Below are 72089 nucleotides of genomic sequence, written 5' to 3'. Positions count from 1 at the left end.
CCTCTGCATAACGTTGGCAACTATAGCGTTTTGTTCCATAGTGAACATTATGCGGTTCTTCATGTCGTTCAACTCCTTTTCAGTGTACACCCCACTTGTGGCTAGATGGTGCGGATTCTTATAATTCCATGTTACCTTCGTACTAGGCTTTAAACTAATTGGAGCTACGGTCTCGACAGGACTAGGCAGGAGTTTATACCAAGTTTGTCCCACCAAGTAATATTGAAGGAGTAAAGGGTTGCAAGGAATTTCAGCTGCCTGTGTGGTAATGACATGAGTGCGAGGTGTGAGGAAAAGAGTTTGATTCCCTCTTCTGACTGGTAATCGGTTGTAACATTTTTCTGCTGCCCAAAGTTTTAGCTCCACTGGCACACACTTAACTAGATGAATGACCTCTCCCGCTAAGATCGCCATGTAACCTGGCCCTCCCATGTATCGGTAGGCGAACTCATCTGGCTGGGTCGCTGCTATCGCTAGGCTATTTCGTAATATCTCCCTCTCTATTCTACAACGGTGTAACAATACATCTCTATACAAATCACGGATCTGAGACCTAATGAACCTTTCTACGTATATAAATTTTGTATTCATGTAAAGGAAAATATCCATGTTATCTGAATGCATAGTTACGATATTCTCTTCATTTAACATATTTAAATCGGATTTTTGAACAATAAAAAGCTTAGGATGTTCGGTTCTAAGTATAGGTAGGCCGCATGAGGTCTCTTCCCCGGTTACAATTAATGAAAAACTCGTATCTCTTACATTTACTGAATATATAATGTCATTATTTGTTTTGAGCTTAGTTACGGCTCCCTTTGTACAGTACAGAATAGGTATTAGCCTTACAAAATTTTTTAGGTAGAGGGTTCCAGAAGGTATACCCTCCTTCAGGGTCAATACAAGATCCCGTTTCTAACTTGCAAGTGGATCCTGATGGCATATAAATTTTATTAGATTCAGACTTTACTCGGGCCCAAGAGGATTGAATTGTGATCGTTACGCTTCCTGTGACTACAACATTGTCCCAGGTACCGTAAGGATCGAATATTGAGCCTTTACAAGTTCCATCAAGACCCGCTTTTCCTGCAAGGGGTAATACTACAGTAGTAGTCGAATTTGGTGTTAAACCATCGATTATTGCGTTACCGAGGTGAAACGTGCCATGATCGTGCGCTATCTGACACGCTTCTCGCTGGATCGCATGGACATACCCATATAGGCATTATTAACTATGTATGTATGTTCCCAATATCCGCAATAATAAATTAATCGAGTCACTTCAATTTTACATTGAAGGATCTCGGTATGTTCAAAATCATTTAATTGTAATAAATGTATGTCTACTAGGGTTATGTCCACATGATCCGGTTCAATATCGCCAATCATCTATGTCCACTAACGATATGGTGGTCATGTTCGTTATTTTATTACTACAATCATTCCCTATAATTGCGTAGCTGTAATAAATAAAATTAAATAAGAAATACAAATACAGAAATAGCCATTGGTATATTAGTTCCCCATCCTGTAAAACAAATAGTATTAATAGGTGGAGATTAAGGTTTAAAATCAGCATCTGGCACCTTTCGTTTCCTGTCCCCTTTCGTTTTAGGTTTCATTTTCGTTTTGTTTCCGAAATTTTCGTTAATTTTAACCGATTTGGATGTACTGTTTTAATTTGATTGTTCATTTTGATTTGAATATTTCCGTTAGGTAAAACTTGTAAAATTTGGTAAGGTCCATCATAATGGTCACCAAATTTGTTTGGTTTAGGTCCCTTTAGTAAGAATACTAGGTCGTTTTCTTTAAAATTAACTACTTTTAAATGTCTGTCATACTGAATTTTTGACCTTTCCTTAGCATTTATTAGATTCTCTCGTGCAAGTTTTCGGATTTCGATTAGTCTCGTTACTAAATCTTTGATATAATTGTTATAAGTAGGTAAGCAATCTAAATCATGGAGGGGTTCTTCAGAAGGAACTCGCGCAACCTTTCCATAAACTAATTCAAAGGGAGTGAATCTGGTTCCTTCATGAACGGAAGTGTTATACGAAAAGGTGGCTACTTCCAACCATTCATCCCAGTCTTTTTCCTTGTTGACATATTGTTTTAAGAATTCCCCTAACACATGATGCGATCTTTCCAAAGAACCGTTAGATTGGGGTCGGAAAGCCGTGGTTTGGATCTTCTTAATTTTAAAACGTTTAGCGATTCGCTGCATAAAGGTACTGACGAAATTCCGTCCTTGATCTGTAAGTAGAGCTTTTGGGGCCCCATAAATACAGATGAAACGTTTAATAAAAACGTCAGCAACAGTTACAGCTAACATATTGTTAATAGGAATTGCTATACAGAATTTTGACAAGGAATCTTGTATCGTCAAAATATATTCATTACCTCCCTCTGAAACTGGCAATGGACCGACAATATCCATTGCGATCTTTTCGAAAACAGTTCCCGGTGTGTCGGTAATGAGCATAGGTTGACGAGTCTTGATTCGTACTAGTTTTTAATTGACATTCGAGGCATTGTTGAATGCGACGTTGAATGTCATCTTTTAGACTCCCTCCCAATAATACGTGTGCTTAATCCTATTATACGTTTTAGAAACTCCCTTGTGTCCCCCAAGAGGAGCTTTATGAGCTTCATAAAAAACTCTGTCACGCTCCTCAGGTGAAACGTAACGAACTTTCCCTAGACAGACGATAACCTTGATATTGATCTGACTACTAAAAACTTCGGTCAACATTTTTTGAACCTCTATCCAAGGCACATTAGCGATGTGTTCGGATGAGGCTATGGAGAAAGTATTCAAATTTTTATCTCGTAAGATGCCCTTTAATTTTACTAAGGTTTTCCCGATATTGCTTTGAATGCGCAGTGAAGATTCCCCACTGGCATTCAGTACAATTAACCCAAAGTAATTTTTCTTGTTAATTTTAGTCCAGAAAACTTGTCCTGTTTCTATTACCCCTACAAACGGTAATTTGTTTAATTTCTTTAAAGCTCTTGAACCGTTGTCACAAGGACAACCGTTCGAATCAAGGAAGTATACTAAATTATCTTGTCTATATTGAAATAATTCTTTTGACGTTACTATATTTGGTGTTTGTGTTGGTAAAGTAATATTGTTATTCTCAAATGCTACAGTGTTCCCTATTCGATTTGACTCAACATCGGATGGTTCGTCATCCTCCGTATCAGAGTCACTACTCTGGGAAGTTTCCGAGTCTGAACTTGATTCAGCTCGTTCGACTTCCACTGGATTTTCCAAATTAACAACCACTTTGCGTGGCCTTCCCCTACGTACCTTAGATAATCCGCATGTCTTTCCGGGGACTATCTCCGTACCTTTTGATCTGTCAGCAACCGGTGACAACCGAAGTTTAGGGGATTCTGGTTCGTTTGATTCTACTGTTTGAGTTGTGTTATTCTGTGTAATCTCTGACTCAGGCCTGCCAGCAACCGGTGACAGCTGAGGCTCTAGGAGTTGTGGCTCCTGAAAATTATCTGATTCTACAATGTTTTCTGAGAGTTCTCGAAATCATCTATTTCTTTTTGTAATCGGTCTTCTAAAATTTCACGTTCTTCTATCCTTCTTTGAGCGCGGGTTGTAACGTTAACTGTTTCTGTTGGATTTCGTGATAACGCGTCTGCATTTAAATTAATCTTTCCTGGCTTGTAAATTACGGTGTAATCGTATTCCGCTAAACGTAACCGCCATTTGAGAATCCTCGCGTTACCGTCCTTTGCGGTTCGAAACCAAACTAACGGTTTATGATCAGTTACCACAGTGAAAGCTTTACCGTATACATATGGTCTGAAATTTTTAACCGCTTGTACAATCGCTAAAGCTTCCTTTTCGTAAGTGTCATATCGTAGTTCAGCTCCTCGCAGGACCCTTGAATAATACGCGATTGGAAGATCTCGACCGATCTCTCCTTGAGATAACACGGCTCCCAAAGCAAAACCCGACGCATCCGTAGTTATAATGAATGGTTCTGTAAAATCGGGGTATTGAAGAACCGGAGCGGTACATAATGTTTCTTTTAAAATGTCAAAAGCTTGCTGAGTTTCCTCAGTCCATATAAAGTCTACTTCTTTCTGTAATAGCTCGGTTAATGGTTTAGAAATTTTTGCAAAGTTCTTAATGAATCGGCGGTAATATCCTGTTAAACCCAAAAATTCTCTGATGTTTTCTGCGTTTTGGCACCGGAAATTTCCTAACTGCTTCAAGCTTCGACGGATCAGGTTTTAAACCCTCTTTACTAATGATGTGACCTAGATAATTTAGTTCGGGTCTAAGGAAGTTACAGCTGTCGGGTTGTAATTTTAAATTGGCTTTTCTCAATCTCTCCATCAAATCTTCTATGTCTTCTTCGTGTTCCTCCAAATCTTTAGCAAAAACAATAATGTCGTCCAAATATACAAACATTGATATTCCTTGGAGTCCCGTTAACACCGAATCCATCAATCGTTGAAACGTTGCAGGAGCGTTTTCAATCCGAAGGGCATACGAGAATATTCCCAATGACCTTGCGGAGTGGAGAACGCTGTCTTACAACTGTCTCTCGGATCCATTTCGATCTGATGATAACCGGATGCCAAGTCGAAAACGGAGAAGTATTGCGAACCTCCCAATTGATCCAGAATCTCTACAATGCTCGGCAAAGGATAAGCGTCTGTAATTGTTCGTTCGTTCAAATTTCTGAAGTCGATTACTAACCTCCAACGTTTATTTCCTTGTGAGTCACATTTTTTGGGTACAATCCAGATGGGACTGTTATAGGCGACTCCGAAGGCTTAATAATGCCTGAGTGGAGTGCCTCGTTAATTTGATTTTCTACTTCTGCCTTTAAAGAATGAGGTAATCGGTATTGCTTAGTCGTGAAGGGAACATCGTACATTGTTGGGATTCTATGTTTGTAATTATTAGTTGAACCTAAAGGTTCACCAGGGATGTGGAAACAATCTGAATATTTTCTTAATAAATTTTCTACATGAATTCTCTCTATTTTCTCCAAATAATCTAAGTTTATTAAAGGTTTTAATTTTTCAAATCTACATTCATCGAATTGATTTTTAACTACTGTAAATATTCTCTTTGTGACTCCAAGGTTTTCGATTAGATTTTCATAAGAATTTTCTGGATCAATCGTACGAGGTGCGTACGCTTCTTCTACCTCTCGTATAGCTAAGATTGGAATTTTAATTCCTACTTCATCATTAGTTGTGTTAAAGATCTGCATATAAGCTCGGCCATTACTAACACGGACTAGACAATTTCCTGTAAAAACTCCTTTACAGATCTTAACTCGAGGGAGGTAACCCTCCTTTAATTCCGGATTTTTGACCTTAATAAAAATGTTGACTCGCTCCGAGGAGGTATATACATAACTCCGTCTTCAATTCTATTTGTTTTAAAAGGGTGTTTGACGTTATCAATTTCTAAAACGCGGTTTTCGTAATCTATTTTCGCTTTGTGTGAAGAAAGAATTGGGAACCTACAAGACCGGCATGAGGAATTGCCATTTCATCCGGTACAATATGGCAAACCGCTTCCTTTCCGAATAATACCAAACGAACACTACCTAGAGTAAATAAGGGTACATCCGCTATTCCGTGTAATTCTATTATGTCCTTTGAGTTTATTATCGAAGTTGATTTTACATATTTTCGTTTAATTAAGTTTGGAGAGGCTCCTGAGTCTAACATCATTATTATATCTTGGTTTTGGGGCGATTTGCCTGCAATCGAATATGGCAAATCGTCCCAGTCATAATTATTTTCTATTGTCATTACTCGATATTGTCGTCCAGGGTAACTTCCTGAACTACATGGACTGGGCGCACAGAGCGATCGTTCATCCCTGCGCCCGAAGGGTTGAACTGTACCAGTTTCCCTGGGAGATTTTCATATTTTTAACGCAAAACAATTATCTTCGCTGTGAGACCTACTATTATGATAACCACAATATTGTGAAATTGGTGTTACTCTAGAATTACCGGTTAATGTAGGGGCAATTTTAGCTAAATGCCCGTGTTGACTGCATAATTGACATCGTACGGCTCCCGAATTCCTATTTTCACTATTTCCCATTACTACTGGACAAGCTTTCGCTGTATGTCCATTCATATCGCAGACTTGGCATTTACTTTCAGGACAATTTCTTGTAGTATGTCCGGGGTTTTGCAACGATAACAAATTACGGTTCGACTTTGACTATTTGTTTCGTTATTACTATTATTTCCTTTGAAGTTATTATTATTATTAGGTTTATTAAACTGATTATTATTACCATTATTAGAGGCAATATTTTGATTATTGACTTTATTATAGTTGTTGTTATTTAACGTTTTCTGAGAAGCTATGTTACCGACATTACTACCCGACGTAAAATTAACCGGTTTATGAGGTGTGCCCTTTTTCTTTTCTTCCGTCTTATTTATATTCGAATCTTTCCTTGATTCCTTTCGTGCGTTGATTTTGTGTTCGATTTTAAGAGCTTCCCGGAGCGCATCTTCTGTCGTTTGACAAGATGGCATCCTATGGTCAATTTCGTCGTTTAAATTTTGAATGAAACATTCTGAAATGGACTTATCTATTGTGTCTTTAAATGCTGCTATTTGCTCAGGGGTTGCTTCAGGGTTTTGAGTTTGATAGCAATCAACTATTTCCCGACCTTTCCTTTTTAATCTATTCACGAACTCTGTTACCGTTTCGGAATTTCCTTGAAAAATACAGGCCAGTTGCCTCTGTAACTGAGTAATTGACGATACCGGAATATAAATTTTTTCAGATCTCTGATTAAACTTTCTATATTAGCAGGTGCTGTGTTATTGAGAGAACTTTTGACATCAGTACTTAATTTACTAGAATATATTAATTTAATTAAATTTACTTCCGCGGCTTCAGGTAACATTCCTTTCGCATCCCTGCAGCATGTCGCAAAATCTATTAAGTCACCCGGATTGCCTTGAAAACGGGGTACGCAGACTAACGCGTCGTTTAATGATATGTGTTGATTCGCGTTTAATGCCATTCTTTCTAAATTAAGTTCGATTTCTGGGTCGTTATTATTAGGTGGATTAACTACTAGATTTTGAGGTGGATTATCAACTACTTGAACTTGAGGTATATTAATAACTACTGGAACTTGAGGTTTTGGGTTATTAGGTGGTTCTTCCTCCGAGCTTTCGTCGTCTGTAAATTCTGGTATTGAAAGAGCGGATACTCCTACGCCAGAATCTTTAAAAGTTAAATTATGCTTCTTTTCCCGCTTAACCAAAGGTAACCCAGGAAGAAGTTCTTGTTCTGGCTTACTTCTCAAAGAATAGGATGATTTAGGTTTATCATCAGACATTTAGTTGATTAAAACTTCGGAAAATTCTGTGCTCATATTCTCAATAGATAAAAATTAATGTTTTATATTGGATAAAAATAACAAATAAAAATAAAAATAAAGAAAAGAGAAAAAAAAAATTATTTTTTTTTTCATTGAGTCAAAAATTCATAAATTGTTCGATTTAGATTATTAATTATTCCTAGTATTCAAACATGAGGGACTATTTTTCATGAAAAATCGAGAAATTTCAGTTATAATCATATGAGCCTACCAAATTTGTTTTACCCCGAAAATAATTTTTAAAATAAAATAAATTTTTAAAATAAAATAAAATTTAACGAAAGGTTCCAAAAAAAAGTATATGTATAACCCAGTAAATCAATTAGTAATAAAATTTTATCGAATTAAATTTAAAGCCTGGTTAATTCTTAAGTTAATTGTTCGTTGTAAAGTATTAGGACAAAACATTATACAATATTTTGAAAATAAAATCAATAAATCATAAAAGAATTTTAAATAAATTTAAATTTTAGAGTATATCTAGTTTAATTAACTATAAACTTTATGAAATCTATCTTTATTCCGTAGTTTTTGGAAAAGAAAAAGGAGGAAAAAAAAAAAAAAATATAAAAATAAATTTTAAGTAAAATTTAAAAATGTGAATTTCTGTATCAAATATTTCTTAGTAATTTTCCACATAAAGCTTCATGATCCCGGACGAGCCCCCAAAAATGTTACGTCAGAACGCAACTAAAATTAATTATTTTTATCCTAGCCGTTAGGCTAATAGATAAGGATCTGAAGCTTATGGGAATTGGTTAAATTAAATAACAAAAAAAGAAATAAAATTAGAATTCAAATTATTAGATGTATTCAAAAATTCTAATACATTACTTTTGGACTTACACTATATGTCGATGTCACCGCTTCTTGCCTGTTTCAATAAAAAGAATAAGAAAAAATATAAAAAATAAAAGGAAAGATAAATGCAACTGAATCTACTTTAACTTGACTCGTAACAACGTAAAATTTTACTAATTATAATAGACTGAGGAAAATATTGTGTTACGTTAAACTACTAAACTTGACCTCGTGTTGAGGGTGTAAAAACTAAAACTGGACTACTAGAAAACAAAAAAACTGAAACTGACAAGAATTTTAGGTGGTGACATTTTCCTAATTTCTATGTTTGGATGCAACTCTAGGCCAACTACAGTAACACCAAGTAGTCACGAGTTTCCCTTTCTTCGAGAGGGCCCAACGTTTCGGGTAGCGCACTACTCCCTCCACGTTGTCTCAAAAGGCCTGTTGTCTCCCTTCTCTTAAATTCTATGTTAACAATCGAAACGTAAATCATTGTTAAATTTTTACTTTGTTAACTAAGTTATTTATTTAACTAAATCTAAATTTACATTACTGTAGTTTATTTGTTTATTCGGGAGATTCTATTAAATTAATTAACCGAGTAATTAATTTATCGTAAGTTAAAATGTTTCGCGAATTATATTTAATTCGAAATAAACCTTATAACATTTATTTCCTTTTTCTAAACTTAAACTATTGTTATTTATTAATGTTATTTAACTATTAATATTTTAAGTATTTTTGCTTTATTATTACATACGTTGGTGTTCCTTATTTAACTTATTATACTAAATTATCATTATTGAGGAATATTATTTCTTTCAATATTCAAATTTGTTACTTAGATTATCATTATTTAAAAGATATTATTTTTTATATTATTCAAAAATTTGTTTACTTAAAATTATCATTATTTAAAGATATTATTTTTATATTATTCAAAAATTTTTTACTTAAACTTATCATTATTTAAAGATATTATTTTTTATATTATTCAAAAATTTGTTACTTAAAATTATCATTATTTACCTTTTTGTATTATTTAAAATACTGTTATCTTTATAATATTTTCTCTTTCTGTACATTTATTTTATTATCACAAAAAAATTTCTATTCCGGATCTAGACAAAGGTTAAAGTCCATTAGACTATTTGTTCAGGCTCGGAGCTCTTGGTCGGCCCAACCAAACGCGGAAAATTCCCAAGATGTAACTAGATAAATAAGACTATTTCCTTGAATGTTCGGGTCATAAAATTATGGTTTACAACCCGACCCATATAAACCGATTACCTGGCGTAAAATAGAAAAATAAAAAAATATTCTTTTTGGAAAAATTACTAATGGCAATGTCTAGAGAGGAAAGTTTTAAAACAATAAAATAAATGTATGTAAAAATATGAATTATTAGTGGATAATTTATATCCAATTAATTTAAAATGTCGAACGTTGAGTCCGACATAACAACAACAACTGACATGGACATATTCGCATACGTAAATTCAAAAGTAGTTTATTTAGAAAAACATCTAAGAAAAGAAATAGTGGCTAGTTATAATAACGCCATTAAACAGCAATGCGAATTAGAAAAAATAGTACTACGAAATTCTTTAGCTTAAGCATCAATAGCACCTGCAGAATTCGCATTTCAATTTATGAAGGAACAAGGGTATATGGCCAGCGTCACGGGTGAAATCATCAGAATATCAAAATGCGTACCAGTCGAAGTGAAAACGAGGAAAACAGAAGAATGTTATCAAGAACTACCTGTTACATTAGGAAACGGAAGTTTCTTCATGTTACCTAGAACACACCTGCTTGTGAAAACGGGAAATCAAATTGACTGCAACACATTGACGCCTACTACATTTAACATCAATAATGCATGGTATCAAATTCTACCCCAATTAACACCAACTATGGAGCCAGAAGAAATCAGCCCAAGTACGAAAGCAACTTGGAAATACACCGCACCGGAACATTTAGCAAAAAGTGGGCTGTATTCAAACGAAGACCTGAGTAAATTAAGAGAGGCAATGATGTTTCCAGTAGAAAGATCCGCAGTAGTGAATACGATTGCCAGAGGAGCAACAGGCAGACAAATCAACATCCAGGGAATCAACATAAATAAATTCATCGATGAAGTTAATATAGAAAACAGAATTAAAAATACGCTAACAAAATTACATGGAATTTTTACCATCATTGGAGACTACAGTTCAACTATAATCGCAGGCTGTATCATAGTAAAAGCTTTCAAATTTGCCGCCGACACAGTAGTACACGCCTTGGCGCTACACTCTGTATTCGGATGGAGCCTATGGCTATTAGGATCTATGTGGGATTCATTAACAAACTTCCTGTTGCATTCAAAACGGAAATACGAGGAAGAAAAAGAACAAACCTCTAACAACCTACAGACGTCAAAAACAACCGCAGTCGACATAGAAGAAAAAGACCCAGAGGAAGAACAACTGATGACGCCAAAACCAAGAACACGAAAATCGGGAACAGATAACCTAGAAAGCGAACAGACAGACAAATTAAGTAGACGAAAACTATTCCCGTAAATTCATAAAAGTTTTTTTTCTTAATTACAATTTTTTTTCCCCCTTTCTTTTCTATATAAAAAAAAAAAAAAAAAAAGAAAAAAAAAGGAAAAATTTTTTTATTATAGTAGCAACAAAATTTTTTTTAACTCCCCTTAAAAGAAGTACTAAGAAGAGCTTAAACGTTAGTATAAAGCTATAAAAATTATAAATTAAAAATAAATTCTAATAAATAAAGAAAAATACAACAGAGACTTTTATTTTTAATTTTTTTTATTGATAAATGAGCCCTAGCAGTATGCAAGCTAAATAAATTTTTTTTATAATTGCAATACAAATATTTTTTTTCTTTCTCAACGGGCTATTTATGGGCTTAATCCGCTTATAAATTATAAACGGAGAGGAGGCCTAGTGGGTGAGCCCAAGCAGGATGAAACCGATCCTCGGTTGGATGAGGGCAAACGCCAAATTTCCCCTCATGCATCCAGCGGATCCCAAAGTAGTCAAAGTCATCCGCCTGGGAACAGGTCCAGTCAAGCCTATCGTGAAACCACAGGCACTTGTTTCGCGCCTTCTCGGCACGGCGACGACGAATTGTGTCTATGGACACATATCCGTCCAGTTTTAGAGGCTCGGAAGACTAAACAAACATAAATAAGTTAAAATTAATGAATAAGTAAAAAATATTTGAAAAAGATCAAACAAAATTTAAATGCAAGACTTACAAAACTGACGCGAATCCGCGACACGTCGTGAAGCCAAACAAGCCGACCAATAACGACCCCCAGTCGTCGCACCGAACATAAGCGAGTCAGGTACCCACCACACAAGTCACGACCGAAATCGGACAGATCTCTAAGGATGGCCAACCAGTTGAATACATCAAAGAGGCCCTGAAAAATATATTTTTTTTATATTTATTAGTAATTTTTTTTCCCCTTCACATACATATTAAATTAAAAATCAAATAAAAATAAATAAACCAACAACAAAAAAAATAAATAAAAAAAAAAAAAAAAAAAAAAAAAAAACTACTTACCTTAGAGGGACACGTAACACAACGACGAACGCACATGTTGCTTAAAATTTTTTTAAAATTTTTTTTACAAACGGACAAGAGAAAAGTACACGAGAAGACCTCGACAGAAGTACTTAGTAAAGTAATTTAGTAATTAAGAGACTGAAAAAGATGTTAGACTGCGAGAAAAACCCCGCCACCAAGAAAATATATCCCCATTCGGGCAAAATGCGCAGACATCGTAAAAACGACACCAACAACCGAAATCAAAGCATAAAATATGTGCAGAAACTACCCCACTATTACATACAAATTTTGACATTCCCTTTCTCAAATAAATTCTTTTTTATGACAAAATAATAAGACAAATAATAAATAATTCTTTATATATATATATAAAAATATAAAGGAAATATCAAACTAATAAAGTTAATTAATAGCAAGCAGTGACTAATTTGACAAATCATATATCTTAATTAAAAAAAAAAAAAAAAAAAAAGCAATTTAGAAACAATCATCTTTCATATTTTCTCGTCTCTCTTCTCCATCAAGAAACCTTTTTTTCTTCGCTCCCTAAAGATACAGGAAAGTAAAGAAGAATAACACGATAATTCATAAATTATAAATTATTTTTATTTTTCAGACTCTGGATCCGCCCCATTATTATCATCACCTCTATCATTACAGCAACCAACAGCATCATCATGCGGTAATTAATATCTTTAAAATCCTCTAAATAAAAATACATGATAGTCTTGAAGTTAGTCAAAGGTCGAAACTCGTAAAAAAACGGGTCAAGATTCATTAGTGGTTAAAATTTAGGCACGCGTAGCGGGCTATTCAAATTTCTAGTTTATTATTAAGTACGATTATGTTGTCAAAATGAAAAAAAATTTTTTTTTATCTTTTTAGATTCCCTGGATTATTTTCAGCAACAATTCGTTATTGCGGAGCAGCAACGCGAGCTGCAAAGATTGAGCGATTACAATAGACAGCTACAGGATCAGTTGGAGGAATTTCAGCAACGAAATCTCCAACAGGAAACATCGATAATGTTGCTGAATCAGCAGGTGCAGCAGTTGATGTGGGAAAACGGACAATACTTCAATCTACTGCAGCCTCAAATTTGAGAAAAATTAAACTTTTTTATCCTAAAAAATATATGTAATTTTTTATGGGCGACTTATTTTAATATTAATAATAATAATAATAATAATAATAATAATAATGATAATTTTGTAATAAAATTTTGTAGTTGGATAATCGATAAAAAAAAATAAAAATATAAATTAATTAACCACGCTATTTTCTAAAAAATTATTAATGATATAAATAAATATAATCATAATTATAGTATGTAGAAAAAATATTAAGATTAACTTAAGAATATTTGATTAGCGAAGAATTAAATTTAGATGAAAATAAATATAAATTTTACTGAATAAAAATTCGATAATTATTAAAAATAGTAACAATAATAAATTGTTTTATAGTATTTTTTTAAATTATAAATAATTATAGCACATAGAAGAATCATTTGGGAAACTTTAAAATTAACTTGAGAATATTTAACCCTTCATCACTCACGTCTTTTTTAGTTTCTCGCTCGCACTATAGTGAGTCTCTATAGGTTGAGTAGTTGTTAGGCGATGATCTGCTTATAGCGCGAGTGACAAAGGGTTAATTAGTAAATTTATTGAATGAAAATTTAACAAACGATAAAGATAGTAATTTGACTTGAACAATAGTATTTTCCTTAAATAGTTAATAATAGTTGTTGTAATATCCAGAGAAAATTTGAAAAAATAATGAAAGTAAGTTTAACTGGTAATGTAGATTGCTACTTTATTCATTAATAATAAATGTTTACTGTACATTATCTTCAGGATTATTATTTTCAATAAATTCAAATTTATTGTATTGACCTCCATGGTAAAGAAGGATCAATTTATTTTGATCGATAAGCTCAGTGAGTAGCTCTAGTGATGATGGATTCTTTTGAATTGCAGTTGTGGCTCGTTTGGGCAAATATACAGCAAATTCAGCATCCAATGAAGCAATGACGCTTTCTCCAAATTTAGTTGTAATCATTTTGAGTCCAGTGACTAGATACTCCTGATTGAGAGTGAGTTCTGACATTTTCTTTTTTGGCAGAATGTCTTTTAAAGTTGCTGCGTTGTTGATAGCTGAGAAATCCATGATTCACTAAAAACAAATTATTTATAAAACTCTAGAATGGGAAATAGGATAATTTAAATAACTAATTGTAAATATATACTTACACACTGAGTTATGAAAGAAATGCTAAATAATCAGTCACAAAGTAATCAGCTATTTAACACAACACTTATTTTCAAACTTAATAGAGAAAAACTGTATATCACCACTCGAACTTTTAGAACTGAAGTTTCAAAATTTGATTCAGCTCTTACAGCCCGAATCCCCACCAAAAATAGATGAAATTTGGGGGGGTATTTTTTACTAAAAATGAGTCACAAAGCTGATAAGCTGATCAACAATTTGATAAAATAACTAATTTTTCAAATAAATGATGACTAATTGTAAAAGAATGCTGATCAATAAATAGATTAAATAAATTTTTGGAGAGAAAGTTACTGACTCATAAAGATAAGAAAATTTATTAGATAACAATTGTTCATAAGATAAGAAAATTTATTAGATAACAATTATTCATAAGATAAAAATATTAATAATAATAACATAACCCCCACCAAAAGCCCCGCCGAAATTCAAAAACAACCTCTCCCCACCTCACATAAGGCCCAAAAGCGCCCTCCAAATTCACACTCAGAAATGTCGGTAATAAATAATCACCCGCCGATATACCCGATAACGCTAGATAAGTTACCGATAGAGGGTACACAACTCGTCATAGTTCCGGGTAGCGGCCGCTAGGTGGCGCTCGGGGTTGGCCTCTAACCCCCCCTGTTTAATTACTAATTTAATTGACCCAAGCGGGGGTTGAAGATATACTCTTTTTTAAAATCTTGATTTGCAAAAATATGTCGAAACTACCATTCCGTAGGATTCTCTACCTGAACTAGGTATTACCGAAGTAATTTATAAAAACCCGAAATTGACAATAGAGAGTCCGCACTTTTGAAATAAAATTTTATTCGAACGAGTATAACTTAGTCGCAGAACTAATGCGATGTGCTTGCGAATAATTTTCGTAGCGTACCCCCTGACTGGCGAAAAACTTGCGGTATATATAGGGTACCGAGCTCTTTGTCTGAAGTTTTCGCCTACGTTCCCTCTTTTCGGAAGGGGGCATCACGCGAGGAACTATGTGGAAATGATCAAATATTCAAGATGGCGGCAGAGGGGAAATTTTCGAGTAGGTAGCTGGATACGGGCATCAAACGCTGTAGAGTTAAAAATAGCTTGAATGTCACAGAGGACAAAAGAAATTACGAATAAACCGAATAAAAGAAAATTTTACGATACGTGGTCCAAGTTAAATATTATATTGAGGAGTGAAATTATTTTACTGATAATTTAGATTATTATTTGAAAGTTATTGTAGAGGTAAATGAGATTCTTCTTCAATCAGCATAATTTAAATTAAGAATTGAATTAATACTATTTTCCTTTTAAGCATAATTTACGATGCCTCTATGTTTTTTTTATTGTTAAATTGTTTGAAATACTCAGTCCATATTTATTGAAATAATGTTTAATAAAACGTGAGTTATTCTTTGGAAAGAAATATTATTGAACTAACTCTGGGATACTTTAGTACCATGGGATTATTTTTACAACGTATCGGTTTAAACAATAACTTCCGGGCAAGAGTAATTAAAATAAGAAAAATGAAAATATCGAATAAGAAGTAGGTCAATATATAGACCGTGGATAATTGTAACAAATATATATTTTTCTTTAGTACGGGATTATTATGCTATAAAAGTTAGTTAGTTGAGCGCGTTTCTTTTGTTCTAAAATTATGAGTTTCTTCCAAGAAGAGCAGCCATGTTGGAAAAAACGGGCGAGGGGTCTTACTAGGGTACACGTTCTTGGTACCAGGGTACATAAAAACTATGTAAGCCATGATGGCGTCGAGGTCTAATCGGATTGGTAGTTGGGTTGCCTAAATCCCACCCATCTGGAAAACGGGGTAACGCGACCTTGGTTTTTCTTTGTTACCAGAGGGGACGGAGTTATGCGAGCGAGTATCGTCATTTTTAACAGGGAATATTCTCAGCATGGAAATATAAGTTTTAGTTTTACGTACGTTCAAATAATAATTTGAAGATTATTATATATATAAAATAAAAAAAATATAGGGTTAATTACGCTGGCCGTAACAGTACCCTTGAAGTCTGTAGAAGAGAAATCTGGCCTAGCTTTCCCAAGATTCAATGACACCCTTTCTAATTTTCTGATTTCTAATTTTTGTCAATACCTTTCAAATTTTCAATGACTTTTACTTATTTTTGTATTAATAATACGGTGAAAGTATCATCTCGTTTTTTATTCCAAATTGAAGACTCAAGGTAAATTTCGAAACTACTCATAAAAGTACCTTGATTTCCAAGAATTAGAAAACACGATGACACACGGACAATTGTCCTTCACTACCTTTCATTTTTTTTTTTTTGAATAATTTACCTATGGAGCCCATACAATCACTGATGCTGCTAATCATATAAATACCGCCCGAAAATCATTTTCTGGCAGTTCGATTTCGACCAGGATACCACTGGTTAGCTCCGCGTCGGTCGGCTCCGGGCATCAAATTCTTCGGAAGCACAAAGTACTCCGTGATACACGAGACAGTGCCTTGCAAGTAGTTAAACAAGGGGGGAATGGCTCCCCGATAAAGTAGATTCCTGTAGTACCGACATTTTGGGTTTCTACCTTATCGACGGCTTTAGCGATATCGACGGTTGTTTTTTAGGTCTGTTTTACCTGTTACCGACTGGGGTTATCATCGATTTGGTGATTGAATTTGACCGACTGGGTTTATCATCGATTTGGTGATCGATGGGGATCTGTTTTACCTACTGTGGGGTGATTATCGATTTTTTGATTGATTTTTTTTACCATTATTTTTTGAGGTCAAAATGCTACCACCCCAACAGCACAGCTGATAGCGTGTATCAGCTGTGGTGTTGATGTGATATGCACTTATTTGATGTGATGATGAATTTTATATATATTCAAATGACTTGTAGTATAAGTATATGCGAGAAAGTTCGATACTTACGCCGCTCTGGTGGTGAAATTTCGATGTTGGTATTGAAGTTTTCGTAGTCGCTTGCTTATCGAGTTGGGGTAAATTTTTATCGACAGTTTGAAAAGTAGTGATCTATGTTATCGACTGGGGGCTGTTAACAGTTGTCATCGTGAATTTTAACGTTTTTTAACCTCTCCTCTCTCTCTCGATTACGTCATGTTTTTTTACGTCATCCGACAAGTTTAAACCTGTTTTTTGGCGTTGTCATCGTTGGGAGGGGATCGTTGGTGGGGAGTTATACTTACTTGCCTCCAAATTTCAGTCCTCTGCTTGTAGTTACTTCAATCAGTCGTTCAGTTTAAAAAAAGTCCATCATTTATGGATAAAATAACTGATGTAGAACGTGCATTTCTCCGAAGTCAGCCACCTTACTGGGAGGATTTCGACGATTTAATAGAAAGTTATTTCGGTGACATTCCGCCCGAGGATATCGGGATATTTGTTGGAAAAATCATTGCTTTGCATAAAAATTTAGAAGTGATTAAAACTGTTCGTGCAAAAGTGACCTGTTCAAATTGTGCTGATAGACTTGAAGTAACCAAAAAACTATTAGAAATAACTGACGACTTACTTAAAACTGCGTATACAAAAGTATCTTGTTCAAACTGTGTAGATAAACTAAATTTAAGCCAAAAACTGTTAGAAATTTCACAGAAGTTCCAAAAACTTGAATTACGTGTCGTTCAACAGTAACTCTACAATGAATCGTAAACGATTGAGGTAATTTTTTAAATCATTAATTATACTTAAAATTTTACGTATTTTGTTTCTAAGAATTTAAATTTATTTCAGACTTCACTCATGCGACGATTCATGTGATCATTCTGCTCAAATCGAGTTCGACGAAGTAAGTGCTTCATCCAGTGATAGTGAAACTTCCAGTGAAGCTTCTAGTGAAGCTTCGAGTGCAGCTTCTAGTGATATTGACAGTTCCCAGTTCAGAGCATCTCATACTACAAAAGAATTTAGATGTGATGATAGGAAAGTTAAAATATTATTTTCGCATTTAAAAAACATATTATTAATAGGCTTTAAATATCCTGGAGAAGATCCGGATAGCCCACCAGCTGATGTTAAACTTGTAATTTTTTAATTTACTAATTTGAAAAAAAGTGAAATATGGAATACTTAATTGATTTTACCGGTTATATTATGCCAAACGGTTCATTTACAGTGAAGGAATTTTGCGTTACTAACATAACGGATGAATATAAATCCAATGGTGTTTATGAGTGTGACTATCATTTATTTAAGTCTCCAATGACGATTACTAGTGCATCTGTTGTTAAACAAAATCTCGACTGTTATGGGCGTCGTCATGGAATTAGCTGGGATGTTGGTAAAACTGAGTATAATGTCCTTGGGGAAATTTTAACCTTTTTAAAGCATCATTTGAGCTATTTATACGTTGAAGGTGAACAAAAGAAAGAATGGCTTGAAAAATTAATTGATGATCCATCTGTTATGATCATAGATTTAACGAGAATGCGTCATTATTCCATTGATAACATTGAATTTACACATTTCAAGTGTCCATCTGGAGTGCATACTTCAACTGGATATTTAAAAGCTTGTGCATTTCAAAACGTTCAACAACTCAAATTATGGTATCTAAAATTTTACGGTTGTGAACCTAGCTACGAAAAATCAGTTCAACTTTTTAATCAATTGTCCACTTTTAATCAATTGATGGCTTTACGAAAGATGAATCCTCGAGATCTGGCCTGCCTGGATTCACACTTTTTACTTCACTTTGCCAAAAGAGAAATACGCTTCATTTGGGATAAATTACCAGAGCATCTAAAACGCAATGAAGAAGTAAAAGAATATTCATTCTGCAAGGAACATTATCCTAAAACCGGTGCTGATTGGGAAACATCCGGTATATATTTATATCCATATCGAAAATTTTGCTTACAATGTAATTTAGAGAAATAAGTTAAAAATAATTTTTTATATTATTCTACTTACAGTACTAGGAAACTTATGTATTAAAAAAAATAATGTACACATTTTATTAAAAAAAATTTTTTTTATTTATCAATAAAGTTTTCATTTGATACATATACATTAACTTAAACATTATATTTACTTGAAAAGTTTAATTTGTGATAATTTTTTATTTAATATTGGATCCAATTTTTCACTAGTTTTTAAAATTCTATTTTTAAATCTGTCCCTGTCTCTCGCAGCCTGTTCCCATTCCCCCTTCCTTGCATTTTTATTTGCATATTTCCAAACATGCATGTAATGCACAGTTGGTGTGAGATTGAAAGTAACAACCATTTTTTTTTTATACTAACTTACGGACAGTGCTGCTTATAGGATTGTATTCAATGATACGATCGTGAATAATTAAACAGTATGCTGTTGTGTTGGCTGCAAACCGATCAACTGATTCAAATTCCAATCGAATGTCAACTGGTCCAGATTTTATAGCTTCGTTCTGCTTGGAGCAATCAATTACACACAGTGGTGCTTGATCCAAAAATTTCTTTTTCGATAGCAGTGGTTCGGCTTCTTTGTTATAGTATGATGTTTGAAAATCTGTGTACATATGGTATAATAAAGCATACTGGTTATGAGGTATATCTAAATTCAAGTCACCATAAGGATAACTTTGTGAATTTAAAAATAATTTGACGTTTCGTAAATTGCAGTGATCAAATTTGCTAGCATCTTTCCGAGCATCATTTTTCCTTGCTGTTTGGAATCCAAGAACAACGTAACGTGGCTTTTCGAGCTGAGTTGAGGTTTTGACTGCCCTAATATGTTTTGAAGTTGCAGGTAACAGAGGATACTCATACAATTCCCAAGTCCGAAAACTTATTGGTATAGCAGGATCACTGGCGATGTAATTCAGAGTTTGAATTTTTTCTTTATCTGCTGGAGTTATATACGGTACAATCCATTCAATTTTTTGAAGTGTGATTTTTACTTCTTCAGCAGCAGCATCAGCATTTGTTTGTATGTAAGAATTTATATCACTGTTTGATATCGTTAGAATTATTTCAAGTTGAACATTCATCAAAACTTTAAGATAATCTTCAGCAAAACCACTTAAAACATTAAGTGGAATTATAAAGTCAAAGTTTCCTGCATCATCGGTAAACTTAACCTCATTATTCATCAACCAGCCAGCATTTTCCAAAGTACTCAATTGATTTGGGCTAAATGATAGATATCCTTTCATTAAAATAGTTATACCAACATTGTTATTCCGATCCACTTCTACTCCATTTATCAATAGTCGGAACTCTTTGATCATATGAGTTATTCCCATGTTCACAAAGTTAGTTGTATTGGCAACAGCTGTATTATCATTTTTCGTGAATTTACCGATGATGTGTAGTACACTTTTGCTTGGAAGTATACACAAATTTTGATTTTGAATTGTTATCCTCACTTCATCGTTGTTATTTAGTGTTGCTGATGCATACGGTTGATGCGCATGCACCTCACAATGAGCTATAGAGTCATCAAATATGATTGGTCGCTGAATATTTAAAATTTCTGCCATTATTTATAGCGTTTATCTCCTATCGTTCCGTACTTATCTCCAGACGGTGAGCCTTTGTATACAGTACCCCCTTTTATATAGCTTGGTGTGTAATCCTTAGTATCTTTTTTAAAATCCGTACCGTATGCACGCTGTTGACTTGTCAAGTATTTTTTGAGATTTTCTGAAGCTTTATCACTCGACATTACGAAGGCACATCGATCAATGAATGAATAATGAAATTACAATCAAATTTATAGAGTGTTCTTAAGAGTTACGTTTTGGTATAACACAAGCTAGACAGCAGCAATTTATTTTGAAGATTTTCCACGTAATTTTAGTCCGAGAGTTTTTAGGAACTGAACGTTCTGTTGTGTTAACGGCCTGCGGGGTATTTGATGACTGGTAAATTTCATCCATGGTAATGTCTTTTTATATCCGGCACCACTTTTTGTCTCGAAAACTATTCCCATAATTCATAAACTTTTCACGTGCAGTCTGATTGTTATAGTTTCACCTCTAAAATTTACTAATTTGCCATCCTGATCAACTATGTGTAGTCTTATATTGTGTATTGCCTTCGTGAGTATTGGAAGGTAAATGACGTGAGATGGTACTTCCACAATCTTAAATCCTGGTGGTACACTGGGAAAAAATTCATGAATAGTATGAACTCTCCGATCATTTATATACGCGTTTGATGTAATATTACACTCAACTCTTAGTACATTAAGCTTGAGTATAGCAACAGGTAAATTTGACGAATGCGTTTTATGAGGCTCAAGTTGACGATCTGTAAACCCTAACAATCGTCCTATAGAGTCTTCTGGTTCGAAATCTATAAATTGATCACATTTAATTTCACTTTTCAGCTCATTATTATTCGCTTTTAATTTTAAACTGAGTTTTGGCAATGATTTACGTATATATGTTTCAATATCTTCAATTTCATAGCTTCCAGTTGGTAAAGTGAGCGCTATAGTCTTTGGCTTTGATGTTATTTCAATAGCTTGTGGTATATTATAATCATCATTAATCCTTGTAATAATCGATACATTCCTTTTGGCTCTTTTTACATTATTTTTTACAACTTTTTTTCCCCCACCACCACCACCACCACCACCAACATTCACATCATTGCTATCATTATCATCATAAGTTTTTTGATTAATAGCACCATCTGGTGGATAAGTCACGTAGAATTTATTAGCACCAATATCAATATTGGGTATTGAATTAAATGTAAGCAACTCTACAAGCCCTAATACATAATTTTTTTCTGGTGATAATTCAATTGGAGGAAAATAATTAGCCTCCAACACTGATGATGATCCTGTAAGTGTTAACGTAAATGACTCAGCCATGACTGTTGACTCAAGCGTAATTTCCATGAATTTATAGTTCTCCAGTGAGAAATTTAAGACATAGATGTCCACATATAATTGTATTGAAATTTTGATACTGTTTGTGATTATATTTTATGCTACCAACACCGAGATAATCCACAATTTCTTGTGGTGGTTGTAAATTACCGAAACTATCGAAATAAGTTACATTATTACCAATCTTTTTGTAACACACCCAGTGGGTACCAGGTCCATATTTATCATCTAAGTTGATTATTGCTGATTCATTTCTTTTAGGTCCAGTTTTTGGCAGATCATTTCTCATGAAAACTCCTCTAAAATTTGGAATTTTCAGTGCTCTGACATACTTTAATATATCCTTATTTGTAAGTGCTCGGTGTGGTAGCTCTACTTGTTTTTTGATACTCCTTTACCTTTAGGATAAGGTCTCAAATATAAACCCATTCCACGTCTGTAAGGTCTCAAGTATAATCCTTTACCAACAGCAATTTCTTCCATTTTTGCATTATGTCTCTTACTCTCTGCTAGTTGATTTTTAGCTGCACTTGCACTATTTACAGCTTTTGCAATAGCTGCAGCTCCACCTGCAAGAGCACCGGTTGCTGAAAGACCTGCAAATAATGGAATCATAAACGGAATAATGCCACCAGTTTTAACTGGTACTGGCAAAATACGTGGGAGTCTAATATTTTTTCTTCCACCTGATTTTTTAACTGCCTTACGTGCACCAATCATTGCCGTTTTAATTGGATCACCACCAGCTGTCATAGATTTTTTAGCCTCTCCTACAATTTTCCTCAGTGCTACCTTCCTACTCATCTTTTTCTTTTTACCAATACTTTTAACGTTTGATTTTCTTTTTCTAACGCCAGCCTTCTTCTTCTTGGTCTTCAAACCCATTCCAAATCGTCTCTTTAGCTTCATCATTTTATTTACACTCCAAGCGGCTGCTTTTTCACCAATACCAGCGTCTTTTGATTGAACTCTTTGCCACGCTTTTTCGGCAAGTACTTTATCAGCCTCGTGACGTGCTTCTAAGTTTTCACGATTTTTCGAGTAAGCTATATCGTGTTCTTTGCACGCTGCATCCAATTGATTAATACCAGGATCACCACGAGCTAATCTTTTAGCTAATTTTGTGCCAGGTCCACAGTATTGATAGCCAGGTATATGTAATTCAAATGGGAGTTTATTAATAATTTTATTAACTAAACCTTTACCTTTGACACGTCTATACTCCATGACGGTAGCATAATGACTAATAAAAAAATCGTATAAAAGCCTATACTTATAGCAAAAATCAAAGAGTTGATGATACTGCTGTGAGTGGTAAACATGAAGTTCCAACATCAATCAGCTAAATTACCGGTGACCAATTTTGATCAAATAGTTCAAGGTACTGGATTGAAAAAAATTAAAAGACACGGTTCTCTGTTACCCAACAGTGTACGTGCAGTGTTTTGCGGTCCATCAAACTGTGGAAAGACTAATGCTTTGTTATCCATCATTATACATCCAAATGGATTGAGATTTGATAATATTTACCTCTACTCAAAATCACTCGAACAGCCAAAATATAAATTTTTAGAGTCACTTTTGAAACCTATAGAAGGTATCGGATTCTTTCCTTTCAATGAGCATGGAGATGTAATAAAACCTGAAGATGCTAAACCCAACTCATTGATGATATTTGATGATGTAGCATGTGAAAAACAGGATCATATAAGAGCTTATTTCTGTATGGGTAGACACAAAAATGTCGATAGTTTTTATCTTTGTCAAACATATACGCGCATTCCCAAACATCTGATTCGTGACAATATTAATTTTTTAGTTATATTTCGGCAAGATTAAATGAATTTAAAACACATTTACGATGATCATGTAAATACTGATATGCAGTACAATACTTTCAAGGACTTATGCTCAGCGTGTTGGAATGATAATAAGTATGGCTTTGTAGTAATTGATAAAGATAGTGAATTGAATAACGGAAGATATCGTAAGGGTTTTGACTGTTTCATTAGTATAAATTAACCTGTATTGGATAAATATTAATCATACCAGTTAAGTAGTTTGTTAAATCAACATGAAGTCGGAGGACATTTTAAAACAAAAGGATGTTTTACATCAAATTTCTCAGGCAAGTGATGCCATCCGACGTAAACATAAACTCTTGAAGTTAGGCAGAGATACAGCTGAAAAAGCCATGGATGAAATGTTTAAGCCGATAGTCACACCATTGAAAACTCTTATTGAATCGTCAGGGCGAAAAATTAAACAAGAAGATATAAAAAAAGAGATAAAAGAAGAAACAAAAAATGAAAACCAGGACCAACAATTAGATGAATACGGTAGTTTGATCTCTGATGATGAAAGTTTCATTAATAGCAGCAGACAGCGTCGATCCACAGAACCACTAGCTTCAAGTACTCCCGCCAAAACGGATTGTTTATTAAAAACTTACATACAAAAATTAAATCGAAATCACAAAGAGAATGATTTTAGGTATGGTGTTCGTAAAAAAAATAAAGCAATGTACATTGGAAATTCAAGTATTTATTTCAATAATGATGAAATTAATATTCAAGACAAAGCTTATCCTATGACTCATGGTTTATTGGAATTATTATTCAAAAAAGATCCTCAAGATTCACTTGTAACACAGAATGATAAGAAATACTACTTAGATATTGTTGAAAGAACGAATATGTATTGGAAAAATTACAAGCCAAATACAAGTATTTTCAATGATCCATCACCCAAATTCAAAAATTATCTTGTTGAATACCTAGCAAAAAGACATGCAAATTTTTCGAAAGGTGGAGGTTTACCTAGCCACATGATAGTAAAAAAGAAAAATAAAAATATGGATTATGTATACTGGGATGATCCTAATGAACTGGTTGAAAGATTACGTCTATTAATGGCCTCTCAATCAGCTGGCAATACCAGTCATACTAATGAAATTATTTCAATTATTGAAGAATTAAGAGAGGCTGAAATTATATATTAGAAGTAATATTTTCAGAAATTTTAGCATTAGTTTGTGAACTGTTGAAGTGAGCTGAACAAAAATGAGTATTGATATATTTGGACGTTCTTTGAAAGCTGTAGCAGTTGTTAGTGGTCCTCCAGGAGCTCCAGGAAGAGGATTTAAAATAAATTCCGACGGGCAATTTGATTTAGAAAACAAAAGATTATGTGAAGTTGGACAACCAGTGAATAATAATGATGCAATAACATTGAAATTTATGCGTGATTTTATAAATAAAGAATTATCATCGTTAGAGAAGACTATAAGAGAAGATCAATTAGAAATAATTTCCCATTTACATTCAGAAATTGTATCATTGAGGACATCTCTTGATTTGTTGAAAAAAGAAAATAAAGAATTAAAAAGAAAGAAACCGAAACATGAAGAATTAGGAACACAATTATAATAAAAAAATGGAAGATAAAAAATCGATAATAGCATACGAACTTCACAGACCAGTTCGTAAAAATTATCAACGTCGCCATGTTGATATTCGAGGACTTGATGAGACTTGGCAAGCTGATTTAGTTGAAATAATCCCATATTCAAAAGTAAATAATAATAATAAATATTTACTAACAGTGATTGATATATTTTCCAAGTACGCTTGGGCTGTGCCTATAAAAAATAAAAGTGCTAATGATGTATCCAAAGCAATGGATTCTATATTAAAACAAGGGAGAGTTCCGAAAAATCTGCATGTTGATCAAGGCAAAGAATTTTATAATCAAGAATTCCATAATCTTATGAAAAAATATAAAATTAATATGTACTCAACATTTAGTAATCTGAAAGCATCCATATGTGAAAGATTTAATAGAACACTTAAAACTAATATGTGGCGAAAATTCACAGCTCGCGGTACTTATAAGTGGATCGATATGATTGATGATTTGGTGAATACTTACAACAATACTAAACATAGGACAATAAAAATGAAACCTGCAGATGTAACTGTTGATAATGAACAAGACTTGAAGAAGATTATTTACAAACCCCTTACTACGCTGAAAAAAAAATTAGTGAAAAAAAATAAATTTAAAGTTGGAGATAAAGTAAGAATTAGCAAATACAAAAATTTATTCGAAAAAGGTTACACAGCGAACTGGACAACTGAAATATTTACGATAAACAAGGTGCAGAATACGAATCCAACAACGTACAAACTTGTAGATTACCAGGATCAGCCAATCGAAGGAGCATTCTACAGTGAAGAACTCAGCAAAACAAAATACCCTGATGTATACCTAGTTGAAAAAATTGTAAAAAAGAAAGGAAGTAAATATTATGTCAAATGGTTGGGATTTGACACCACCCATAACAGCTGGATTAATAAAAGTGATTTATAAGAATGTTTAATTTTATTAATAAAATTTTAATTAAAAAAAAATAAATTTTGATTTTTCTTATTTAAACATTTAACACACAAAATAATTTTTTTTAATCACAATCACTTAAAGTGTCTAGATCACTTAAAATAACAGTTTCTGCATCTGATAAGTCAATAGAAGAATCATCAAGCATTTCATATAAACACTCTAAATTTTGATCTTCTAGATCATCTTCCTCTTCTTCCTCTTCCTCTTCTTCCTCTTGTCGGTGTGGTATATAAACATTAAAAACCCACCATTGTGTATACAATGCTTCTTGAATCGCTGTTAAGTGCTCACCATTAACCATGATTAGAGGCTCAGAGTGTGTAGCATTGATCAGTTCAAATGACCAATGCAATATTTCGTCGACGATGGACAGGGTGGCTTGATCATCACCCACACTAACGCTGCATCCATTAATATCTTCACCGCGCATCACAACATCCTCTAGTTGTAGCTTGATATGAAAAGACAGATCAGAAATTGAATAGTTCTCAACCCATCTCCTCGGCCAAAGCACGCTGTATTTCAGGAACATAATCAAACGAGAACCTATAAAAATTATATTTATAATAGTAATTATAATAGTAATTATAATATTAATCAACTTACTAAATGAATGAATTATTTCCTTCTTCAATAGCAATGGACCTTTACAGTTTCCTGCTAGTTGATCATTAAAACAGAAATAATGAGTATCAGATAATTCAATATTAACTACTCGAAATTTCCATGTTAACGTATTGTGGTTGATCTCCAACCGTGTAATGACATTATCTGCATGAAAGAGAGATCCATAATCTCAAGATCCAATTTAACTCATTAAAACAGAAATAATGAGTATCAGATAATTCAATATTAACTACTCGAAATTTCCATGTTAACGTATTGTGGTTGATCTCCAACCGTGTAATGACATTATCTGCATGAAAGAGAGATCCATGAAAAGTCTCCCTTCTTGAAATTATAGCTTTTAACTCCTCGATTATCGATTGTAAAATTGAATCAATGTTGATAAGCCATTGAATCGGTAGAAAAATATTATATATTATTCCTTCTAAGGCCTGAAAAAAAATTTTTTTTTTTTTTTTATGAAAATTAAAAAAAAATCTTGTGTGAATGACATTTTTTTATGAAAAAATTATTTTTATGAAAAAAAATTAAAAAAAAACTTTTTTCTCCCTAATAGAAAAAGAAGATAACTAGCGTATTTTAAATATTTTTTCAACTTATATATGAAAAAAAAATAATAAGAAAAAAATTATAAACTTACATTCATTTCTTTTCTCACAAAAAATATTACACTTTTTTCGAATAAAAGTTATAAAAAACAATATAGCACTTTTAACTATATTTTAAAAAAACAATACAGCACTTCTGAACTATCTTTTATTTTTTTAATTTTGAAAAATATTGTTTTTTAACTGTAGCGGTACGAGAGTGTAACATAAAAAATTATAATTTATCCGATCCTTATTCCAAGCAGAAGACTTATGAACTGAGATGAAAAAAATTATTAAGCATGATTAAATTATAATATAAACATTTAAGAAGAATTTTTTGATATCAATATTTTAAATGGGAGAAAAGAATAAGCATGGAAAACTATAGATCAGTGTATGAGAGTGAGAGAGAGAGAGAGAGAGAGAGAGAGAGAGAGAGAGAGAGAAAGAGAGAATTTTTACGATCATTGAAATATAACACCTAGCTTACTCAAGTAATATTAATAATGATGAAAAAATAATATCATTAGTAATAATAAAGATAATTTAAAGATAGTAATAAAAACAAAAAATTCATTTAAAAAATTGTAAAAAAAATCTCCATTATGGATACAATTGCAAATCAAATCTAATTATAAGATAAATCTGTTTTATTTTATGATTGTATTTTTTGTTTTTACACCCGAAATCTTAAAAAAAATAAAGAACTATTTTAATTAACAAAATTCATGAAACAGTATCAAATTAATATTTGCAAGTATTAAGATTAATACTTGCAAGTATTAAGATACGATGAAATTAATATAAACATTGTAACATTTTTATAATCAACTTATTATGAATCAAATATTAATTTCATACTGTTTCATGATTTTTGTTAATTACTGTTAAATTTCCTCTGTTAATTAAAATAGTTCTTTATTTTTTTTTTTAAGATTTCGAGTGTAAAAACAAAAAATACAATCATAAAATAAAACACATTTATCTTATAATTAATTCAATATGAATCTCGTACTAAATCGGTAATAATTATTATCAAGTTCATCATAAATTACTCCTCTTCGTTGTCTTAATTTTTTGGATTAAAAAATTTTAAATCTTCCAAGCTGGAAATATACTATTTTTATTATGTATATTAGATTTGATTGTAATAGAAAATTAGAGGCTTTTTAAAGCTAATTCATTATCAAACTCATATTTGTTTCAAAATCTGAATTTCATTATCAAATTCATAATGAATCAAATTTTTTTCTGCACGGGAAGAATTTATGATTTGAGTACACACCACGTGCTCATAGACATGCAAGTTTTATGTTCGTATACACCACGTGCTTAGGTAAAAAAGAGAAAAAAATCCATGAAGACGCTTGGACGCAAATATGTGTGAGTAAAATGTATGACTATGTAAGTAAAATGTGTGACTATGTTAGCTATAGTATCTAGTTGTGTATGAAGATGCTTGCATGCGTAAGTGTGACTATGTTATGTTATGCTTCCATCTAGTGGATGTTATTTTTATTTATTGAAAACTTTACTTACTGTAGTTCTTTCGCCCGGGAGTATTAAAATACTCGGTTTCAGTGCGGGAAAGGAATCATTTTAAATAAAAGAATTCTATTTAGACGTTATTTAATTTTGATCAAAATTATTTAGTTGGTTTCAATTTATTATTCAAGTTGACAAAATATTAAAAGCTTCAAAATATAAAATTGAGGTTTACAATGACGTGATCTTAGCAATCTAAACTCTCGGTGAGAAGTGTCGTTACATAGTTTTTCCGAAGAGCTTCAAACTCCGTTCTTCTCCCACCATAACTTCCATACATACTTCCACTCTAAGGAATACATAAGCACACACATTTTCTACTACATATAAATGATCCTTATATACTAACATGTATTTTCTTTATATCTATATATATTTATTTCAGCCTATCGGCCTGAAAGTTAGACTTCACTAATATACACTTTTAGCAATACAGTCATTATGTTTATTTAACTATTTTTATTAATTTAACAGACCCTTTTAAAATCTATTTATAATAAAATTAACTTATAATTAACTTGAAATTAAATTACAATAAAATTATAATAAACTATAACATGAAAATATATATATTATATTGCTTATAATATGTTGGATTAATGTTTGAGTTTGACTAATTAATAACTTGAATTAAATATTATTTCTATTATTTTACAATCGGATTTTCTAATAAAATTATAAGTCAATTTAATTATTATCATGTATAAAAGAATAGACATTATCGTTTAATTATAAATTAAATAATAATTAAATAATGATTCAATAATAAATTAATAGTAAATTAATTAAATAATAATTATTAATTATAAATTAAATACAAGATAATAATTATTAATTATCTTAACTTAATTTTGCTCAACTTCAATATTATATAAAGTTAGATTTTAATAGTAAATGTTATTTAACAATCTTATTTTTGTTTAGTTACATATGGTTTTTTATTATTCTTTGTTACTTTTAGAACAAGGGTTTATTGAGTTTCACACGTGTCTTTTACGACTTTTCCTCATAGGGTTTTAAATTCCATGTGGCGAGAAATAGTCCTTGAATTACTCAAGTACCTTTTATGGGTTCTGAAAATTCGGTTACAATGTCCTCTTGTACCGAAATATGTTTTTCCCTTATTTTATTTTATTTTCTTTTGTAAATAAAACAGAGTTAACCAAAAGATGTTTATTACAACTGGTAAGAGTAAAAGCATGAAATAAATGATTTGAATATTTACTTCGAATATAAAATTTAACTGATTTTAATCATTTAATATTTACTAATTTGAATATTTCGTTTGAATTCACGCTCTCATAATAGATAGCGCTCTAATAACAGGTAGCGTCACCTGTTGGATGCACTAGGTGCATCACAGTTAGCTATAGTATCTAGTTGTGTATGAGGTATTATGTGATTTTATTAAAATATATTAAAAAAAATGGTTAAGGACTTACCGTCTCAGAATTATTTTTTCATAAAATAATAATAATAATAATAATAATAATAATAATAAAAATAATAATAATAATAAAAAATAATAATAATAATGATAATAAGAATAATAATAATAATAATAATAATAATAATAATAATAATAATAATAATAATATTAATAATAATAATAATAATAATAATAATAATAAGAGGATATGAGGATGAGGATAAAAAATTAAAAGTTGTTTAAAAAAATTTTGTTTATTATTATTATTATTATTAAAAACGCTCTTATGGAACTCCGAAAGGAGGAATTCAAGAGTGTCATCAGGAACGCCGAGGAAAAACTACTCCTAGGCGAACTGATGGACAAGTCCATGCACAGCGTGTTCTTCAAACACGTGCGTGATCATGGCTTGTCCACCCAGCTGACGTTTTCCTTCTTAAAGTCAGCTGGCCTGATGTCCGAGACTGAAGGGTTCATATTTGCTTGCCAAGATGGTGTCATTAACACTCTAGAATACCGTAGCAAGGTGCTCCAGGTGCAGCTTCTGGACACGTCATGTAGGATGTGTAAACAACACCCGGAGACGCTCATGCACCTTTTGTCAGCATGTCCTGTGCTGGCGAGAGGTGCATATATCCAGCGTCACAATGCTGCCTTGAGAGTACTGTACTACTATCTTCGTCATTACTACGGTATTGATATGACACCAGTGCTGCCTTATCTGCCAGGAGATATTCCCCAGGTTGTTGAGAATGACAGTTGCAAAATTTATTGGAACATGCCGTTTGCAACAACTCGGCGGATAGATCACAACAAACCTGATATTGTGCTCTTCGACAAGGCTACTCGTGACATTTATGTCATTGAGTTCTCGGCCCCGGCTGAATACAACATCTCAGCCAAAGAAGAGCACAAAAGACAGATATATCAGGATCTCCTGTTTGAAATTGGCAAACTTTACCCAGGTTACCGTGTCAAGCTCGTCGTCCTGATTGTTGGCGTCCTCGGAGGGATGAAACAGTCTTTTGTATCCTCACTTGCCAGAGTTCCAGCTTGCTCATCAAAAGCTGAATTCTTGGCGGTCAGGATGCAGAAGGCTGTCATACTAGGTTCCCTCCGTCTACTTAGGAAAATGACTTTTGGCCTGCTGTGATCACTAACCGCCTTGTTGTGCGGAGTGGTCCAGCAGTAATGGATGGAGCTCAGGCTGGGCCCTCGGAGAATCGGACTCGGGGACAACCCCTGAGCATTTAATAATACAATAATAATATTAATAATAATAATAATAATAATAATAATAATAATAATAATAATAATAATAATAATAATAATAATAATAATAATAATAATAATAATAATAATAATAATAATAATAATAATAATAATAATAATAATAATAATAATAATAAGAGGATATGAGGATGAGGATAAAAAATTAAAAGTTGTTTAAAAAAATTTTGTTTATTATTATAAAAATTTTTTTTTATTATTATAAAAATTATTTAAAAAGTACAAAAACACATAAAAATTATTTAAAAAACCAACTAAGAATACAAACAAAAATTAGCAAAAAAAAAAAAAAAAAATGATGATGATGGCGAATACGGTTACTGTAAACAAAAAATTAGCTTATTAATTTTTATATTTATTCATATTATTTAAAAAAATTTTTTTTTTTTAAATACTTACAAATGCTCGATTATACTTGAACATCTCTCGGATATGAAAGCTGTCTGCACAATCCATATCATACTGTAAACAAAAAAATTAGTTTTTTAATTTTTATATTTATCATTAATATTATTTATTAAATTTAGAAAATACTTAAATGTGATTCGTTATACTCAAACATCTCTCGAATACGGAAGCTGTCTTCACAATCGATCTCGAAGTCATCATCATCATCATCATCATATCCAAGGAGGTATTCGTATGCAGTCCGCTGCCATCTACGCTGTGCTTGAATGCATCTCCTCACAGTTGACAAATCCATCCCATCAAACAATTTTGGTGGAAATGGACAACATTGATACAGAATAAAGTTGACATATTGCTTTATTCTGTATGGAAGACGACTCCATATCAATGGTACTCTATCAATCACAATCGATTCACCAGCTAACTCCATGTTAGCATCACTAAGATTTTTTTTAGATACATCAAATAAGTTTTCCAAACACAATGATTTGTCTTGCCAAATTCCACCTTTTTTTAAGTATTTTTTTATTTCATGTCTAACTCGTAATTCGCGAATTAAATTTTCTTTTAAAATTTCACTAATTGCAACAATTGGAGAATACATTCTTTTTGGTGTATTTTTTTATTGAAAATCGGCAATAAAAACCTCACAACCGCTCAGTTGAAACGTCTTTAGTAGAATGAAAATATGATCTATTAAATTTAAGTTTTTCAACACACATGTCTATATTACAGAGAAACTCGAGTGAGATGGAAAATTTTTACGATCGGTTAGACGTAAAACAGTAGGCCTTATGTATTATAGTTCTATACACATATAAACTTGAAAATATTAAAAAAAAAAAACAAATTATTTAACTAGGATATGAAATTTCTGAACAAACTTTTTGTTTTTTATCTTAAAAAATTTTTTTTAGAAATCACTCCGACTGTCGAAAGCACTACTTGACATATTTTTGTGATAATAAATTAAAAAAATAATAAAATTTTTCATTTCATCCATATCATTATTATTATTACAAAAATAAGATTAATTTTTTAATTACTTAAAATTTAATTACTTAAAATAGAATGTACAATAATCATGGTCTTTAAATAGTTTTTAATAAATAGCTAACCAACGGTTATTTTTTTATCTACAGTGTTATTGTTAAATGACTTTTTCTCACAACAAAAAATTTTATTAGCATTCTTAGAACTGCAAATCTCGGTTTGATTAAATAAATTATTTTATCAATCGTAGAAATTCTTATATTTCAACATCTGTTTATTTTAAAATGTTTATGCGATACCAACGGTCATATTAGATCATCGACACTCGATACTTGGAGCATAAGAAAAATTTTCGGTATTGTAAATCTGTCATCACGTGTACTGTAACGTTTCTTATTAATCATAGGTGGTCTTACTATTATTTTACTCATACATGCATACATGTATATCATGAACGCATAATTTTTTATATAAATATTCTGCGATTACTTCCTTGACTTACAGAAGAAGTTTGAATCTCACACTTTGCATATCTCAGTCAGAAAAGTTTCAATCTCACACCTAGCGTATATCATATGATATAAAAAGTTTGATTTAATAATTGCTAGTGATTTATACTAGTATTAAGTTGTATTTGTGAATTTTTTTGCAATTTTTTTTAGTAAATTAATAACAATTGCTAGTGATTTATACTAGTATTAAGTTGTATTTGCGAATTTTTTTGCAAATTTTTTTGCAAAAATTTTTTTTGCAAATATGTCTCAACAAATTATAGAAGCTATTCGCAGCTTGGTGGATACAGTGTCCCAATCTTATAATGATTTAAAATCGAACCCAGTGAGTGCTGAACAATGTGATCGGTGTTTTAATGTTTGTCAGGATACTATTAACTACTTTAATACTATTTTATTAGATCCTCAGACAAGTGTGCATGTAAAACGCAGTATTAGAACACAGATTACTCTTCTGCATTGGTTTAGTGAACAGTTTTTGCTATTGAGTGGTCAGGTTGCGGGTGGGGATTTAAATCAACAAAATAATTCTATTAAATGGCAAGATCTTGGAAATGCCTTTTCAAACAACATTAAGACTGGTGCGGTAATCAACCGTACTCACAAAAATGTGGGGGAATTTTTAACTTTTTCTGAGAATCTTGTTTGTGCAAAAGTTCAAGAGATGTTAAACAAAGTAAATAGTTTAAAAATTAATGTTGAATTTTTTGGTAAATTTGAGATTCCAACCACCAATCGAGAAGAAGTAAAATCTTTCGTTACACAAAGTCGCGAAATATTAGCTTCTACAGATATTGCTGACTGGTATAAAAATCACGTGACCAATGCTTTGATAAGAAAAATCGAAGAATTCTGTCAAGAAAAATCCGGATGGCGTTTATCAGAAATCTCCAATTTAGTGATTACAATGTCAAAATATCAGCCTCTTCATGCTGGAATTTCAACTTGGGTGAGGATGCCTCAGAAGGTCATCAACAGCCGTGGAGTTTTAAACATTGAAAACTTTGATGAATACTGCTTCCTCTGGTGTGTCGTAGCTGCTATTCACCCTCCGAGGACGAGTCACAGAGAGAGGACTACTTCTTATCCACATTTTAGCGAGGTACTTAAATATGATGGTATTAATTTTCCAATTCAAATTAAAGATATTGCGAAATTTGAAAAAATGAACAATTTATCTATTAATGTATACGGTTTAGAATCAGATTTTTCTAATGAGAAGTCTGATAAGAAATCTGATGAATGTGTAATAATTCCGGTGTATTTAAGTAAGTCTATAAATTCTGATATAAAAACTATTCATCTTTTAGCAGTACAAAGTAATATAAATTTAAATATGAAAAGCGATGATTATGACGATTATAAACCGATTTATTATTTTGCTTTAATTAATAATTTATCATGTTTAGTAAGAAGTAGTATAACAAAATCAAACAATCAACATTTCTTTTGTGATCGATGCTTAAATCATTTTAAAATTAGAGAATCTTTTGAACGACATAGAGAAGATTGTTTTAAAATTAATAAAGTTCACATGGTATTTCCAACAGAGGAAAATAAAATTTTAAAATTTAAAAATTTTCAAAATCAGGATCCTGTACCATTTGTTATTTATGCAGATCTAGAATGTACACTCACACCCACCGATGATGATACAGATATTCATATTCCTCATAGCATTGCATTTTACCGCTTTTGTAATTATGATAATAAATTATCTAAATTTGAAATTAATCGTTCAGAAAATTGCATTGATTGGTTTGTCGATAAACTTAAAAATTTTGCAATCGAAGTAGATTCATATTTGAAAAATCCAATACCTATGAAACCTCTAACTAAACAACAATTAGAAGATCATAAACGAGCGACTATTTGCTATATTTGCCAAAAATCAATCATAAAGTCTTGGGATAAATGTTGTGATCATAATCATTTTACTGGATATTTTAGAGGAACTGCTCATTTATCGTGTAATTTAAATTATAGAAAATCACATACTATACCAGTAGTTTTCCATAATATGTCTGGTTATGACTCTCATTTTATAATAAAATCTTTAGCTCAAAATTTCAAAGGTACAATTGATTTATTACCAATCAATAAAGATCGTTATATTTCTTTTAGTAAGCATGTTGAAAAAACATCGGTTATTCTAAGATTCATAGACTCATTTAAATTTATGGCCTCTAGTCTAGATAAATTAGCATCAAATCTCAAAGATGACGATAAAAAGATAACAAAACTTCATTACAATGATCCTGAAAAATTTAGATTAGTCATTAGAAAGGGAGTATTCCCGTATGAATATATAACATCAGCAGATAAACTTAATGATACAAAATTACCTGAGAGGAAGCATTTTTATTCGAAATTATCCAACAGTAATGTAACCAAGAAAAATTACGCGTTTGCTCAATTAATTTGGGAAGAATTTAATATAAAAACATTAGGAGAGTATTCTGATTTATATCTTAAAACTGATGTTCTTTTATTAGCTGATATATTTGAAAACTTTAGAAGTAATTGTTTAAAAACTTATAGTTTAGATCCTTTACATTACTATACAGTACCAGGGTTAGCTTTTGATGCAATGTTGAAATATACTGGTGTTGAGTTGGAATTATTAACTGATCCAGAAATGATGCTGTTTATTGAAAAAGGTGTCAGAGGTGGTGTATCTCAGTGTACAAATAGATATGCATTAGCAAATAATAGATATATGGAGTCTAATTTTGATTCAAATAAACCAGAATCCTATTTAATGTATTTTGATGTTAATAATTTGTATGGTGCGTCTATGAGTATGCCTTTACCAACAGGCTCATTTGAATGGGTTGAATTAAATTTCGATATAAATCAAGAAATTAATAGATTTCTAAATAATACTGATGGTTTTGGTTATATACTTGAAGTTGATCTGAAATATCCCGAAGACTTATATGATCTGCATAAAGATTTACCACTGTGCCCTGAACACTTTTTACCCCCAGACAGCAAACATACAAAATTAGCAACTACTTTGTATGATAAGAAAAAGTATGTAATTCATTATGAAAATTTAAAACAATGTTTAGAATTAGGATTAAAATTAACGAAAATACATAGAGTTTTGAGATTTAAAGAGTCGCCATGGTTAAAACCATATATAGATAAAAATACTGATTGTAGAAAAGCTGCGAAAAATGAATTTGAAAAAGATTTTTATAAATTAATGAATAATTCAGTTTTCGGTAAGACTATGGAAAACGTTAGAAAATATAAAGATGTTAGAATAGTAACAAGATGGTCTGGTAGATATGGTGCTTCCGACATGATTTGTAAACCGAATTTCCATAGTCTTACAGTTTTTGATGAGAATATGATTATTATTGAAATGAAATGTGCTGCAGTTAATTTTAATAAACCAATCTATGCGAGTTTTTGTATTTTAGATATGTCTAAAACTTATATATACGATTTTCACTATAATTATGTGAAGAAAAATTTTAAAAATAACGATTCTAAATTAATGTATACAGATACAGATAGCCTAATTTATCGCTTTACTGTACCTAATATATATGAAATCATCAAACGTGATATTGCAAAGTTTGATACCTCTGACTATCCACCGAATAACATTTACAATATACCGTTAGTAAATAAAAAAGTTTTAGGATTAATGAAAGATGAAAATAATGGTAAAATTATGTCGGAATTTGTTGGATTACGAGCAAAACTTTACGCTTTTCAAATGTATAAATCTGAAGAAGATCAAATTCAAATGTATGAATCTGATGAAGAAGTTAAAGATGATAAGGTTAAAATGCGAGCAAAGGGTGTTAAAAAATCAACTTTGCGAACTATAACATTTGATGATTATAAACAATGTCTATTCGATAATATAAAAGTAAAAAAAGATGAATATGTTATAAAAAGTAGAAATCATGAAGTTAATACACTTCTTCAAACGAAATTAGCTTTAAGTTGGGAAGACGATAAACGTCAACTTCTCATAAATAGTACAGACACTTTACCTTGGGGTTATGAAATACCAAGTTCACAAAAGTTGCCAATATTGAAAACAACTACTAATAAAAGACCAAGATTATTGTAAAGTAAGTTTTAAGTAATTAGAAAAAAATTAATGTTATATTTTTGTAATAATAAGATATGGATATTTTGAATAAAAAAAAATATTTGTTCTGTAAATTTTTTCATGTATATTTTTTTAAGTATGATTTTTTTAAAAATACATATAAGTAGATTTTTTTTAATATGAATTAAATTTATATTTTATCCTTGATTATGAAGGTTTAATAAGAAATTCGAACTTGTGATAAGCTGTTCCGAAATAATTCAAGTGAAGTTCTCCTGCTGAGGCTAACTTGATCAGCGACGTTAACTGATCTTCATCATCGATAAGCTTGCGGTTGGTTCGATTTGGAAAGTAGATTGAAAACTCGTCTTCCACAATTCCCAAAATTTTTGGTCCATATTTTGTGTTGACTTTCTTAATTTCCGTGATTCGATAAATCTTGTTCAGTTGCAGTTCTTCAAACTTTTTAGTTGGTAAAAAGTTCGGTAAGTTGTTGATTTTATTGATAGCACTCAAATCCATTTTTGAATTATTAAGCTAAGAAATTAATAGAAAATAGTTAATAATAATAGTAGAAATTAGTTATAAAATAGAATAAATAAATTACTTACTTGATTTTCTGTAGAGTACACAATTTTTAATATTTTTAACAAAAGACACAAGTTTTTTTTAAACTGAACGACCGATTGAAGTAACTACAAGCAGAGGACTGAAATTTGGAGGCAAGTAAGTATAACTCCCCACCAACGATCCCCTCCCAACGATGACAACGCCAAAAAACAGGTTTAAACTTGTCGGATGACGTAAAAAAACATGACGTAATCGAGAGAGAGAGGAGAGGTTAAAAAACGTTAAAATTCACGATGACAACTGTTAACAGCCCCCAGTCGATAACATAGATCACTACTTTTCAAACTGTCGATAAAAATTTACCCCAACTCGATAAGCAAGCGACTACGAAAACTTCAATACCAACATCGAAATTTCACCACCAGAGCGGCGTAAGTATCGAACTTTCTCGCATATACTTATACTACAAGTCATTTGAATATATATAAAATTCATCATCACATCAAATAAGTGCATATCACATCAACACCACAGCTGATACACGCTATCAGCTGTGCTGTTGGGGTGGTAGCATTTTGACCTCAAAAAATAATGGTAAAAAAAATCAATCAAAAAATCGATAATCACCCCACAGTAGGTAAAACAGATCCCCATCGATCACCAAATCGATGATAAACCCAGTCGGTCAAATTCAATCACCAAATCGATGATAACCCCAGTCGGTAACAGGTAAAACAGACCTAAAAAACAACCGTCGATATCGCTAAAGCCGTCGATAAGGTAGAAACCCAAAATGTCGGTACTACAGGAATCTACTTTATCGGGGAGCCATTCCCCCCTTGTTTAACTACTCTTGCACGTGGTTAGATTACATTTAGTAGCACTAACGAGGTAAATTCACCGATATTTGCCATAGTTATATTCCGTTTTTATTTCTTTTTATTGTTTTCCGCCGTTGAGCGTTGATTTTTGATTATTCCGCCGTTGAGCGTTGATTTTTCCGCGAGAATCGCGAAGTAATTATTTTCCGCCGTTGAGTGTCGATTAGTGTTAAGTTTTTTTTTCCGCGTAAAGTCGCGAAGATTAAAATAATTCATTATTAGTAAATACTTAATTTCTCCGTGACACACGAGATACGGTATTTCGATAGTGAAAACTACCCATAGAAGGTGAAAGGGTCCATTAAATTTGAGCCTCTCTACTAAAGAGCAGACTTCCAGGGTAAGCCTCAAACATTATCTACTTTTAAGACATTATTTTTCTGACATTTGTGTTCTCTTTTATCTCTATCTTTATTAACCGTTTTGTAAACCCAAATTTGTAACACCTTCACCTGTTTTTCTCAATAAATTCAAACAAATAAACAAGTTAATTATTTCATTTTTACTTTTAAAATAAAATAAGATCTCCTTTACAAAATAGAATTACAACTAAACAATAGAATAGGTTACTCGTGACCGAAGTCAGCAGGATCCATCATCCTTACTCTCTCTAAGTTAACACTTAGAGATAACGTCCGAGCTTGTGTACCGCTCCACACTCCAACGCAATTTTTAATTTAGCTCCCGAACGGACAAAGTGATAACGTTCGGATATTTGAGATTTCTATTTCATATTCCTTGCGCCCATCACTCACTCCGTTCGTGACAAATATATATCCTAGCATATATTCTGGAAATATATGCAAGTATATATGTGATTATATATGCTAGAATATATGCCGGATATACTCAAATTTGCCCAAAGATATATCCGAAGATACAGTAGCGCTCAAAAGTATTTTGACAACATAAAATTTTTTAATATTTTTTTAAAATAAAAGCCTATCGGAAAATGTATTGAGTATAATGTAGAGTAGTGTAATTGCGACTATTTAAGCGTATCAAATTACAACTTGTTTATTTACACACCGCGCCACCGAATGTACTTGACTTACCGTGAGCTCAAAAGTATTTTGACACGCATTTGACTTGAAAAAATCTCGCAGATTACTTGTTCCTTAGTTTTTATTATTACATATATTTACTAGTTGTGGTTACTTCAATATGCCTATGTGCAAGGAGTATGCTAGTGATTATAAAAAAGCCGTTATTAATGCATTAAAACAAGGATTGAAACAAACAGAAGTTGCTCGTTTGTTTAAAGTGTCTCGACAGTTAGTTAGCTTATGAAATAAAGTCTATAACAAAAGAAAAACTGTCGAAAGTAAGCCTCGAACAGGCCGTCCAAGAAAAACTTCTTCTTACATCGATCATATTATAAAAAAGTTATCAGCAAATGATATACGGATGTCCGCTGTAATGATAAAAAATGAATTAAAAGAAAAATATAACGTAGATATTCATATTTCTACTGTTAAACGACGCTTAAAGGTCCTAGGGTTATATGGCCGAAGACCGGCTAAAAAACCTTTAATATCGAAAAAAAAACAGGAAGTCTCGTCTTGAGTTCGCGAAACGGCATATATCGTGGTCAAGTTTAGAGTGGTCTAAAGTTTTATGGAGTGACGAAAGTAAATTTAATTTAATGTCATCTGATGGTATCAAGTACATTCGGCGTCCAGTAAACAAAAAATACGATTATCGGTATCAAATACCCACAGTTAAACATAGAGGTGGTAGTGCGATGGTTTGGGGATGTTTTTCACGGTCTGGAGTTGGACCATTAGTTCGAATAGAAGGAAAAATGGATCGGTTCATGTATGCAAATATATTAAAGTCTCAGATGTTACCATATGCTAAACATCACATGCCAGCTAAGTGGTATTTTCAACAAGACAATGATCCCAAACACAGATTAAAGCATATTAGTGACTTATTAAATCGTGAAAAAGTTAAAGTTCTTGAGTGGCCAAGTCAAAGTCCCGACTTGAATCCGATAGAAAATCTCTGGGAAGAATTGAAACGTAGTGTAAAAACCCAAAATTATTCAAACAAAAACGCTTTGTTTGAAACTCTAAAAAATGAGTGGGATCAAATTCCAATAAGTCGATTACAAAAATTAATCGACTCAATGCCGGAGCGATGCAAGGCTGTCATAAAGGCCAAGGGATATGCTACTAAATACTAATATATTTATTGCTGTAAATTATAATTATGCGTTAAATTATTTTTTTTTCAAAAATGTCAAAATACTTTTGAGCCACCATTTTACTAATATTTTAAAAATTAAACTTTCTTTTATTACGAATAAGAACCTCTTTGACACTATTCTGTAGTTCATTCAAAAGGTGTTAAAAAAATAAATAAATGATTATTGTGTTTCATATTTATTTTTAATTAAACCATTAAATATATTTGTCAAAATACTTTTGAGTGCTACTGTATATGCACAACTCATATATCCATACATATATTCTAGAATATATACTTCAGTATATATCTTAGAATATATCCTAGGATATATCCGCGAATTTCTCAGTGATATGCTCAGGATATATTTAGGAATATATTCGAGATACATCCGGTAATGTTTTTTCGGGATTTATTTATGATATATCTAGGAATATATGTGACATATATCCGATGGTATATATTTCTTTATATATCCGGGAATATGATCAGGATTAATACAGGGATATATTCAGAGATATATCCGGGGATGTATATTCATGATATATTCAGAATATCATAAAAACATACACAGGTATATTATTATTATTATTAATATTGTTATTATTATTATTATTACATATTTTTTCCAAACTGTTTAAACTTTTTGGTACAAGGTTCATTTGCACTTATTTGCGGTCCTCTTTTTTTTTCCCCCGAAATTTGACGATTTCCTTAATGACTCTATTCATCTCTTGAGATAAGGGAGTCGTTCCTTTTTCTTTGGTTTCACCATCCTCTAATGACAAATCAAAAATATCTTTTGACTCATCTTCCAAAGTTAGCACTGGAACTGGTGTAATGACCGATGTCTCCTCTTCTTCACCCAATGTAACTATTGGTATAGATGTAATGGCTGAATTCTCCTCCGTCGCCTCTGCATCCAAGTCGCTAATTTCTTGGGTTTCACTCAAATCTGAAATTATTAAATGAAACAATAAATATGTGAATATATACATAAAATCTAATAAGAAAATAGCATAAAATATTATACATACCAATTCCTCTAATGAAGAAGGCCTCTAAAATACTGTAAATCAATTCTGATGATTTCTCCAGGATGAACTCTGAAAGTCCGCCTTGTCCTGAAAAATAAAAAAAAAAAAAACAGTTTATTACAAATTCAAAAATATTGCAATTATCATCAAAATTTTGATAATTACCTTGATGCTCATATTCCATGATAAATGGGTTGATATTGATTTTCTGCTCCTCCGAATAATTGTTATTTATTGTTGAGACAATGTTTACGGCTGTCTCCTTTAAATAATCATCTAAATTTGTGGGTAGAGCGCGAACTGTATCTTCTCTGATGAATTCTTCGGCTAACGTGAGAGCTGAAGTGAAGGACTTCTCTCCCGGAATTATTTGGGTTGATGTAACTAAGGGGCACTCGAGGACTCTGTGTGTCCAGCCATGCGCGCCAACCATAATTTGGCTATCGCTCACTCCACAGTCAAAACTATCATTATCAATATTATTGATTGATTCGCAAACAAACGCATCATACGCGTTTAAAAAAAACTCGTCACTAGCGTCTTCCCAGCTATTTTCCATGTTTTTTTTTATAATAGAACACAAAACTCAAAAGGACTTAATACTCAAAAAGGAAGATAGAGAATGAGGTCGTTTTCCCAAAACAGTAAAAATTTCGTAAGCATCCCCTCTTCATCTTAGTTTTGGTCATCATATGGTATTTTTCCCTCAGCATGGTATAGCGTAGGGAGATAATATGGAAAATAATGAATTCCTACCCCCCAGAAATTATCTTTCCATACATCCTTCACCGTCATTGTGTGTTCAACTATCCCAAAGTCTAGAGTAGAAGAGTTTTTCATCTCAATGATTTCTGTTGTGGGGTTGAATTGCATCAGAAAACTAAGATGATTCAAATCTATGGTTTTTGGTAATTTGTCACAATGAGTCAAAATAAAAGCACATGTTGAACTACGTAGTGATGGTGGGTCTTGTCTCACTTTCCAGGATCCCTGCTGATAATAGTTTTCTTCTAGTCCCGATGGTATACATAATTGTGGAATTTCAATAGATTTTTCAAAGTGTCTCGATTCATCATCTACTAAAGCTAAAAACTTCCAATTTTTAATGTGCACTCCTGACTTGTCTGATTTACATAATTTGCACTGATTTTTCTCCCTTGAGGTTTTTTGAATATGTATTTTCACAATGGTAAACTTGTACACTGCTGTATTTATTTTCAACTTCCGCGTAATTATCCTACGTCTACGCTCTGTTAGCACATCTTTTAGATTTTTACCACATAATGGCTTTAAATTATAACCTTGGAAAGACATTTTCAGATAACAACAAGAATATAACTAGAAGCTTATACAAAATTCAAAATTTTCCCTAGGATCATAGCGTCCCCCCTCTCTGTCATTATATAAACATAATAAGCTGTATAATAATTGGTTTAGAATATCCCCTCTTCTCGTTAAAATACTATAAATAGTAGGTAGCTAGAGAATACATACCCCTTCCCTTTTTAAAGTTATTAGAACTATTCTGTTACAATTAGTAATCAGTTTCATCTTGTAGCTCCTAACGCAAATACCATCTGTGTGAAAAAGCATAGTGGACTCCGTGACTGATGTTCTCTTATTGTTCCTCTTAGATTGTTTACTATAATGTAACTAGCTGACCTGGCCACGCGTTGCTGTGGCTAAAGTTTTTGTTATATTACATTATAGTAAAAATATGGTGATCTCCTTATTTGACTTTCTACTACTATAACCCTTTAGTACAATGAAATTATTTACGAACAAAGACGAAAATGTTGATGTTGGTATACAAATTCACTGGATTGAGATTTGAAGGGGAAGTACGTTGAACACAATTAATTAAAATGTTCTTACACTTGATATTAAGCAGAAATCAATAGGTACAAAATAAAAATTTATCAGATTTATTATTTCCATTTAATTTTATAACAAATATAAGTATATTACAGTATAATACAGTAAATAACATGTGACGCTTAAACTCATGAATGAGGTAGGCAAGGCAGACAGTCTTAAACTTTTAAACATTAATATCTATTTTTTTGAATTATAAATACTTTCAATTTCAATTTAATTTAACACCAATCAGTGCACAATGTTTTTGGTTAACCTGTCTTTAGCTAACACAAATAGATTCGACGGTTTCCCAACACGTGAACACGCAACATATAGTTGCCCATGAGAAAAACATGGATTTTCCAAATCTAAACCACAAATGGACATTGTTTGACCTTGAGATTTATTTATAGACATGGCGAAAGCTAAACGAATTGGAAACTGTAGCCTTTTGAAGGGTATGGTAGAATCTGATGGTATCATCGGAATACGTGGCAGCAGAACCACTTTTCCTTTAAACTTCCCAGCCAAAATGGTTGCTTCAAGAATGTTTCCGGTGATCTTATTGATGACCAAACGCGTACCGTTACATAATTGAGGTGGATTCAAATTACGGAGGAGAATAATAGGGGAACCAATCTTTAATCGAAGATTATGTGGTGGCATTCCAGGGATATCTAATGAATTTAAAAATTCAATCGGAAAATTTACACTTTCATTTTCATCAACAACAGTATCGATTGATTTAAAAGACATCAGATCGCCTGGTAACAACTGTTGTATCTGGAAGTTAATTTCTTCAACATCAACGATTTTGGCTGCCAAAATCGCCCGTTGACTAAGCCATTCATGATTCAAATAATTATTCTGTATATCCGGGAAAATACTCTGAATCAATTCATTTTTATCCTGAACAACAGTGCAAAAATTGTCTGGTAGTTTAATGCATTGCGTATTTGGTTGCAGTTCTATTTTACCGTTCCCAATATCTAGTAATTGTTCGGAAAATATTTGTGCTGATGGATCATTTTGCAATTGTACTCGCATATTTATGGTCAATCGAAGTGTTTTAACACTTCGCTATAAGAATGATTGTTTCAAACATGCATTAATCTCATCCGCGAAAGTAGAGCGAGGTATAACCGGTAAGGTCTGCCGGAAGTCACCAGACAAAAGTAAGATAGCACCACCGAAAAGTTTATTATTGCTGTTTAAATCTTGCATAGTTCTGTTTAATGCTTCAAGTGAATATTTGTGTGCCATTGTGCACTCATCCCAAATTATTATAGAACTCTTCCGCAACACTGCAGCTATTCCACTATTCTTTTTGATGTTACACATTGCATCTGGTTTATTATGAACGTCCAATGGCAGCTTGAATGTTGAATGTGCTGTTCGCCCACCATCCAGTAAAGTAGCCGCAATGCCTGACGATGCTACTGCTAATGCGATTTTTTGTTGCGACCGTATTTTGGCAAGAATCAACGATATTAAAAATGTCTTACCGGTTTCACCGGGTGCATCCAAGAAAAAAAAACCGCCTTGTTCAGCAGCAACAGCCAGCATAATCCGATCATAAATAATTTTTTGTTCTGCTGTCAGTAATGGTTCACTGTTCATGATAATTGTTGCTAAACTTCCATGGTCATATTGATTTTCTCGTTGTAAATCGGTATTGACTAAGTCGGTGGGTGGACGATTAGGTGATGGCATACCATAATGATTAAGTGGTAAATTTAAAATAAGAACACATAAATCCTCGATCAAGACCAATGCTTCATTGTACATCTCTGGTGTATAATCTATGTTTTGGCATTGATTTGTTTGTCTAATTCGGTGCAAGATGTCTTCTGTCATACAATTTTTATATTTTTCCCACAAAGTTTGTGCTTGCGAGGGATAACATGTCGTCAAAATAATTGCAAACAACTGACGAATGTTATTCGGTGTTGATGTCAACGCAGCATCAGCAAGTGTTAAGTCTAAATGGTTATCGTCTTCTAGCAATTGCAGTTCACGACATGCATCCTGGTATGTATTGAATACTCGACCATTAACTGTTCGTAAAAATTCAAAAGACGTTGGTCCGGGAACATTCACCAATAACAAACGTAAATAGAAGCACTCACGTTGCTTTGGATGTACCGTGTAAAGTCTCCCCAATGTCTTAGCTTTGAATATGCCCGTAATGGAAGGATGTGGTTTTCCTTGTTTCCGTGGCTCCCATTTTTTACTGGATTTGTTCCATGTGAAATAACGTGGAACATCACCATACACCAATGTCTTCGCGAATTGGCCAAAAACATCAGGTTTTTGACACAATGTAAAAAATTCAGTTAGAGTCGTTTTCGGAGCTTCGAATGCTCTTTGGAGAACGTTTTCTTCAGTGAAGTATACACGTTGACCGTTTTCAAGATGTATTGCCAGATGTTGGACAGCAGGATCTCTTTCGTGGATGGGAAAGCTGAGAATATGCCAAATAGCTTCATTGCTGCTAATGTATCTGCCCATTTGGTATCGTGCTATTTCGTCATTTTTATTTATGTTTTGTACTTCAAATATGGCCAAATCACTGCCTTTGTTTACATATTTACAAATATACTTAATTGATTTAACAGAACTGCAAAGCTCAACATTGATATGAGCTTTGTAAGTTTTTGAAAGTAGTGGTGAGTATGGTACCACCCACTGATTATCAAACTCAACTTGATTTGGAAAGTTCGGCAGTCGCATTGTAAATGTGTGGCCACCATTCTCAGTACTTCTGCGGCGATACATTGGATAACCATCAATATCCGTGATCGTGTCATTCGTATGTGGCTTTGGGAAGTTTTTTTTACATTTTCCATTTTCCATGCACGGTGACGTCATGTTGAAAGCACCGCATGGCCCATGGATCATGTGTTTGGTGACAATATCAAATAATTCTTGATCAATTAATGGGTCTGGAATTTCGGCTGAAATTATTTGATCGATTTCTTCAGGACGGATTTTATCTTTAAGCCAAACCAAAATGTGGGCATGAGGCAAACCTCGCTTTTGCCACTCTATCGTATACAGCCAACAACGTGTGATACCAAAAATTGAATATTTAACAATAAAATCAATTAAGGATTTCAATTTTTGTTTAAACACACGTGCAATTAAATCATGACGATGAATGGCTTGTTGTCCTGGCAATAGTAAAGTTTGTATCTCTTCCCAATTCGGATTACATGTGAATGTAATAAATAAATCCGGTCGGCCGTAATGACGTACGTAAGTCATCGCATCTTGTATGTATTCCTGCATGTTCCGTGGACTGCCGATGTAGCTTGAAGGTAAAATGAAAGCATTACCGATGTCATTGGGATTTAAATTTCCATCGATGTTTCCAGCAACAGCATCTCGTAAGTGAATATATTCTTCCGATCGTAGTTTTGCCTGGTTGAATCGAAGGAATCGCAAGCGTTCGCTTTCGACCTTAGCATACATATCAACAATGTATTGATGGAACAGCTGACGATATCGAAGGATATAATTGTCTTGATGTTGTCTAACCATTATTCGGTGTGCGTAGTAGTTCATTATTGAGCTAACTTTATTATTTCTGTAATCACCTAAAAAAATAAAAAATAAAATGCAATACGAAATTAAAATCTATACGTACAGTAAGAAAGTAAATAGATAATTGTCAAATTTACCGGTATTTGGATCATACTGTTTGATATTAAGGTGATATTCATCTTGTCCTTGCCAAAATATCAATGGATATTGTAGTGCGTCATATAAACGGTGTAGATCCGAAATCGTACTGACAGTGTTGTCTCGCCGTGTAATTTTTATAGATCTTTTGTCAACTGGATCACCAACCATGATAACAGCAACCTCATCAACTGTTGGAGCGTTGAATCTACCAGCATGTTCACCTAATGGTACTTTGTCGGCTTTTATGACGATTTGATAATTGTCATTTTGCAGTCGTGGCGAAACTCTTTTGATCAATTGAATTAGTTGATTGTGATCTTCTAAAAAATTTTCCAATAATATCACAATTGCTCTTTCCTCTGCTTGTTCAATAAAATTATACAGGCACCGAGTCGTCACGCGCTCTTCACAATCGCCCATAAAATAAATTTGAAGAAATTTCGGATTGTTATCAGGCATTGGCATCAGTGATCCGATTTTATGGTACACCTGGCCTTGAATTTTGAATGTAGTTTCAAAATTACGTCCATCGGATGCACGATCGCAAATTTTAGTTGCCCCAAATGACGTCATTTGGAAGCAAGAATTAAATTTGCGTATCTTACGCAAAAATAATTTGGAATCATCTGAATTGCCAGTAAGAAGGGATAATAAAGGCTCCGGCGGAGCGGGTAGAGGTGACAGTACAACTTTTCCTGATGCGCAGCACATGCCGGCTGCTTCATTCCGAAATTTCAATGCCTGACAATATTGACATACTTTATCCATTCCACCGATAGCAATTTTTGAATGCGCTGAGTAGTTAATATCTGGTGCATATTCAAAGGCAAGCCGAACGAATGATGCACATATTAATGAGCGGCTGATCTGTTGCCTTTGTCGATCTAGTACTTGTACTGTAGCTATGTTTCGTTCTCGTGCCGCTCTTGTTCTCGTAATATTCTGTTGCAGACGTTTGTCACGCTGTTCTTGAGATTCTTGTGCACAACTTTCTGCAGTCCTGATTCTTTGAGCTGCATTTCTTGTTTCGATTTGTTCTGGTAATTGCTGAGCTCTTTCAACACGTTTGCGTCGTGACCCTTTGCTGCTCGCGTTGTTGAGGTTAGATTTTTTCGGTGGCATTTGACTGAAAATAATAATTTAATCGTTTAAATATTAGAAAGAGGAACTGAAAAACATGTTATCATAGCACATTGAAATAATAAGTGCAAAATAATTTTCAATGGAGTGTTACGTCCTAGCGTAATTTTAATTATTATTTATTTTTAATCCAAGTTTCATACAAAACCTCTAGATTGGGATCGGGAGGAGTTTGATTGGTTTTAATTTTTTAGATTGAAAAGATGATGGTTAAATTTAATACATATATTATAAATGTCAAAACTTTACATAAATTGTTTACAAATAATTACAATCGGATTTTAATCCAAGAGATGCAATACGCGACGGAACCATTAAACACTTTGAGATGGTACATAAAAGAAAAGAAATTTACAATACCTGATTTTGTTTCGTTGCGTAATTTCCCTTGGTTTATATTTTAACTTTACTGCAACTGAGAGATAATTTTATTTCGCTATATAATTTCACTTGAACTTAATTTAACTGAAAAATGATCTTTGTTTTATTGTATAATTTCGTTTGAATTTATTTTAATTGAGAAATGATTTTTGTTTTATTATGTAATTTCGTTTGAATTTATTTTAACTGAGAAAATGATTTTTGAATTTCACTACGCTGAGTGGGAAGGCCTGCACTAGCGGTGAGATAAAAATTACTTGACTGGAAGAGTCGATACTACTGAGTCGGGCTCAGGACGATAATTAATTTGTAACCAAAAAAATATTAACTAAGAAGTGTCCAGCTCCCTTTTCGGGGGTCCTATTCCAGGGCCTTGAGGGAGGAGGAAAATCGTTGCCCAATCGGGAAAGGGCTTTTCCTTTCTAGATCCCTTCTCTCAGTGGAAACTTCTAGGGCCCGCCCTCATGTAACTGGATGGGTATGCGCACCTACACATCCACTTACAGGCACGGCTATTTATTTATTTATTATTTAATATTTACTAGGAAATTGTATTATTTATCAGGAAAATTATTAATTATTATTTACCAAAAAGATCTATTAATATTCGTCATTTTTGAAATTTGATTTTATATTAGATTTTACTTTTATTAATTTGTGTTTTAGTTGATTAATATCGTTGAAGTTTCTAAAATTTATTCCTAGTAATTCAATTAAATAATATTTTATTCATGAACTTTTACTGCTGTATGTAATTTATTTTATGTGATACTATTATTTGAATTTATTATTCCAGATTAATATTTTGTTATTTGGTCGCATGTTAAAAAAAACTTCATTTTTTTTTTTTTTTTTTTTTTTTTTTTAATAGTTATGGTTTAAACTTTTTATTTTACGGTTTAATATTTACTTAGTTTATCTTAGTTATTTTATCGTTTAAAATTATTTTATCTTATTTGTTCCGTTATTGGAAGAGAAAAAAAAAATTTCTACTATATTATTTAAAATTTATCTTAATCCTAGTCGTAAATTATTTTTCTGTTTCCAGAAAAATACTTAAAATTTTATTATGGGCTCTTAGAAGAAGTTTCTCTTTTAGCCCCTATGTCGAATTTTTACTTAATCTAAGTACACGTGCAGTCGAGGATATTTTTCCGTTTTCTATATTTGTTTAGGCCTTCAGGACCCATTACCTAAGTTTTATGGTTCTGTTTTAAACAACTATTTTTATCTTTTAAATATTTTTCGGGAAAAATATCCTCTGTATGTCTATACTCTAATGACTCAGGCGTCATTGAGGCAAGACGAGTGTACAATTTTTATATTATTATTTAATGTATTTTTAATGGCCGCATGAACAGAGCTATGCACATTTACCAATGACTTGCATTTCCCAAATACAACGAATTTAGTTGTTAAATTGATCGCGACGTAACACCCCCACCGTTAGACGGAGGCACGAGCGGATTGGGAAAGCAATCCATCGAGTACGACACATAGTTATGCTCAATGAGCCTTGTATACCTATATTTAATTACTTAATTTTGAATGAATGTTCTTGGAGCTGGAGCTGCATTTGTTGGTGTTGACGATGATGATTGAGTCATAGCAGACTGAGGTATGGTAGATTGAGGTACAGGCGACTGAGATGAGACATACTTCGGTGCTGCAGGTTGAGGTGTAGCGTGTGCGGATAGTAGTGGATAAAGCTCCTGGGCGTTGGAAGGTTGTACTTCTCCCAACTCGACATCCTTAACTGCAGGTCCGGATGATGGAGGTGGCGTAGTATGATCTCGACGTTTTCCAAGATGCAATAGTAAGTTGGTCATTGAGTCCCAAAAAGCTCCGATGAGGCATAAGGACCATCCATAGACAGTATGTAATGCATATCCGTGGATGATCGTATCTGCAACCATCTTGACGAGTCGCAAACAGATTACAACGCCTATTATTCCAGCACAGTACGTGCCAAAGCCGGTGAATCGTCCCCAAGTCCGTGACCAAGCACTTTCTGCCAAATGTTCCAATACTTGTTCGTTGAGAACGTTGGTGATGGACGGATTTCCTCCTGAGTAGTTGGTGAACTGCTGGGCCAGAGTGTCGAGGGTAGCGCTCTGTTCTATGGTGAACATGATCCTACCCCTCATCGCGTCCAGGTCCTCCTTGGAATAGATACCTCCAGTTGCTAGGTTGACCGGGTTTTGGTACTTCCAGGTCATTTTGGTGCTGGGCTTCAATGTCTTCGGAGGAAGTGTTTCAACAGGCTTGGGCAGAAATTTATACCATATTGAGCCCACTTTGTAGAACTGTAACAATGGAGAGTTACAGGGCAGCTCGGCTGCATAATCGGTAAGGATATGTGTTCGGGGGGTGAGGAATAACGTTCGGTTGACCCGTTGAACAGGCATCCTGTTATAACATTTCTCAGCGTGTTGAATTTTCACCTCGACTGCCACACACTGTACGATATGTACTACCTCACCTGCAACAACGGCCATGTATCCTGGTCCCTCCATGTAACGATAGGCGAACTCATCTGGTTGAGTAGACGCTATCGAGAGAGTATTCTTCAAGACTTCTCTCTCCAAGAGACATCGCTTTTTAATTACATCTAGGTACAGCGACTGGACCTGAGACCTCATGTATCTCTCTACGTAAATGAATTTGGCATTCACGTAAAGAAAGATATCTAAATTATCTGGATGGGAGATTGCAATGCTCCCTTTCTCAAGAGTTTCCAAATCTTTTTGGTTAATGATATATAATTTTGGATGCTCAGTCTTAGTGACTGGGACACCACATGAGGTTTCAACTCCAGTCGTGCTTAGGGAGAAACTCGTATCTCTTACATTGAGTGAGTATACGGTTTCCGACTTAGACCTAAGGCGAGTGGCTGCACCGCGATACAATACAGTGTACGTTTCAGTAGTACAGTATTTGCGGGGCAGTGACTGCCAGTAAGTGTATCCATCCTCTGGATCGATACACTTACCCTTGCTTAATTTACATGAAGTTCCTGATGGCAAGTGTATCTTGTCGTCAGTGACTTTAACGCGAGCTTGTTGGGTGCGAATCGTGATGGTGGCAGTGCCGGTCACGAAAACACTGTCCCAACTACCATACGCATCGCTATATTGGACGTTGGTACAATCCGCGTTGTTATTCACGCCTCCCGCGAGAGTGATACTTTTAGTTATGGTAACATTAGGGGTTATTCCATCTATAAAAGTATTACCAATGCGTAATGTGCCATGGTCGTGCGCAACCTGGCACATTTCGCGGGTTATAGGATAAACGTAGTCCATAATTCCGTTGCTGACAAGGGAATTATAGGACTGCCAGCCGCAGTGCTGGATAACCCGGTGAATCTTTATTTTACATTGTACTACTGAGAGATGCTCATATTCGTTTAATTGAAGCAACGCAATATTTGGCAGCGTTGTCTCCAATTTTTCTTCTTCCAGTTCGCACTCGTCTATGTCCACGAGTGATAGCGTTGTCATGTTGAGGACCTGGTTGCCGCAATCGTAGCCGATTATGGCGCCCACCAGTCCCCAGTAAGACATGAGTACAAGGAGGAAATATTGAACAGCTTTCATTCTGAAAAAGAAAAGAAAGAACATTTATGGTCTAAAGTCGGGATCGAGGTCTCCGACCTTAGACTTGTTGTTTTTGATTGGGTTTGAGACTTGAATTGTTTTTTTTTTTTTAGTCTATTTGGGTGTACAATTTTCGTTTGTTTCCCGAGTTTGATACGCACGTTACCCTCGGGAAGAACTTCGATTACCTCATGGGGTCCATCGTAATGGTCGCCAAATTTGTGAGGTTTGGGCCCCTTTTGGAGAAACACATTATCGCCAATGTTTATCTCTAAGGGTTTCACCTTCTTATCGTAGATTTCTTTCGATTTAAGCTTTGCACCGATCAGATTGTCGCGAGCTAATTGTCGGATTTGAGTTAAACGTTCCACTAATTTGATAATGTAATCGTTATAGGTAGGGAGTTTATCCAAATCGTGCAACGGTTCACCCGAAGGTACTCGTGCTATTTTACCAAAGACTAATTCAAACGGGGTGTATCGTGTTCCTTCACGGACACACGTGTTGTACGAAAACATAGCGAGCTCTAGCCATTCATCCCACTCGGTCTCTTTGTTAATGTATTGTTTTAAATACTCGCCCAACACATGGTGTGAGCGTTCAAGAGATCCGTTGGATTGGGGTCTGAATGCTGTGGTTTGGATTTTCTTTATTTTGAAGCGTTTGCAGATGCGTTGTATAAACGTACTAATAAAGTTACGACCTTGATCAGTCAACAACGCTTTGGGAGCACCAAACGTACTTACGTAGCGTTTGATAAACGCGTCGGCGACCGTAGATGCTAACATGTTCGGCAACGGAATTGCTACGCAAAATTTCGAGAATACGTCCTGAATGGTGAGGACATACTCGTTTCCGTTTCCGGTCCGAGGTAAAGGACCCACAATGTCCATCGCGATTTTTTCGAAGACCGTGCCTGGGGTGTCAGTTATCAACATAGGCTGTCTGGTCTTAACCCGGACCAACTTCCTTAACTGACATTCCAGACACTGTTGGATACGGACCTGTATGTCCTGTTTTAGGTTTTCCCAGAAGTAGTGTGTGCGTATTCGATGATACGTTTTTGAAACCCCTTTGTGTCCTCCAATTGGGGATTTATGGGCTTCAAAGAAAACACGATCACGTTCTTCCGGGGGAACGTAGCGTAATGTATTCAAACATATTATGATTTTAATCGGAGTATGGTCGTAAATGTCATGGATTATAGAGAGAATTTCCGTCCACGGAATATTCTCAACGAATTCTGAGTAAGCTATTGAGAAAGTTTTCAAACCCTTATCCCGTAATATCCCTTTTAATTTTACCAGACATTTTGCGATGTTACTTTTGATTATAAGAGAGGATTCGCCATTGTTTCGAATCACCAAACCGAAATAATTTTTGTTCCCCCGTCGGGTCCAGGACACTTGACCGATGTCCATTATCCCGACCTTAGGTAACTTTTGGGATATTCGAAGGGATCGAAATCCTTCGTCACAGGGATCCCCGTTTCCTTTCAAAAAATATACCAAACTATCGTTTCGGTATTCGAGGGCTTCTTTTACCCGAATTATGTTATGATTAGATTTCTTAGTGGGAAGGCCTGCACCGGTTGTTTTGTTTTGTTTAAAGTTGCTGTCTTCCATTTCGGAGTCGTCCGAGGATTCCGACTCATCAGAGTCCTCTGAGGACGATGCATCAGGACCCAATCGAAGTGCCGAATCTACTGGATCCACTTCTTCTTCGGTCAGGATCCCTTGGCTTTTGCGTGGCCTGTCCCTTTTTCTCGGGACCGCCAGACCTCCTTGCGGGATTAAATTAGAATTTAGCTTATAGTTATCATCCACTTTGGGTCTATTCGGGGCTTCTGACTCATCAGAGTTCTCCGATATATTAGACAACGTGTCAGGGTCTAACCGAGGTGTCGAACCATCTAGATTCAAACTTTCCTCGATTGGTTCCTCCGGACGCTTCCGCGGTCTACCCCTTTTTTTCGGGACTACCGGGTTACCTGGTGGGATTAAATTGTGCATCTCGACGGGAAGGCCTGCGTCAAGGTTTATATTATTGTTCGTGTACTCAGTGGAAGGTTCTTCACCGAGGTTTAATTTAGAATCTAGTTGAGCTTGTCGTGCTCGTGTGATGACATTGACGGAGTCAGGAACGTTACGAGACACAGCATCGGCGTTCGTGTTTACCTTGCCAGGTTTATAAACCACCTTGTAATCGAAGTCAGCCAGACGAAGGCGCCATTTGAGGACGCGAGTGTTTCCTTCCGTAGCCGATTTAAACCAAACAAGAGGTTGGTGATCTGTGACAATGGTGAACGAACGTAAATACACATACGGACGGAAGTGCTTCACGGCCTGAACTATAGCCAGTGCTTCCTTCTCGTATGTGTCGTAATTTAACTCGGGTCCTCTCAAGACTCGAGAATAATATGCCACCGGCCGGTCTTTGCCGATTTCCCCCTGTGATAAAACCGCTCCGATAGCATACCCAGATGCATCGGTAGTGATGATAAAAGGTTTTGAGAAGTCGGGGTACTGTAAAACCGGAGCCGTACATAGCTTTTCTTTTAATATGTCGAATGCCTTCTGGGCTGCGTCCGACCATTTAAATTCAGAATTTTTTTCGAGTAATTTGGTCAGTGGTTTAGCGATATGAGAATATTTTTCTATAAACCTACGATAGTAGCCCGTCAACCCTAGAAATTCCCGCACGTTCCTCTGTGTTTTAGGAACTGGAAAGTCTTTTACAGCCGTTAATTTAGCAGGGTCAGGTTTCAAACCTTCCCTGCTGATGATATGGCCCAAGTAATTGACCTCAGGGCGCAGGAATGCGCATTTGTCGGGTTGCAGCTGCAGGTTTGCCTCTCGTAGTCGGGTCATGAGCTGGTCAATTTTTCGACCATGCTCTTCAAGATCACGAGCAAAAACAATTATGTCATCTAGATATACGAACAAGGCGGTGCCTTGCAGACCAGTGAGGACGGAATCCATTAAGCGTTGGAATGTCGCTGGAGCGTTTTTCAACCCGAAGGGCATTCGGAGATACTCCTAATGTCCTTGGGGAGTAGAAAACGCTGTTTTATGACGATCCCTGGGATCCATCTCGATCTGGTTGTAACCAGAAGCTAAATCAAACACCGAAAAATACCTTGACTCTCCCAGTTGGTCCAAAATATCAGTAATATTTGGTAGCGGGTACGCGTCAGTGATAGTTTCATCGTTCAAAAGTCTAAAATCTATCACTACACGCCAGCGTTTATTGCCTTGAGAGTCGGCCTTCTTCGGGACTATCCATACAGGACTGTTGTATGGAGATTCCGAAGGTGTCAAAATTCCCGTGCTCAAACCCTCTTTCATCTGTCTATCCAATTCCTCCTTCAATGCTTGAGGAATTCGATATTGTTTGACCGTGATAGGGTGATCACTAGTGGTAGGTATCCGGTGTTGATATTTGCTGGAGGAACTTAGAGGTTCCCCGGGTATGTAAAACCTATCAGCATATTTTTTTACAAGATCCTCAACGTGGGTGATTTCCTCCTCACCCAGATAATCTAGGCGCAGTAGAAGTTTGACTCTTTCGAATCTGTCAAAATCGGGAATATTTTGATTAATATTGAAGATGGGTTTGGTAATGCTTAGCCGATTGTAGGGGTTCTTTGAAGACAAATCCTGCGTCATTACTTGTTCGATTTCGCGAACCGCTAGGTTCGGGATTTTTACAGCTACCTCTTCTTCAGTTGTGTTATAAATTTGCAGGTATGCGCGGTTCATGTTGTTTATTCTCACTAAACAATTACCGGCAAATACACCCTTACAAATTCGTAATTTAGGGATGAACCCTTCCCGAACCTCTGGATTCTGAACCTCTATGAAAAAGGTGGACTCGCTTCGGGGTGGAATATACATCACCCCATTCTCTACCCGATTGGCTTGGCGAAAAGGGAATTTTTCACCATCCATCTTCAAAAGTTTATTTTTGTAGTCAATTTTTGCCCCATGGGTCGCGAAGAACTGCGATCCAACTAGGCCGGCATGGGGTATTACCATGTCGTCCGGGACTACATGACATAAAGTCGCTTTATCAAATAATCTTAACATAACACTTCCTAGAGTACTAATCGGGACATTAGCTATCCCGTGTAGTTCTATTATATCATTACTATCTATTCTACTACTATTCTTAACAAATCTAGCCTTAATTAAATTAGGGGATGCCCCAGAGTCAAGCATCATAACGATGTCATCTCCGTTGGCTGTTTCACCCGCTACTGCATAGGGCAGGTTGTCAGTGTCTAGTTTCACATCGACCCGACTTACTCTGAGTCCTCTTCGGGGACTGGTTCGACCGAGAGGTGTACCGAATGTTGGGGTCGGTTGTTCTTCCCTGCATCCAGAGGAAAAGAAGCATTGTTTTGAGTGGGTCCCAGAGGGCGGTTAGGATTATAAGAATAATTACCAGAACTAGTGGCATTATTGTTGAAAAAAGGAATTTGGTTGTTAGAATACGCCGCGTTTTGGGTCTGTGCGTTTGATGCAGCACGTTGAGCCGTGCGACATTCGCTAGTATTGTGAGAAATTGAATGATGATATTCGCAATACTTGCGTATTTGGCCTGGATTTTGGCCGAACGACTGACTTGGAATTTGCTGCGGAAAATTTTGACTCCGATTTTTTTGGACTTGAATCGGAATTGTTCTTTTATTAGGATTGGTGGGACAGTACCTGGCGGTATGCCCATAGTTTTCGCACAATTGACATTTACACTGTGCGTACGCATTAGTTGGATTAGTTGTATTCAACTGAGGACATTCTTTGGCTGAGTGTCCCTTCTCAAAACAAAGTTGACAGGTTAATACCGGGCAATTTTTTGCATAATGCCCTGGTTGTTTACAATTACGGCACCGTTCTGGGTAGACCGCTACATTTAAGTTGCTGAAGTTTTGTTCCAAGTTTTGATCCTGGGTTTGTTTGTTGTTTTGGTTCTTCCTTTTTTTGTTCTTCTTTGTATCCGGTGTAGAAGTGGGAGACTCAGTTGAAGATGGTACCGCGTGGTTCACAGGTTGGGCATCGCTCTTCTTCCCCTCTTCTTTCTTCTGGCTTCCCTTATTGGGATCACGGCGCATCTCCTTGCGTGCGTTTAATTTTTTCTCAATCGTGATCGCCTTGGAGAGCGCTTCCGTTACCGTTACACTTGGCGTCATACGCTGATCGATTTCATTTATTAAATTTTGGGTGAAGCAGTCCGCAATGGTGGTTTCAACCTTGTTTTCGAAGTCGGTGGTTGCCTGTGGTGTCGCATCGGGGTTCTCGGCTTTGAAACACTCGACGATCTCGCGTCCCTTCTTCCGTAGTCTGTTTACAAATTCCACTACAGATTCGGTGTCCTTTTGATACATTCGTCCCAGTTCACCCTGGAGTTGGAAAAGCGTTTTGTTTGGAACGTAGATCTTCTTCAGCTCCGACGTCAAACCTGCGATCGTCACTGGGACAGCAATGTTTAAAGAAGTTTTAACCTTGGCTCCAAGTTTCGACCCGTATATGAGCTTCGTGAGGTTTCCCTCAGCTGCCTCTGGCAGGACAGACTTAGCTTCCTTACAACAATTCAGGAAGTCGATGAGCTCGCTAGGGTTCCCTTCAAACTTGGGAACAAAGGACAGTGCGTCCGTCAGTGAGATATTCTGATTTGGGGTTAAAGACATATTGTTAGGTCTGGGATTAATAAAAGGACGAGCTATCGGCTCTAAGTCCAAAATTTGATCGATTAATCGTTGAGCGGCTAACAGAGGATCGACCGGTTCGACTGGTTGGTTTATGATTTGATTTATTTATGTTTTGTCGAGGCCGCTAAAGACTTGCGGCTCTTGTTTGTATTTCGAGGGCGTTCTGAGGAATTTGGACTATTGGGGCCTCTGGTTGAACAGGGGCGTTTTGAAGATTTTGGATGATTGGGGCCTCTGGTTGAACTTCAGGGGCGTTTTGGGGGTTTTGGATGATCGGGGCCTCTGGTTGAACTTCAGGGGCGTTTTGAGGATTTTGAGTTTCTGGAGGGAGATCGAGAAGAATCTTTGGCAAACCGGACGTAGAAGGTTGCAGCGCTGGAGTTGTTTCCCTAGAACCACTGGTTGGACTTCCTGGAACTAAAAAATCGTCCTCGTCGTCCGATATCTCAGGTAGAGCAAGGGTGTCACCCAAGCCAGAATCTCCAGTAGGTTCAGTAAACTTAAATTTCCGAGGTTTGGTTGGTGCCGGTAACCCTTCAGAGTAAGGTGGAGGTCCTTGACCTCTCAGATGATACGGTTTCTGGGGCTTGTCATCGGACATAGAGACTAAACCTTTTTAATTTCGAACGTTCATGGGCAAAACGCGGGGAGATTATTCACGGTCAGTCTAGAGCTTTTGTGAGACCAAACCACCAAATATATAGTGTGTTTAATAAGATTTAAAATGGTACGGTGTGACGAAAGGGGTAAGCGAGATCAATTGAAAATTCGACATATCAATACATTATAGAATGATTTGACATTTTAACAGTGTACAAAAATTTATATCAATTGATATCTTGACATCCCAAGTCTTCAAACCCAAAACAATTCATACTAGTTCAATCTGGTTTTGTTTATGCATTAGTAATAATATTGACGAATATAAATATATAATTTCATATGTGATCCAATATTTTATAATAATAATAAAAAAAAAAAAATTTTCAAACTTATAATTAGAGAGAGAAAAAAAAAAAAAAAAAAAATATATATCAAATTCTCAAAGTGTTTTATTGGTTCGCACCACAGGGTACGTAAAAACCCAGTGGGTCAGACTGCGGAAAGTAAACACGTGGAACACAAAAACTTTTTTGGAACTTTTCTTTGTTAGTATATAAATGAGCTAGATAAATTCTTTTTTTTTTTTTTAATTCTTGTATTTTAATTATTCGCGGTTTTCTACTCTTAAGTTCTTTTATTTCTTTATTTAATTGTGAGATTTTATTTTTGACTTTTCTTTCTTCCTCTTTTAATTCCTCTGCAATGTTATTTAATTTTGACTTTAATTCGAACTTTTTCTTCCAAAAACGGAGCCCGTTGCCCCCTCGTTTGCTTCTACCGGGCATGCGGGAGCCCGTACATGTAAAACAAAATAATAAAAGAAAGTGAAAGAACAAAAGTGGAACGCTGTTTCAATGCAAAGCAAATGCGCGCCAACTTTTTGGAAAGAAGGGCCGTTACCGTTTGTAACAGCGAAGAAAAGAATAGATTATTGGGACACACAAGCAGAACGCCGTTTTAATAAAATAAAAAAAAAAAAAATGTGCGTCGGTTTGTGATCACCCTAAATGTTGTCACCAATCAAACTGCTCGAGTCCCTGTTCGAGCGCCAAATTATTGTTACGTCCTAGCGTAATTTTAATTATTATTTATTTTTAATCCAAGTTTCATACAAAACCTCTAGATTGGGATCGGGAGGAGTTTGATTGGTTTTAATTTTTTAGATTGAAAAGATGATGGTTAAATTTAATACATATATTATAAATGTCAAAACTTTACATAAATTGTTTACAAATAATTACAATCGGATTTTAATCCAAGAGATGCAATACGCGACGGAACCATTAAACACTTTGAGATGGTACATAAAAGAAAAGAAATTTACAATACCTGATTTTGTTTCGTTGCGTAATTTCCCTTGGTTTATATTTTAACTTTACTGCAACTGAGAGATAATTTTATTTCGCTATATAATTTCACTTGAACTTAATTTAACTGAAAAATGATCTTTGTTTTATTGTATAATTTCGTTTGAATTTATTTTAATTGAGAAATGATTTTTGTTTTATTATGTAATTTCGTTTGAATTTATTTTAACTGAGAAAATGATTTTTGAATTTCACTACGCTGAGTGGGAAGGCCTGCACTAGCGGTGAGATAAAAATTACTTGACTGGAAGAGTCGATACTACTGAGTCGGGCTCAGGACGATAATTAATTTGTAACCAAAAAAATATTAACTAAGAAGTGTCCAGCTCCCTTTTCGGGGGTCCTATTCCAGGGCCTTGAGGGAGGAGGAAAATCGTTGCCCAATCGGGAAAGGGCTTTTCCTTTCTAGATCCCTTCTCTCAGTGGAAACTTCTAGGGCCCGCCCTCATGTAACTGGATGGGTATGCGCACGTACACATCCACTTACAGGCACGGCTATTTATTTATTTATTATTTAATATTTACTAGGAAATTGTATTATTTATCAGGAAAATTATTAATTATTATTTACTAAAAAGATCTATTAATATTCGTCATTTTTGAAATTTGATTTTATATTAGATTTTACTTTTATTAATTTGTGTTTTAGTTGATTAATATCGTTGAAGTTTCTAAAATTTATTCCTAGTAATTCAATTAAATAATATTTTATTCATGAACTTTTACTGCTGTATGTAATTTATTTTATGTGATACTATTATTTGAATTTATTATTCCAGATTAATATTTTGTTATTTGGTCGCATGTTAAAAAAAACTTCATTTATTTTTTTTTTTTTTTTTTTTTTTAATAGTTATGGTTTAAACTTTTTATTTTACGGTTTAATATTTACTTAGTTTATCTTAGTTATTTTATCGTTTAAAATTATTTTATCTTATTTGTTCCGTTATTGGAAGAGAAAAAAAAAAATTTCTACTATATTATTTAAAATTTATCTTAATCCTAGTCGTAAATTATTTTTCTGTTTCCAGAAAAATACTTAAAATTTTATTATGGGCTCTTAGAAGAAGTTTCTCTTTTAGCCCCTATGTCGAATTTTTACTTAATCTAAGTACACGTGCAGTCGAGGATATTTTTCCGTTTTCTATATTTGTTTAGGCCTTCAGGACCCATTACCTAAGTTTTATGGTTCTGTTTTAAACAACTATTTTTATCTTTTAAATATTTTTCGGGAAAAATATCCTCTGTATGTCTATACTCTAATGACTCAGGCGTCATTGAGGCAAGACGAGTGTACAATTTTTATATTATTATTTAATGTATTTTTAATGGCCGCATGAACAGAGCTATGCACATTTACCAATGACTTGCATTTCCCAAATACAACGAATTTAGTTGTTAAATTGATCGCGACGTAACAGGAGGTTAAATAAAAATAATATAAAAATTTTTGTACAATTATTGAAAAAGTGTGAGGAGCTTTGTGCCATTTTCTCATTGATATATTAATTAACTTTTATAAAACTATGTGATATTACTTACATGTATAAATTGAAATTATTGTTCCTGTGCTCCTACTGTGGCTATGTCTCGTTCTCCTGCTGCTCTTGTTCTTATGATATTCTCTTGAAGACGTTCGTTACACTGTTCTTGAGATTCTTGTGCATGACCTTCTGCTGTCCTGATTCTTTGAGCTGGATTTCTTGATTCAATTGGTTCTGCCAACTGATGGGCTCTTTTAATACGTTTGCGTCGTGTCTCTCTGGTGCTCGCGTTGTTGAGGTTAGATTTTTTCCGTGGCATTTGACTGAAAATAATAAATTAATCGTTTAAATATGAGAAAAAAAAATTGAAAATCATTCTAATTAACTTTTATAATTATGTGATAATACTGACATGTACATATTTAAATTATAGAGTTTAAATAATAATTTCAATAAGAATTGAAATACTAATTTAATCGTTTAAATATAAGAAAAAAAATCTGAAAAACTTGTTATCATAGCACATTGAAAAAATAAGTGCTAAAGATTTTTTAATAGAGGTTAAATAAAAACAAAAAAAAAAAAAATATTTGTACAACTATTGAAAAAGTGTAGGAAATTGTGTATCATTTTTGCATTGACATTTTCATTAAATTTTATAATTATGTGATAATACTTACATACATATATTCAAATTAAATTATAAAGTTTTGATCAATGAAGCACAAATAAGTAAAAAACAGGATTAATTTTACTGTATTATCTTCATTATAATATGAATGCAATTTACACTTCAGTCTAAGTAACACGTGGCCGGCTATGCTAACACCAAAAATTTAAAAAGTGGAAATAATTGAATTATACGGTATTTCGTTCACTACAAAATAAATTTAATTAATTTTATAGCGTCAACAACACGTGGTAGTTATGCTGTTAAAATGTAGCTTATATGACACGTTCGTAGATTTACCATAGCAGCGCCATCTATTGGATACTTACTCAACCCAGTCGAAAGGTATCGACATCTGTTAGAATCATTTGGATTTAACAGATAATTGTGACTGTCAAATAATAACAGACAAATAATTAGCAATAAATTAAAATTGCGACTATAATTTGAGATTTAAACTATCCTATCTCTCAAGTTGGATCGAACTGCACATGGTGTGCAAATTTTATTATAATCGGTTAAGTGGTTTAGGAGTCCATTGAGGACAAACATTGTGACACGAGATTTATATATATTAAGATGAGGACAAACATTGTGACACGAGATTTATATATATTAAGATATGTATAATAAATATATTTTTAATAACTAATTTTTGGCCGATTTTCATATATATTTTATATATTTCAAATACATAAAATATATATTCAAAATATATTTTTTTTATATTTTTAGCTATGTATTTTAAAATATATCTTGAATATATCTAAAATATATTTAAAATATATATGAAAATCGGCCAAAATTTAGTTATTAAAAATATATCTATAATATATATTTGTTATATATTTATATATTTTTTATAGATTTTTAATATATTTAAAATATATTTCGAAATATATATTATTTATATTTTTTTTCATGGGGGAAAGTATTCTGTTAAAATTTCACGATACAATTAATTTCATTTATTTATTATATTCTAAGAATATACATGATAATTATGAGTACTAGTTATTTGCATTTTGTAGTTTTCTTTCCAATTACCCCGTTGGCTACATTAAGTTAATAATTCATATTTGTTCGGATGAATACAGGCAATATGAACGTCATCAGCTGAGTCATGAACAATTGTAACTTTTTGCTGAATCAATTTTGCGTCAATCGCAGCTAGAGGTTCTTGAAGATCCGGAATTTTTGTGAATATTAAATGTTTCAGATGTACATTGGGAAAAAAATTACTTCTACATTTATTCAAGTATCTTCCTAAAGCAAAACATCTGTTATTTTTTTGTACTTCAACATGAATAAATGTGTCAATTTCGAAAACTTCTGTGTTTGATAATAATACAGTATAACTATTTCTTTTCTGAACTTTGGTATATGATTTACTATGTATAACTTTATTATTAGTGATTATTCTTTTATAATATAATACATCAGAGTTATCATCGACAAGGACATCAATCCGCCTCAATGTCAAACAGTTACTATCTGGTAAATCCTGTAGAAAACCTTTTTCAATCATTTTAATTTTGTCAATCTTAGTTGAATTGCTGGAATATTTTTTTTTGTTTATTGATTTTTTTAAAAATTCCCGTTGGCTTGAAGTTAAATCATGTTCATAACATTCTTCTAATTTGCGAAATGCAATCATACTCCGTAAAGACTCTAAAATTTGAAGCTCAGCTAAATTTGAACTTTTGACTAATTTTTTTAACAACTGGTGAAAGTTCTCATAACAAAATGCGCTATGTGTCCATAGAGGTCCCCAGTTTAACACACTTTCGGCAAATGAGTTAGAAGATGTACATTAAAAGAAATGTGTTCGGGTCCATAAAGTGATTCAATATCTTTAACAAAATTAAAACTGCATTGCTGTGCATAATATACCTCTGTTTTCAAAATTGAAGTTTGGAGAAGTATTGATATGGCATCAACAAGAAGACTCCAATGATTTAAATATTTCCTTGGTAAATATCTTTTCAAACTTGGTAGGCTATAAAATAACAACCATATAACTAACTCGTGTGCTTTAAGGTGTAAGCGATCAGAGATTTTTCGTGGAGTTCTGGACATATCCAACAATGGTTTAATTGATGTTATAAAATAATCAATATCATTTATTACGCGGCCAAGATAAAACGATTTTGCATGATATTGAGGATCAAACCATAATTTTAAAAATTGCCGGCACATACCTAGAGCAACGCAATGCATCCAATCGACTGTAAGATTTTAGATTATATCATAGTTTGGTATATCAAACAATATTGAACGACCTTTAATGCCTTTTTCTCGTTCTTCTGCATGTATTGCTGTTTCTGAATGAGAACGCAAGCCTTCTCCGAAAGCATTTCCTTCTGCATCTATCGGATCGACACGAACATGTCCAGTACCTTTTTGCATTTCTTCTCCTGGATGTTTATAAAGACCACAGCCGTACTCTCCTCGAAATGATTTGAAACATCTTAAATTAGGCCGCTCGACTGAATCACATACTCCGATTAAAATTTTAACTGTTTTTTTGTAGACTCTACCATTAAATATGTATGATATCCCTTCAGTAGCTAATTTTTTACTTTCTTCGACAAAAGGTGTTAAATATTGATTCATATCAGTTTTATATTTTCCCAGGAAAATACTAACAAGCATTACATGTTTTTTGCGTTCTTGAGGATGGAGCTCATTAATTGTGCATAGCATTGGAGTAATGGAAGTTTGTGAACTTTTGAATAAAGGAGTCCCGTCGACACTAAAATTTAAAGATAATGAGTCTTCGCTCGAGGAATGCAGATTGTATAATTTCCCGTCCATTATGTCTTCAATCGCAAAATAACATTGTTTTTTACGCTGTATGGGGTACAACAAACTTTCATGATTATGAGAGCAAAATTCTTTTAGCTGGTGAGTTATAGGAGAGTATAAGAAACAGTTTTCTGAACGTTTATTTTTTTTTATCGGAACGTCAATGTTACATTTCTCACACCTCAATATACATTCATCCTCAGTTTTACATTGTACTTCAATATATAACCCACAACTCGGGCATAAATGATGAATTTCGAAAGGAAATGAGTAACTGTCAATAATTTTTTTAAAGTGATACGACGTTGTACAATTAGAGGGTTCATCAGATAAAGAATCTACCAATCCGGCTATAAGTTGGACTGTCTCATTATCTAAACTTTTTTTGACCTTTATGGAAAGGATAAGTAATGTCCTTATCAAAACAGCTTTTGGATACCTGATGGTATTGGAAAGTTGCCGAGCTTCATCAATGCATGTATTCTGATTATCATTGAGAGTTGTTTCTAAATTCACGTTCATTTCTCCTTCAACATAATTATTCGAGTCATCATCACTATCCGCGAAGTCATCTGATAGTTCTGTATCACTGTCCTCGAGGGTGTCAGATTCACAGTACTCTTCACTTGAATCGTATACCTATGAAAGGAAAAGTAAATCTTAATCATACCTTAATAAGCTTGATAAGTATTTGAAAAAAAAAAAATTATCACGAAAATTTCTTGAGGCACGGAAAATTGCTAGTATCGCAAACACTTTCTGGATCAGAATCAAGGATGGCTGAAGGAGATGTTGATCTTGGATTCTCAACGAAACTTGATGCTTTATGTGAACCACTAGTATAAGACTGTTCTCAGGTCTTCGCACTGAATGGAACAGAACTTTCGATAAAAGTTACTGTTTACTTCTTCATGGAAATAGTTTGAAAATGTATCACATGAAGAACACAATTTCTTCCATTCGTTTAAATTTAATTGAATTAGGCTTCTTGGATGAGTAGCTTTTATTTGAACCACAGGATAAAAATTATTTTCACTATACTTTAAACCACAACACACTTGCTTGGTTTGTGACTTATTCAATGCTACTATTTTTGATAAATATACAAACTGGCGACTTTCCATTTTCAATAGTTGCGTTAGGAGCTACAAGATGAAACTGATTACTAATTGTAACAGAATAGTTCTAATAACTTTAAAAAGGGAAGGGGTATGTATTCTCTAGCTACCTACTATTTATAGTATTTTAACGAGAAGAGGGGATATTCTAAACCAATTATTATACAGCTTATTATGTTTATATAATGACAGAGAGGGGGGACGCTATGATCCTAGGGAAAATTTTGAATTTTGTATAAGCTTCTAGTTATATTCTTGTTGTTATCTGAAAATGTCTTTCCAAGGTTATAATTTAAAGCCATTATGTGGTAAAAATCTAAAAGATGTGCTAACAGAGCGTAGACGTAGGATAATTACGCGGAAGTTGAAAATAAATACAGCAGTGTACAAGTTTACCATTGTGAAAATACATATTCAAAAAACCTCAAGGGAGAAAAATCAGTGCAAATTATGTAAATCAGACAAGTCAGGAGTGCACATTAAAAATTGGAAGTTTTTAGCTTTAGTAGATGATGAATCGAGACACTTTGAAAAATCTATTGAAATTCCACAATTATGTATACCATCGGGACTAGAAGAAAACTATTATCAGCAGGGATCCTGGAAAGTGAGACAAGACCCACCATCACTACGTAGTTCAACATGTGCTTTTATTTTGACTCATTGTGACAAATTACCAAAAACCATAGATTTGAATCATCTTAGTTTTCTGATGCAATTCAACCCCACAACAGAAATCATTGAGATGAAAAACTCTTCTACTCTAGACTTTGGGATAGTTGAACACACAATGACGGTGAAGGATGTATGGAAAGATAATTTCTGGGGGGTAGGAATTCATTATTTTCCATATTATCTCCCTACGCTATACCATGCTGAGGGAAAAATACCATATGATGACCAAAACTAAGATGAAGAGGGGATGCTTACGAAATTTTTACTGTTTCGGGAAAACGACCTCATTCTCTATCTTCCTTTTTGAGTATTAAGTCCTTTTGAGTTTTGTGTTCTATTATAAAAAAAAACATGGAAAATAGCTGGGAAGACGCTAGTGACGAGTTTTTTTTAAACGCGTATGATGCGTTTGTTTGCGAATCAATCAATAATATTGATAATGATAGTTTTGACTGTGGAGTGAGCGATAGCCAAATTATGGTTGGCGCGCATGGCTGGACACACAGAGTCCTCGAGTGCCCCTTAGTTACATCAACCCAAATAATTCCGGGAGAGAAGTCCTTCACTTCAGCTCTCACGTTAGCCGAAGAATTCATCAGAGAAGATACAGTTCGCGCTCTACCCACAAATTTAGATGATTATTTAAAGGAGACAGCCGTAAACATTGTCTCAACAATAAATAATAATTATTCGGAGGAGCAGAAAATCAATATCAACCCATTTATCATGGAATATGAGCATCAAGGTAATTATCAAAATTTTGATGATAATTGCAATATTTTTGAATTTGTAATAAACTGTTTTTTTTTTTATTTTTCAGGACAAGGCGGACTTTCAGAGTTCATCCTGGAGAAATCATCAGAATTGATTTACAGTATTTTAGAGGCCTTCTTCATTAGAGGAATTGGTATTGTTACGTCCAGAGATTGGAGTAATTAATTAATTTATTTTTGGCCCAAGCTTTTCAGCCTATAGACCGGGATCGTGTTGAGTACTAGGATTTTTAGATAAAGAAATACAGATAGAGGTAATTTTAAATTATAAAATATATTCAGTGTATAAATTTCGAAATACAACGCAAGTTTTACAAGAATTTGGAAATCAGATTAAATATAATAATATAAATTACGGTACCTGGTCAAAGTTTTTCTTATGCACTGATGCTAACTGATCAAAACTGAATTTAAATTTCTATTAAAGTATTATGTTAAGTGTGAGAACACCGTATTGAAGGTTAGTCGGGACTAACGCCGGTAGGTACTTGAAGTGTGTGGACACTTGACTTCTGAGGATGAACTAGAGAACGATTCGGGTGAACAAGGCCCTTTTATGTCCGTGGTCATTCCGAAATAGACACAATTTTCGGGGGAAAACTGCGTCCAATCAGGAAGCAGTTTTCCGGGTCTGTTCCCTTTCTTACTATATTTTCTTAAGGAAAACGGCTAGTCCCGCCCAAAATGTTGGCCCATGTGCGTGCGCACCCACACATACACCAACATGCACAATAATTATTAAATTTATTTATAAATTTTGTTTCTTAATATTATTTGTTTAAGTACATAAAATTATCTTATCGATCTATTATTCATATTTTTGTTAAAGTATGATAATTAGGACAATCGCCACATGGTAGTTTCATTATTTATAATATTTGCTTTATTGTTAAAAATTGTTTAATAAATTTCCTAGGTATGAATATCTTTGTCAAATCAAGTTATTAATTCTTAGACTGAAAATATTAATAATGCGAAAAGTGCTAATGTTGAGAATATTTTAATTGTTTTAACACGTGGTCAAAAATACACGTGTTTATTCAGAATTAATATTTCATTAGTTAATAGGATTTTAGAAGTTCCCTCATTTATTGCAAATCTTACAACAATGGGTTGTATTTTGTTTGCATATAATAATCATCGAGAAATTAGTTTGATCTTAAAATTTTAATTTGACCTTAATAATTTATTTTGGCTTTAATTGTTTAACTTTTAAATATTTTGTTTTGACGTTATATTATTATTTGACTCGATAATTGTTAAGCTTTATGATTTTACTTTGACTTTAATAAATTTGTTTTGACCTTATATTATTATCTGACTTGATAATTGTTTAACTTTATAACCAGTACCGTTATGATATAAAATTTCGTTATTTTATTCTATTTATAAATGTTCCCTTATTTGGAGGATTTTATTTACTCTCTTTGAATTTTATCTGGTTAATAATTTATGTGAAAGAAAAAAGAAAATTCTTTAACATTTACTTATTCTATCGTGAGAAAATTCTGATGTTGATAATTTGGTTTTTTTTCTATACGGCATTTGTTTAAATAAAAATTTGTTGAGTAAGATATTTGTCGAGAGACATTAAAAATAATTTGTTATTCTGAACACATCTGGTTATTATAAGTATAAAATTTCAAAAGGCCATAAAATTTTAGTCCCTTTGAGTGGGTCTCTTAGTGAGAATTTTATTGCCCTGGTAGGCTTAGGCTTGGGTCAGATGCATTTTCTAAAAAGATTCCTCCATTTATTCGAGATTATTTTTATTTTTAGTTTAGTAATCCCGAGAAAAAGAGAAAATGCATCTGGGTAATAAAACAGAAAATATTCAAGAACCTTTTGAAATTTGAGATTAAAAAAAAATTTAAGCTTAAAAGTAATTTATGACCCAGTAATGGTCCGAAATTTTTAAAGATAAAATTTTGTCGTATCGAAGTAGAACGAATGGAAATAATATAAAGAATAAAAAAAAATTTTAACTATTAGATTTTTCCTGGACATAACACCCCTGCCGTTAGACGGAAGCACGAGCGAAAAAGAATATAAAATATGATAAGAACGAGTGCGACGTCAAAATTTTATCTTTCTATATTATTACTAGATTGCTTTTAATTAATGTGAAGAACGTTCTCTCAAACGAAAACTCTTGTAGTTGGCGTGATCTCCGTCGTTTGGTTATTGGCTGGTGTCGTAGACCTTGGTAGGAGTGGATAGATTTCCGGTGCTGTCGGTGCTGATGCGTCTCCCTTCTCAGTGTCCTGTTCCACAGTTGGTGAGGGCGTCTCTGATTGGGTCCGTCGTTGTCTACCCAGATGTAATAGAAGATGGGTTAGTGAGTCCCACACGGCTCCGAGTAGACACAAGGACCACCCATATATTGTGTGTAAAGCGTAACCATGGACCACAGTATCTGCAATAAGTTTGATCGCCCGAAAGCACATTACAATTCCTATGATTCCGGCACAATAGGTACCGAAACCAGTAAACTTTCCCCACGTCTTGGACCAAGCGCTTTCCGCCAGATGTTCCAGGACCTCCTCGTTGAGAGCGTTGATCAAAGATGGGTACCCCCGGGAATGGTTCGTGAACTGCTGTGCCATGGTCTCCATCACCACGGTCTGCTCCATAGTGAACATTATCCTGCCCCTCATTGCGTCGAGATCCTTTTCAGAGTAGATTCCTCCGGTGGCCAGGTTGGCTGGATTTTGGTACTTCCAACTCATCCTGGTACTGGGCTTTAATACCTTGGGTGGTAGAGTCTCTACCGGTTTTGGCATAAACTTATACCAAACGTTTCCTAGTTTGTAATATTGCAGTAGAGGTGAATTGCACGGCAATTCAGTGGCATAATTGGTGATGATATGTGTCCGCGGGGTGAGGAACATACTTTGATTCCCCCGTTGGACTGATATTCGGTTGTAACAGGCTTCCTGATGTTGGATCTTGACTTCGACAGGCACACATTGGACAATGTGCACTACTTCCCCCGCTACCACAGCCATGTATCCGGGTCCCTCCATGTACCGGAACGCAAATTCGTCTGGTTGTGTCGAGGCGATTGAGAGAGTGTTCTTCAACACCTCTTTTTCTAACTTACAACGCTTTAAAAGTACATCCTTATATAGTGACTGGACCTGAGTCCTTATGTATCGCTCTACATAAATAAACTTTGCATTAGCGTAAAGGAAAAGATCCATATTATCAGAATTAGAACCTACTATATTATTTTTTTTCAATAAATCTAAATCTTTAATTGCTACTATGGATAATTTGGGATGTTCGGTTTTAATTAACGTAATCCCACATGAGGACTCAGTTCCAGTCGTACTAAGAGAGAAACTGGTATCTCTTACACTAAGCGAGTATACCGTTTCCCTTTTTGTTGTTAGTTTGATGGCGAAGCCACTGTATAAAATGGTATAAGTTTCTGGAATGCAATATTTCCGGGGTAGTGCGTGCCAGAAAGTGTAACTGCCTACGGAATCAATGCAAGATCCTTTACTCAACTTACACGGAGTTCCTGATGGCAGGTGAATTTTATTATCGATGACTTTAACGCGAGCTAAATGGGATTTTAACGTGATTTTAGCAGTACCGATAACGAAAACATTGTCCCAGGTGCCAAAAGGGTCACTATACTGGGCATTCGTACAGTCCGCGTTGTTATTTACACTTCCTGCAAGTGTAATACTTCGAGTTACCGTAACGTTAGGAAGAAGTCCGTCAATAAACGTATTTCCGAT

General features: G+C 33.8%; 4 protein-coding genes across 4 annotated transcripts; all 4 read right to left on the bottom strand.

The window, feature by feature from the left end:
- Positions 1–19329: 19329 nt before the first annotated feature.
- LOC123258954 lies at positions 19330–20556 on the bottom strand. The gene has a single exon (XM_044719212.1). The coding sequence runs from the start codon at positions 20554–20556 to the stop codon at positions 19330–19332; it is 1227 nt and encodes a 408-aa protein (XP_044575147.1).
- Positions 20557–42096: 21540 nt separating this feature from the next.
- LOC123258953 lies at positions 42097–43027 on the bottom strand. Its single transcript, XM_044719210.1, has 2 exons — positions 42469–43027; positions 42097–42386 (listed from the first exon to the last, which is right to left on the bottom strand). The coding sequence occupies exons 1-2, from the start codon at positions 43025–43027 to the stop codon at positions 42100–42102; spliced, it is 846 nt and encodes a 281-aa protein (XP_044575145.1). The 3' UTR covers positions 42097–42099.
- A 1547-nt stretch (positions 43028–44574) lies between these two features.
- Positions 44575–45372, bottom strand: LOC123258952 (ATP-dependent DNA helicase pif1-like). Its single transcript, XM_044719209.1, has one exon. The coding sequence runs from the start codon at positions 45370–45372 to the stop codon at positions 44575–44577; it is 798 nt and encodes a 265-aa protein (XP_044575144.1).
- A 33-nt stretch (positions 45373–45405) lies between these two features.
- On the bottom strand, positions 45406–48585 carry LOC123258951. Its single transcript, XM_044719208.1, has 3 exons — positions 47975–48585; positions 47463–47914; positions 45406–47372 (listed from the first exon to the last, which is right to left on the bottom strand). Exons 1-3 carry the CDS (start codon positions 48583–48585, stop codon positions 45406–45408), a joined length of 3030 nt encoding a protein of 1009 aa, XP_044575143.1.
- Positions 48586–72089: the final 23504 nt, after the last annotated feature.

Source organism: Cotesia glomerata, linkage group LG2, assembly GCF_020080835.1.
Source record: "Cotesia glomerata isolate CgM1 linkage group LG2, MPM_Cglom_v2.3, whole genome shotgun sequence".
In the NCBI taxonomy this organism is placed as follows: domain Eukaryota; kingdom Metazoa; phylum Arthropoda; class Insecta; order Hymenoptera; family Braconidae; genus Cotesia; species Cotesia glomerata.
The sequence above is the reverse complement of the archived record's forward strand: the minus strand, read 5'-3'. Positions and strand labels throughout refer to the sequence as shown.

Excerpts from the sequence above, each read along its gene's own strand:
- LOC123258954 (XM_044719212.1), bottom strand. The coding sequence starts at position 20,556 with ATGGCAGAAATTTTAAATATTCAGCGACCAATCATATTTGATGACTCT.
- LOC123258953 (XM_044719210.1), bottom strand. The coding sequence starts at position 43,027 with ATGGAAAATAGCTGGGAAGACGCTAGTGACGAGTTTTTTTTAAACGCG. Across the intron at positions 42,387-42,468 it reads CTTCTTCATTAGAGGAATTG|ATTTGAGTGAAACCCAAGAA; the intron begins GTATGTATAATA and ends TAATAATTTCAG.
- LOC123258952 (XM_044719209.1), bottom strand. The coding sequence starts at position 45,372 with ATGCGAGTACAATTGCAAAATGATCCATCAGCACAAATATTTTCCGAA.
- LOC123258951 (XM_044719208.1), bottom strand. The coding sequence starts at position 48,585 with ATGACGTCATTTGGGGCAACTAAAATTTGCGATCGTGCATCCGATGGA. Across the intron at positions 47,915-47,974 it reads TATCTATTTACTTTCTTACT|AAATAATAAAGTTAGCTCAA; the intron begins GTACGTATAGAT and ends AGGTGATTACAG. Across the intron at positions 47,373-47,462 it reads TCGTCATGATTTAATTGCAC|AGTGGCAAAAGCGAGGTTTG; the intron begins GTGTGTTTAAAC and ends TGTATACGATAG.